The 53,014-nt window shown below is 43.4% G+C and overlaps 7 protein-coding genes across 9 annotated transcripts; 2 read left to right on the top strand and 5 right to left on the bottom strand.

The window, feature by feature from the left end:
• Window positions 1-342: 342 nt before the first annotated feature.
• LOC146755916 (kinesin-like protein KIF20B) lies at window positions 343-5,704 on the bottom strand. 2 transcript variants are annotated; one of them, XM_085525023.1, is made up of 3 exons: window positions 5,597-5,704; window positions 4,182-4,377; window positions 343-1,744 (listed from the first exon to the last, which is right to left on the bottom strand). In XM_085525023.1, exons 1-3 carry the CDS (start codon window positions 5,678-5,680, stop codon window positions 990-992), a joined length of 1,035 nt encoding a protein of 344 aa, XP_085381149.1. In that variant the 5' UTR covers window positions 5,681-5,704; the 3' UTR covers window positions 343-989. The 2 variants fall into 2 exon arrangements, with proteins under 2 accessions (XP_085381149.1, XP_085381150.1); XM_085525024.1 differs by having other exon boundaries at window positions 343-1,741.
• A 30-nt stretch (window positions 5,705-5,734) lies between these two features.
• LOC146755915 (uncharacterized) lies at window positions 5,735-9,626 on the bottom strand. Its single transcript, XM_085525101.1, has 5 exons — window positions 9,383-9,626; window positions 8,487-8,753; window positions 6,470-6,737; window positions 5,913-5,974; window positions 5,735-5,767 (listed from the first exon to the last, which is right to left on the bottom strand). Exons 2-5 carry the CDS (start codon window positions 8,517-8,519, stop codon window positions 5,735-5,737), a joined length of 396 nt encoding a protein of 131 aa, XP_085381227.1. The 5' UTR covers window positions 8,520-8,753; window positions 9,383-9,626.
• Window positions 9,627-10,202: 576 nt separating this feature from the next.
• LOC146755914 (obscurin-like) lies at window positions 10,203-19,735 on the bottom strand. 2 transcript variants are annotated; one of them, XM_085525122.1, is made up of 7 exons: window positions 19,460-19,735; window positions 18,090-18,180; window positions 13,911-14,180; window positions 12,927-13,193; window positions 12,450-12,716; window positions 11,197-11,463; window positions 10,203-10,552 (listed from the first exon to the last, which is right to left on the bottom strand). In XM_085525122.1, exons 3-7 carry the CDS (start codon window positions 14,026-14,028, stop codon window positions 10,290-10,292), a joined length of 1,182 nt encoding a protein of 393 aa, XP_085381248.1. In that variant the 5' UTR covers window positions 14,029-14,180; window positions 18,090-18,180; window positions 19,460-19,735; the 3' UTR covers window positions 10,203-10,289. The 2 variants fall into 2 exon arrangements, with proteins under 2 accessions (XP_085381248.1, XP_085381247.1); XM_085525121.1 differs by lacking the exons at window positions 18,090-18,180; window positions 19,460-19,735 and adding an exon at window positions 15,078-15,405.
• A 10,003-nt stretch (window positions 19,736-29,738) lies between these two features.
• LOC146755913 (uncharacterized) lies at window positions 29,739-32,060 on the bottom strand. Its single transcript, XM_085525100.1, has 3 exons — window positions 31,902-32,060; window positions 30,583-31,212; window positions 29,739-30,164 (listed from the first exon to the last, which is right to left on the bottom strand). The coding sequence occupies exons 1-3, from the start codon at window positions 32,058-32,060 to the stop codon at window positions 29,739-29,741; spliced, it is 1,215 nt and encodes a 404-aa protein (XP_085381226.1).
• On the top strand, window positions 31,452-34,555 carry LOC146755912 (uncharacterized). The gene has a single exon (XM_085525041.1). It carries the CDS (start codon window positions 32,220-32,222, stop codon window positions 33,705-33,707), a length of 1,488 nt encoding a protein of 495 aa, XP_085381167.1. The 5' UTR covers window positions 31,452-32,219; the 3' UTR covers window positions 33,708-34,555.
• An 85-nt stretch (window positions 34,556-34,640) lies between these two features.
• Window positions 34,641-37,803, top strand: LOC146755911 (uncharacterized). Its single transcript, XM_085525042.1, has 2 exons — window positions 34,641-35,763; window positions 37,123-37,803. The coding sequence occupies exons 1-2, from the start codon at window positions 34,921-34,923 to the stop codon at window positions 37,198-37,200; spliced, it is 921 nt and encodes a 306-aa protein (XP_085381168.1). The 5' UTR covers window positions 34,641-34,920; the 3' UTR covers window positions 37,201-37,803.
• A 1,195-nt stretch (window positions 37,804-38,998) lies between these two features.
• LOC146755910 (nuclear pore complex protein Nup153-like) lies at window positions 38,999-49,110 on the bottom strand. The gene is made up of 6 exons (XM_085525099.1): window positions 49,102-49,110; window positions 44,321-44,651; window positions 42,426-42,794; window positions 40,848-41,111; window positions 40,139-40,298; window positions 38,999-39,595 (listed from the first exon to the last, which is right to left on the bottom strand). Exons 1-6 carry the CDS (start codon window positions 49,108-49,110, stop codon window positions 39,511-39,513), a joined length of 1,218 nt encoding a protein of 405 aa, XP_085381225.1. The 3' UTR covers window positions 38,999-39,510.
• Window positions 49,111-53,014: the final 3,904 nt, after the last annotated feature.

The raw sequence follows: 53,014 nt of genomic DNA, 5'->3' as shown, positions 1-53,014 counted from the left end.
CCACTGTGTGATGGTGGTAGCTGAGCTGAGTCTTGGTGAAATGATTGCTGTGTCCAGGAGCAGTGCTGTACTGGGCTGGCATGGAGCCTGATGGAGCAGGGAAGCAGATCGGTGTCTTGCAAGGAGGTGTTGACTGCTGCCCTGTTTCTGGAGTGTTCATGCTGACAAGCTACTTTCTTTTTTGAGTTTCCACCTCACTGCTTGCTCTACATTTTCTCCCACTGGAACTTGGTCCCCAAATCTGTGCCAGCTTCCATATTGAGAATCAAATCCACAGCTTGCTGGTCACCTGCACTTGCCAGAAAGGAGAGTGATAAAGAAAAAGTAATACAGACATCTGGCTTTATGAGTGATGCATTTATTTATAAGTTTGTATAAATTCTGAATTTTGAGAAGACTGTAGTTGGATATGGAGGAGGAATCACAGAATGCAAGTATTACTTCTCTTGCTTAGTATTAGAAGTGATCCAAAACCCACTGATTTCTGCTGTTGGTGCAAACCAGGTTTGGGGTGGAATGTGCAGAAGTGGCGTGTAGGTGACTCACTTCAGCCTCTTTCTTCGTTCAATGATGCCCATTTTGTTGTGGGATTGTCTGCTGTGGCGTTTTCCCACGGTGCACCCATTTCTCAAAGGACACATTGGTTTGAATTTGCTCGGTTTCTTTGCACTTTTGCTTTTCCTTCAAACACTGCATGGGGGTGCTGATGTCAGTTGTGCCTGTCCTGGTCACTTGACCCCCTTTGACTTTCTAGACAGATGGTTGGCTCTACCTGTAGACACTCTGGGTCTGAACAAACAGCACCATGGAGCTGTGGGTTTGGGAATCCACACAACTGCTAAGCTGGGGCAAGGAGTGCTGTTCAGTTTCTAATGACTAACATTTTGCATGAGCTAGTGTGCTGTTTCTTTTGTGTATGAAGCTCGTAAACAGCTAACAGATTGGCTTTCCCTCTCTCTCTGTTTCTCTGTTTAGCAGGAAGGAGCGTCCTAACTCTCTGAATGACGATTATGATTTTCAGCATTATTCAGTCCCGCCTTTAGGTTTTCATTGTCTTGAAGCAGTGCTTTGATGTGCTGACTTTTTTGTGAGGAAACATCAACAATACTTCTGCATACCTCCCAAATCCTTTCAAGACTATAGTTAAAGGAGAGGTCCTGCACAAGATCTGAGATGGAAGAAGTCTGTGACTGAATGCATCCAGAACTAATTTGAGATGTCCCTGGCTCATCTTTTTCACAGTCTGAGGAATCCTTTACACTGACAAAGTCAGTACCGATGGCGTGAAACTCTAAGTGACATTTGTATAATTCATCTAATTTGGTCCGCATTTCTTTTACTTGTGACACTTTATCAATTATATATTCTTTGGCAACTTCTATGTTGTTAGTTAGTTGGGCATTTTTGTTTTCAAGTGTCATATTTATAGATTTCTGTTCATCCAGTTCAGAAGCAATTTCCCGATAGTCAGCTTGACCCTGCAGAATTTGTTCACGGAGGGCATCAGCTGTTTCTTCAGAAAAAGAAAGCTCAATACGCAGGCTTGTTACCTGCTTACTGAAATCTTCTTTTTTATTTTTTTCTCTTCTGCATTGTTCTTCAAGCACAGCTAACTGACGTTCCAAGATTTCAGTTCTTTCCCTCAGTGCTAGTACTTCCTTTCGGTACGTGGAGCACTTTTGCTTCATGTGTTCAATTTTCTTTTGCTCTACAGTGTTCTTTTTCTTTCTCTCATTTACAACTACTGTAAAACAAACAAACAAACAAACAAAAAAAAGGGAAAAGGAATGTAGCTCAGATTGATTAAAATCATTATTACATAGCAGTTCACAACACCAAGTAGCAACTTCTAAGTGAAAAACTGTCATAATATGCAAGCCATGCCCTCACATCACATAGTATTTGATACTAGTGAAGGAATTAAAGTTCTCTGAACACGTAATCAGGTGCCTCAGATTTCTATACAGAATTAACAGCAAAAGGTTTTCAGTCTGGAAGAACACTTTTACCATGGCACTACTCAAACCTTCCACTCCACACCAGTAGAAAATCTAATTAGATTTAAGAAACATGGGAACGAGATAGATAATTCACAGCTGTATTCTTTCTATCTTCCGTGCTTCAGCAATCCCTATAAGGCAGCCAGGAATCACTCCATCTACATCTAAATGGTAGATAAACAGTTCTCTAAGAAATTTCATTCCAACTCACAGTCCTCTTACTTTCAAAAGAAAGATAAAACCCTGGACAAGTTGATCACTTAAGTGTTGATATCTGTCTCTCTTATTCAGTTGATCTCTAAACAAAATATGAGGATTCCTACTTCTGTCCACACTTACTCTTTTGCATATAAAGTTCATTCATAAAGTTGTACAAATTTGCAGATTCAAGTTTCCATAAATATTCCATTAGCTTGGGGCTGTTTTTTTCTTTAACTGGTGAGCAATTAGCTAAAATCACATGCATTTTCTTTCTATCAAAAGTGACTTCTGCTGTATTTCATCATTGCTTTAGAATCCAGTTACGTCCATTCCATAATATGCATACTTTAAGTATTAAAATAAATATAAGTCAAGACTTACTAGGGATTGGGTCACCACAACAATATATTCAATGGTGATTCTTGTACAGTGCTTTTATTACTACAACTACAGAAATGCAGAATTTTATAGCGCCCACGTGCAGCCTGCATTACATACAGATTCACATGTACTGCATGGAAACAGCCTCTTAACTCATCTAAGGAGTTTTATATACAGCCCTCAACTGATTTAAAAGTCATACTGAAGAAACAGCAGTGGCGTATTCCACCCCAAACCAGGTTTTGGTTTTGACTGCTGCTCCCAGCAACACTAGTGAGGGGAAAATGATTTATAAGTAATCTAAACACTTTATGCTGAAAACAACAAGCAAGCACTAAAGCAAGATAAATAAGACTAGGGAGAAGATGTGTAATGTTCAGTCTAGAAGCTCCTTACACAGGAAGTAGGGAAAAAGCATTATTACAGAGCATAGGAAACAAGACATAAAAGCTCAGAGAATGGTGTAAATACCCTGAACTTTAAGCTGAGATAACCTAGCATCTCCTAAAACACTTTTGCTCGTGCTACTTATATAACTAATTCTACAAAAGAACCAGCACAACATACCTGTGCTCATTGTTCTACTGTGTATATTTAACATAGCTAAAGAATATATATTAAGCGGTTTTTGAAATTGGACGCTATTAATACTCACAAATAGAAGAAAATTTTAACATGATTGAATACTCAGTACATCTTAACAGAAAACTTCATGCTGACATTGTGACTATCAGCTACCCATTTTAATTCCTATGTGGAGCATTGCTGTCAATTTTTAAATGAGAGCTTTGGTCATATGATTAGAACAAACCCACTACTATTTGGAGTATGGAGGAGTCCACATCCCTCCCTCAGTCTCTGGTAAGATGCTTATATGTGATGCCATTCAGTGGTCACATTAGGATTCAATATTTATGCCAAATAAAGGCAGCAGGGACAAATCATCCAAGAACAGCATCTCATCCAAAGAAGGCCTTGACTTTCTCCCTTGCACATATTTTGCAAGAGGAATACAAGAAAGGAAGGGACTACAGCTAAGTTTTAGATTTTCCCTTCTACATTGTATATGCCTTCCGTAATTCTAGGAACACTGATGCTCAGCTGTGCCCAGAAGTGAAGTTAAATGCATCAGAGCTTATCCAAACCATTTTGCTCAAATATTGCCCATGAGCGAGCAATTAGCAGGTCGTCAACAATTTTGATAGTTGCTTCAGGAAAAACAAAACAAACAAACAAAAAAAAGCACTTGAGCAGCTGATGCTACTCAGAAGATCAGCAACAGCAGTTGAAACAATCCTAAAGAAACTGCTTTAAAACTATTACCAAATCTGCAAGTGCATCAACAGATGAGGAAAAAGCAGCAAAAAGGAAAAAAATAGTGCAAAAACTTTTATTCTTAAGCATTCAAAAATGAACAGCATAGGACCTTCTGAAAAAGGGATATTTACATAACAGTTACTTCTATTTACAGTTTAACACAGTGGCTTTTCTCCTTATACCATAAGGTAACGTGCTTCACAGCCTTTTGCTTCCTATCCGGAATAGGAAGCAATTTATTGTTTTGGAAGACACCCTGTTCAAGGATGGAAGAAACTGTACCTTTCTTTGGAGGTGGCTCTTCCACAGTAGGCTTATCTTCATCAGTACTGCGCTTTCTTCCCACTTCCAACTCAGTTTTATCTTGTTTCAGTGCTTTAACTGAAAGCACTGAAAATTGGCTGCTTTCAGTTCCTTTATTAGTGTTCTCTTCTGCCGGTTCTGCTTTAATGGTAGTTAAATGGTAGGTAGTCTTTTCCTGTATTGATATAAGATCAGTTACATTGAAGCTTAACAAAAGGAGCACTTAAGTCTCAGTAATCTTCTGTAGGCAAATATTTACACAAAACCATACAGCTAAAATATTTACCCGGTGACTCTATAGACATCAGTTACAAATCTCAATAGCAGACAGAACAAGTACACCTTCAGATAATGACAAGTGCAATACTCGGTAGAGTATACAAGGGAAAGCAAGAGCCTAGCAGGTTACAAAGTAAAAGACTTGCACACAATCAAGAGTTTACCAGTTTATCAAAGAATTTCCTGTTTCCAAGAAGTCAACAAAATTACAAACATGGTCAAAGAGCAAATGGTCAGCTCTCATACAAGTTCATCACATCACACTTCTGCTAAGCTGCTAAAATCACTTTCATCGTGACAGATATAATCCAACCTTAAAGCTTAGTCAGCTCTGTCACGCATATTTTAGATTGTGTCCTTGACCACAAGTGAAGCTTCCTTACTTACAAGATGACGATTGTTAAGCCATGCTGGCACTGCCAAGGACTGATTATTCATCTTTAGTAACTTATGAAAAGAAAAGCCTCAGAAGTGTTCAGGCCACACGATCTCACAGATAGAGTTGGAGCCTTGTTCTTGGAAGAAGTAATAGGTGAGGACATGACTACTCATCACAGTCAGCTTTAATACCATGGAAATACTAAGTTGCAGTGATGCAGACAGTCAAAGACTAAGAAGGGTCAAGTTGCTAAGCTTACAAGGTTAGAGATCTGAGTGACAGAATTAACTATAAATGTTTTCAGTGCTACTTCAGGCTACCAAACATCAAAAAATGAACAAAAACCACCAGAAGTGGTATGCACACATACTTAATCAAGCTAGTCTTCACATATTCAGTAGCTCGCAGTACATTAGTCAGGATAAAGTTTTATGGACTGCATAGAACGTGGAGATATCCTGACCATTCATACTTGTACTTCCAACTCTACTCAACATACTTTTACTGTTGCTCTTCCTCTGATGTAGGAGTGTGAGGCAGGAGTTAGTGGAACACGCTGATATTTTTGTTGTTTGTGTTAACAACAACTACCTTCAGATAAATTTGAATTGTTTACAATTTCAAGCGAGTACCAGCTACATACAGAAAATCAGTTTTCCAAAAATGTGTTGATTACAAGCATAGAATTAGTGTTTTTCTTTTTTTGTATAAGGATACGGAGATGTGTAAAACTCACATAATCTTTTACTTTTTCCTCTAAATGAGATTTTAAGTCTTGTAGCTCTGTAATAATGTCATCTTTCTGCACCACGATGTCCATTAGCTCTCGAACCCTTTCATTTTGTGCATTTATTTTCTTAGAAATAAAAAAAATTCAGTCATCAGATTCTAATGGAGTGTTAAGTAGCTGAATTACACAACGCATTAAAGGCAAATTCAGTTAAGCTAAGCTCGGTAAGAAATCTATTAATGGAGCCTACTGGAATAGCATTTTAAGCTACCACAAGTTGGTATTAAAACAATTTTACACAACATCTTCTTGATAAAGTTACCTCAGTTGCTTCTTTAAGTTGCTCAACAGACACATCCAATTTAATCATCTGCATTTCAAAGTCTGTAACACACAGAAAAGGTTGTATTACATAAGTAGCCAATAGATAGTTTATTAAGTAATCAATTTTTCCAGATATTCTAATGTTTAGGTAGCTTTTGAACAGATTAATTAATTTGCATGTGGTCTTCACTTATTGGGAGTGATTCAAAAGTTTTCTATATTTCTTGGAACGAAAACATTGCATCAACAAGACATAAAGAAGAGAAGAGATTACAATATAAAAGTAAAAATCAAGATATAGACATTTAACCCCATACTTACGAAAGCGTAAAGCTGCTAGTTGCAGTTTAAAGGAGAGGGAGGAAAAAAGAAAAGAAATAACCAAAAACCGTGGAATTGCTGAACCTGAATATACACAAGGAACAAACTATCACTTATCTACAGGCTATGGTTCCAAAGGTAGAACATCTCCTCTAATTCCTACTCAAACTGGTTATTTCTATTTTATATTAATGAACTATTTCTGTCTTCTACCTTTCACATCGCATAACTCACCTTTGTTCTTCTGCATCAGCTCTTCTTCAGTTTTAAGTAGTTTGGTGTTTTTCTCTGTTAGCTCTTCTTTGGTCTCCATCAGTTCAAAGTTAGTTTTCTCCAGCTGCTTTTCAAACCAGCCAGTATCTTCCTTCGGGTCCCCCAGGGATACAATGGAACTATGTGCTGCCTCAGCTTGCTCTTTAATATCCATGACATCATAATGCACAGAATCAAGAATGCCCTCAGGATCAACACAGGTGTCAGGCACTATGCTATGTTCTCCACCCTGAAACGTAATTTATAATCAGTTAAAACTGGTGAATAGCTGACTACATAATAGCTGTTATTTCTTCAGATAGTCTGGATAGCCACTATGAAGACAGCCATACAAGAAGTATTTAATTTCAGCTTCAAAACCCACCTCACAAATTCACATACAACATGACAGTGATTCGTATGGGGGGAAGATAAGTGGCATTCTAGTAACAGCTAATATATTTTATAGTATTTGATGACCACGCTCCCTTTTTTTTTTTTTTTTTTTTTTTTTTAAATATTACCCCAGATTGTTCTCCTTCAAATTTAACGTACAAGTTCGGACTCCCCTTTTCTTTGTATACAGCGTAAATTTTCATTTTGTGTTGCAGAAACAAGGAAAACGCCCAAATTCCCAAAGCTTTCTGAAACTGTTCTTAAGGCTCAGCAACTATTCCTGCTAGATGAAGAATAGATGTATCTTGCTCATCATACAGCAACACAGCATGCACTTCTTTGTAAACAGCCTTGTGTTTCTATAAGATGTGCCCATAACATTTAAATAGTAAAAAGGAAAATATTTAAAAAAAAAAAAAGAAAAATACCAGGGTGTCATGGTTTAATAATTTTGTAATTTTGCTATCAGTATTCCACATCATAACATCATATAAAGCATGAATAATTTTACTGCTCCCGAACACTTGCAGTATATTGATGATATTGTCGTGTGGGGCCATACAGCAGCAGAGATTTTCAAGAAAAGAAAACAGATAATCCTAATTCTTTTGCAAGCTGGTTTTGCCATTAAGCGCAGCAAGGTGAAGGGGTCTGCCCAGGAAATCCAGTTCTTAGGTGTAAAATGGCAAGATGGGCATCGACACATCCCAGCAGATGTGATTGACAAAATCACTGCTATGTCTCCGCCCACCAACAAGACAGAGACCCAATCTTTTCTGGGAGTAGTGGGCTTCTGGAGAATGCATGTCCCAAACTACAGCCACATAGTGAGCCCCCTCTATCAGGTAACACGGAAGAAGAATAATTTCTCATGGGGTCCTGAGCAGCAGCAGGCTTTTGAGCAAAGAAAACAAGAGATAGCCCGTGCCGTGGCCTTGGGGCCAGTACGGACGGGACAGGATGTAAAGAACATCCTCTACACTGCTGCTGGAGAGAAAGGTCCCACTTGGAGTTTGTGGCAAAGAGCTTTAGGAGAAACCCAAGGCCAACCCCTGGGACTTTGGAGTCGAGCATATAAAGGGTCTGAGGAGCGCTACACTCCAACTGAGAAGGTGATCTTAGCCATGTACGAGGGGGTTTGGGCTGCTTCTGAAGTAGTTGGGACAGAGGTTCAGCTCCTTCTAGCACCTCGCTTGCCTGTGGCCCCCCTGTCATGGACACAGGTAGATTTTTGTTTAAACCATGACAACTACCCAGAATGCAGCATAAGGGAATTTTTGCCTAGAACTCCGGAGGACTATTTGTAACTCAGAAAGGTCAGAGATAGAAAGAAGGTCAGAGATAGAAAGTTCACACTGATTTCTGGGTCACCAGCCTCACAGCATTTTTGGTTTTTAAATGATACATAAAGTTCTCAATAGCACTGCTCTAGTCGGTAGTTCTTTCCCTTTCCGTGCAGCTTGCTCTGTGCATGGCTTGTGAACCGCTATTCAGGTCAGACAGCTGCAGCCCCAAAGACCTGCCATAAATGTACAAATTCTACCAGGATAATGGCTTGGTAGTGGAGAAACAGGATGCGCAGTCATATGGCTCTCACACATACCTTGTACAACCAGCTTGGCTCTGGACTGGGCATCACCAATGTCACAGGTGTACACGTCACTGTCACTTTTCTCCAGATTTTTTATGCACAGCTGCAGGTTTCGTCCTTTCTGTGCCCTCTTGTATTTCCTGCCAGGCCTGAGCTCAGCAATGCCTTTCCTCCATATGACGAAGGATGCGGCTTTCTCGCTCTGACATGTAAAAAGTGCACTTCCACTTTCTTCAATTTTCACATCTGAAAGTTCCTTGATAAAGTAATTAGGTTTTTCTGGAAGGAAAAAAAAAAGGATGAGGGTGTAGGACAAAGGGATTTGTTACCACAACAAGTCCCAAGCATACAGAGGTGTCCTGAATCTCCTTTGCCCTCATTTCAGAATATCACATAGAGATGCAAAGAGTCTAAGAAGACCACAGAGTCCACCCATTTACATAGGTTTGATAATTCCAGTAGATATCTGGAAAGTTCAATACCATTATACATGCGCTGGTAGGATATCATCTGATAAACTGCATATAGTTTTGATTACACATATTCAATAGAGACTAATTCAGATTGCCATCTTTTCGTGGCTCACTAACACCCAAGATCATAGAATCATAGAATGATCACAGAATCATAGAGTGGCCTGAGTAGAAAAGGACCTCAAAGATCATCTAGTTTCAAACCCCCTGCCAAGGGGTCACCAACCACCAGACCAGGCTGCCCAGATCCACATCACACTGGAGAATCATTCAGTTTCCAGATTATTTTAAGGAAAAGATTTTAATCCATCATATTTTCTGAAAACTAAGAATTGATCCTGCTCAAGGAAACAGAAGAGAAAAACATCACCCACAGGCTGCAGATATTTACCTCGACTTCTCTACATGCCATCCCCAGTGTGCTTTTCAACTCACCTTGCACAGTGACCCTGGCTTTTGTTATGGAGTCCTCTGTCTCACAGGGGTACTCCCCACTGTCCTTGGCAGTAGAGTCATGGATGATCAGAATGGCCCCAGTTCCCTCCTGCTGCAAGTCGTACTTCTGGCTTTTTCTGATTGCTTTGCCATCCTTGTACCACCTGATGTTCACATCAGGCTTCGACAGCTCACAGCTCAGGCTGACGTCCTGCCCTGCTGCTGCTGTCTTATCCTCCAGCTGTTTTGAAACCTCAGTAGGTTTTCCTGGAAGAAAACATTGCTTTTTGAGTAACATACACTTAGGGTAGGATGCCTCTCTCAAAATACATGCATCTACATGCTGGAGATAAGTTAGAGAGGCACTTGCAACAGACGCCATCCTACAGCCAGCAGTAATCTGAAAAGTACAGACAATAGAATTCCAGGCAGCATTTATTCTCTCTTAAATCTACCCAATTGAGGATGATGAACCATGTCTGAAAACTGCCTCTTTCTTCTCTCCACTCATCACACTGGGAGCCTCGGATGATGCTCTCAGATGCACATGCTCTAGATAGGAATTTGTTGTACAGCTAGATGATGTGAAGGCCATCCCTTCAGCTTATACTTAGAGGATATTTGCTCCCACAGTTCCCTCAACAGAGCATTCCTGATTTACTGTTAATGGAACAAGCTGTAGTGAGATGCCCATTTCCAACACTACCCCAGTGCTTTGGGTAGTTCTCACATTTGTGTCAAATGGTTCCTCCTTTTACTTATTTTTAAGAGAAATTCTCAGTGCTTCAAGGTTCAAGTAGAAGGTTGCTATTCACTTTAACCATATTATGAGTTAGCTCTCACGACAATCTTATCAGAAGACAGTTGAAGGAATCAGACCCCAGAATCTCTCCCATCTCATTGCCTTTCACAGAGAGGCTTTGGAGGTTAGACCACGGGCAGTAAAAACGACTTCCCCAGCGTCAGTAGGAGTCACACTTTTGATAATGAGAGTATATTTCCGACTCACGTTAGAAGCTTTAAATCGCCCACCATTTTCCACTCTGCTTCCATTCAGTGTCCAGTTGAACTCATCAATGCTTTCATGGGACAGAATGCATTCAAAAGTACAATCTTCTCCCTCCTGGATTTCAGTGGTTTTCAGCCGTTTGGTAATGCCACTATTCAGCTCTGGAAGGTAAGAGATACGTTAGTATGAGGTTTATATGTAGAAAAGGCATTTGTGACTGACATGAGTAGCAGCACTGGTGTTTTAACTCAGGATTTGCAGAACATGGCTGTGTTCCTTACTGATGTATTCTCTAAGACATTCTCCACTCAGAATTACCAGAAAGCTATTAAAAAAAAGAGACGTGAATCTCTTGTCTTTGCTCTGGAAGAACTACAATTAGAGCAGCTCAGTCCATGGAGCAGAATGAAGATTCAATGAGCCACAGAGGGAACAACCTAACAGAGAGGACAACTCTAGGATGCTGCGTGAGAAAAAGGGTTTTGCCTATGACAAGAAATTAAATGTTTCTATTAGCTAATTTGTTACCATCCTACCCCTACTGGTGTTCAAACCATTTCTCCATTTTAGGGATGTTTAGAAAGGAAACATTTCCAGGACATTCTTGACGTGTTTGGTGATTTTCATGGCAAAATGAGATACATTTACATCAAAAGCAATGGGAATTTTCCAGACATCACTGTGCTAAATTGCAGTAATACACTTCTATTGTAGAAACTAGTAAGGCTCGTGGGGGAATAGGTGTAAGACATAGTGACCACACTGAATGTGCTTTCAGCACTCCTTTACTTTCCACAGTACTTACCCTGAATGCCGACCTTTGACTTGGCATCATCAGTGCCAATATCACAGGTATAGAAACCTGCATCTGACTTCTCGAGGTCATGGATAAGGGGACATAGGGTCTTCCCAGACTGTACCAGCTCATACTTGTTGCCAGAAGCGAGCACAACACCGTCCTTCTTCCACACTGGTTTGACCTTCTCTTTAGAGACTTCGCATTCCAATTTAATCACACCCCGCTCCTCATCAAAAACATCATCCAAGGACTTCATGAAGACAGCAGGCTTCTCTGCAATTAAACAGGCAAAACAGAACAACGTGATAGAGAAGTTGAGACATTTCCAGTTGCTTTCAGATTTTTAAATAGGGATCAATAAATCTTTACCAGTACTGACGACACCAAGATAGAACCTAAAGCGATTTCATGTCCGTTGACTGAATGCGCTTTATGGTATTCTGAACTAATCAGGAGGAGAATACAGGGAACAGGAGGGACAGCCTGCATTGCCGGTGGGTGGGACTGATATCATATGAAGTAATTGGGATGCAGCTCTTCTAAAGCTGGAGAGCCGGCATTGCCCTCACGTACAGCAGAGCTCATACAGCAGGCCTCAGGATTAAGAGGATAAGCTGCTGAACAATTTTGATTTTCCTGTTTTATTGACTCCTTTTATCTATCTTCTATTTCACACATCAGATGTTTATAATGGGGAAAAAACACCCACCAAATGCAAAAGAAAGGAGAAAAATGAAATCCTTCAAACTCTGGAGTGCATAGAGTAAAAGAGCTTAATTGCTGGGGAGATCAGATTAGAATCATAGTATCCTTAGAATTGGAAGAGACCCTTAAAGGCCATCTAGCCCAGCTCCCCTGCAATAAACAGGGACATTCACAGCTAGATCAGGTTACTCACAGCCTGGTCATTAGTCATCCCAGAGGCAAAACACACACTGAATGAGCTCTCCCTGCAGTCATAAATACTTGGAGACAACAGCATTGACACTGCATGGCACTGAAGCAGTAAAAGAAATTGCTCTTGTAACTCTTCTTGTGTTAAGGAAAATGATGATAAAAAGCAATGGAATGCTATGGCAGGACACCAAAACCATCCTCCTTCGTTGATATCTGCTGCAATGGAACCTTCCACTGGAAGAAAGCCCCTGATGTCTTGTCACCCCAGAGAGGTGAGCTTTAGAAGCAGGACTGCTGCACAATAGAATGAACTGGGGCTCCTTAGCATCTCTTATATCCAGGAGGGGTGTGATCAGACCCACCTATCACCTTCAGGCACGTGCTTTCTGACACCTTGTCTGACTTCACTGTCACTGTGCCAGCATCCTCAGGCTTAACCTGCTTCATTGTCAGTTTGCAGCAATTGCCAACGTTCTTGATGTCCTTGTAATTGTTGGTGTAAATGAGGTTGCCATTCAGGAACCATTCCATGTCCTCGTCATCATGGGACAGCTCGCAGGAGAAGACAGCAGAGCTCTCTTCTTCAATTTCTACATCCTGCAAGTGCTTCGTTACTTCTACATTGCGGGCTGTGGGGAAACAAGGTGAACTGTTACCACTGTTACTATAAATCATACTGGGATGTGGTAGAATGGTTGGACTAGACGATCTTTGTGTAGTATTCTCAGTGAAGATTATACATTTATAAAGTTAGCAGGAGAGAACGGCAGAAATCAACCTCAAGAAAAGAAATCTGAGGTGAAATAGGACATGTAAGAGACCACCCCCCCTGCTCTTACCTTCAGCTGTCAGCGTGGTTTCAGTCTCTGCAATTCCTGCCTTGCACTTGTACACACCAGCATCATCGGGCTTCAGCTTCAGAATCTTGAGCTCTGCTGAATGCTTATCCCTCTTGATCTTGTACTTCTCAGAGGGCACGATGGGTGTGTGGCCCTTGAACCATTTCACAACCTTTGGAGAAGGCCTGAAGTCACAGGACAGGATGACAGAATGACGTTCCAAAGCTGTCTTGTCCTCCAGCTTCCTGGTGATTTGTATATGGTAATCTGCAAAGCAGGGATGGAAGAGAAGAAAGGATGAGGACAATTGGAAGAAGAGGAAAGTCTCTTGCGTCTGCTCCATTTCAATTAATCTCATGTTCACAATGGTTTTTTGAACTATTATTGAATATAGAACTATTTGAACTAAAGATAAAAAAAACGATTGTCTATAGGGAATGCCATTGACTACATTTCTATAAAGTAATACTGTATATTATCTACCAAATGCAAGGTCCAGCTCTTGTTCTGTGCTTATTAAATTGCTCCAAATTGTTGAGGCTTTTATTCAAATAAGAGAGAGTTAAAAATATAACAAGTACTTTAGGATGTGAATGGATAATCTTACGCTGGGGACAACAGCGGACAAAAAGCCTGGAAGCTTCTTTCAGATGAAATCAATGAGAAATGGCATCAAACTTATGTCCTACCAAACTTCAACTTGTCTAGTTCTGAAATACAATTAATTTCACCTGATTTGACCTCTTTGGTATAGCCAAGGACAAAACCTCAGCTCTGTAGATCTGAATAGTAAGCACATCACAGCTATTCAAACAGATCTTTTACTGAGATGCAGCTGTCTCATTTAGTGTCCAACGACTTTGAACTGGAAATGGAGCAGACCCACCAGACACACACACAATATTTCAAAGACCCCAGTGAAGGAAGGCTGTACGTTAATTAATTCTTCATCTTCATGATGTAAACCAAGCCAGGATATGTTACCTCTGACGAGCAGAGTTGCTGTGGATTTTGATTTGCCAATTGAGAACTGAATGGTGCCTGTCATATCAGTGGTGGTTTTCAGTATGGTCAGCTGGAGGATGGTGCCTTCTTGCTGCATAATCAAGTTTCTGCCAGCCTGTAAGACTTCCCCACGTAGATACCACTTGGGAGGTTTCACAGAAGGAATGGATATCTCGCATTCAAATTTGGCTTCTTCAGGCTCAGTCACATCCTCATCACACAGCTCCTTTACTAGATTAATGGATTGCTCTTTAAGAAGGATGGAACAAGAGAAAGCAGAGATTTAGAAGGAATGTAAAATACCCTTACATTATCACCCTACTTACTCACGTCAGCATTACTGCAAAAGAACACTACACCTATCAGCACAAAATGCCTTAAAACGTCATTAAAAAAAATAGAAAGAAAGGAATGTTGTTAAGAAGTCAGACAATAAGACTGACAACCTGAAGAGAGCCCAGATCTTCTGATTCCCAGTCCAACATCCAAATCAAACCATGACCTTCCCATACCGCTATCAAAATCCTCGCATTACGAAATGGAATACAGGTTCAATGAAACACGGACGTTGATAATTATTTTGGATAAATACAGCAACTTAGCTCTGAACAACAAGTTTTCTCCTAGTAAAGGTCTCTGTAGGTCCAATGTAATAACTCTACTTAGGAGAAATTCATTTTCCAGGATTTTCTTGCCCTTATAATTGTAACAGTGGCAAAGGTGGGGACTGAACTCTTGAGTAGTGTGCTAACTCAAATGTCTCCCTTTTCTTTATCACACTTAACATCATATATATACCTAGCATTGTATATATTAAAAAAAAAACAAACCCTGTGCTCTTTTCAAACATACAGAGAAAATGAAGAAAAAGTCAAGCTATGTTTTTATCCCTCAACGTTCAAACACAAATCTGAAGTCTAGAGGTAGAAAATCCACCACCTAAGAAAATAATCTGTTTTACTTAGCAAAAGTAAATTCCAAAAGAGAAGCTGCATATTTTGTGGGCAGAAAGGTAGGTAGGTAGGAGTTTTAATTTCTGTGAAAGGTTCTGGTGGTGTTTAACCTCCTTGACATTAAAGCAAAAGTTGTTGGCTGGTTTATAACATAAGATAATTTAAGCAAAATCGTCATCAGAAGCATAAGTACCTTTCACTGTAAGATGGGCACTTTTTCTGCTACAGATTTCATTTCTGCTGCATCCTTGACTTGGACACGTGTATAAGTCAGCGAGTAGCTCTTTCCTGAAGCAGAGAACCACAGAGTCACTAAGGCTGGAAAAGACCACTAAGGTCATCTAGTCCAACCTCCAACTCATCCCTACCAAACTGTGCTCTTGAGAGCAAACCCACAACTACACTTGGCTTCCTTGAGCAAAGAGCTCTGAGGCACATGGCCAGGCTGAGCATCATCCATCTGGTTTCACAGCATCACTGCCTGTTCTCTCATGTCAATGAAACCACCCATTCCCCCATGTCCACATCCCCACCAAAGCGTAATCTAAACATGGCTTCTACAAGGACTGACCGAATGCGGCCACCGTCACCATTAAAGTACCTGAGACAGAAGGATCACACTCACTGTCAGACAAAACCTCTTTGGAGAGGTGAACTGACTGCCCTGGTCACCCCCACTTTGGAAAGAACTGCACTCATTTCCTACCTGCTCCTGGCAGTGTGGGATGGTGGGATAGCATCACACTTCCCACACTAAGCTTCCCACCTGTCACTTGTTCCACCCTAACCTCAGTCCCAAAACAAAAGGGGAACTCCCTTCTGAACAATCTTCACTTCATTTCAGATGTCTTATATGCTTGATCTCCAACCCACCCCCCACTCAGGAGAAAGATCCCCCTCTTACACCCTACCATCTTGCCGCATTCTGATGTTGTCATCAGCCTTCAGCTTGTCCTCTTTGTACCACTGGCTCTGAACCTCATCGAGTGAAATCTCACAGACAAAAGATGCACTCCCATATTCATTCACTTCCACATCTTCCAGTGCTTTAACAATCTTGATATCTCCAGCTGTGAAGCACTAGAGATATATTTGTCAGGGTATTTCCAGAACTGAGTGCAGCATCTTTTCCTTACACATATTTGCATAGAAAATAAGTAGGATTTTGTTTTATTCTAAACCATCATCCATTCCTGAGTCTTTTCTGTCTTCAACACAGTCAATGCATTATTGCCCTTGAACTTAAAGACAGACTTACTAGCTACAACGGAGCTCCCTGCAAACAGTCTTCATGGAAACCAGAATCTAATTTATTCTAAAACCTTCCAAGCAAAATTAAGAGTAGAAAAACAATAGAACTGACTGAATCTTTAAGGTCATTTAGTTCCAGTCCCCCTGCTATAGGCAGGGACACCTCCCTCCAGACCAACTCTTCTCCTCAGGGTCAAGGCTTCTCTCAAATCATTCTCCTCTAAGCCTGTGCCTGTGCTTGGGATTGCCCTGACCCAGGTGCAGGGCCTTGTACTTGGCCACACTCAAGTTCATGAGGCTGCCAAGGGCCCACCTCTCCAGCCTGTCCAGGTCCCTCTGGGTAGCATCCCTTCCCTCTAGCACATCAACAGCACCGCTCAGCTTGGTGTCATCTGCAAACTTGCTGAGGCTGCATTTGATTCCACTGGCCATGTTGCCTACAAAAATGTTAAAGAACACTGGTCCCAACACCACCCTCCACCTGGACACTGAGCTACTCACTGCTGCTCTCTGAGTGTGACCATCCAGACAGTTCCCTATCCTGCAACTGGTCCATCCATCAAAACCATTTTTCTCCACTTTGGTGACCAGGATGTCATGCAGGACGGGATCAAATGCTCTGCACAAGTCCAAGTAGATGATGTCAGTTGCTCTCCCATTATCCACTGATGCTGTTACTCCATCATGAAAGGCCACCAAGTTTGTCAGGCATGGCTTGAATTTGAGGAAGCCATATTGGTTACCACCAATCACCTCATCTTTATTTTCCAAACTATGCCAAGGAGAACTAGACAGAACTCTACAATGTCGTGTCACTACAAACCTGTCTGAACCATTGGCTTCTCTGCATGCTCATCACTAGTCTCTCCTTAGCTTGTGTGCCCACAATGTATGGGGAATGTCAGCCACAAATCTTACCTAGGGGACATCTTTGCTTCAAAATCCCTTGAACATCACACAATCCCTTTTAACTCTCCAGGTCTGCACTTATTTATGTCAGAATCAGAACTTATTTCTGTTCTACTATTTCCCTTTCCTTCTGAAGGGCCTGGATACAACTTGGATTAACCTCAGGAGCAGAGTTCCTGCATAAAACAGCCAGGACTGAAACAGCAAACCAACCTGGTTGCAGACTGAGAGAGAAAATGAGAGTTCACCACTTGTGAATAATGAGACTTCTCTTATTTCCCTGGGAAGTAATGCTCACTTTTTTACTTTGACGGAGCTCCTTCCCATCCTAGAAGGGAAAATATCAAAGTCAGATCTCCATTAGTCCTTCCATCTCTGCACTGAGCAAATGCAGCCTTCAGATCAATGCTTAATTCACCCACTCCCCTAGAATTAATGGAACTGTGCTTACTGGAACATATGCTGAAGCTTAAGCACAGTGCAGTGTTTTCAACATGTAGGAATGGCTATAGAACATGCAGAAATTCTGGCTGACCTATGACAGCTTAAAGCACTGCGGAGGACTGTTAACAAGCCCGTTTGGACATCACCTTGAATAAATGACGTTATCCTCAAGTAAGGGAAGGAACAGCTGAGCACCGGGGAGGTGCACAAAGTGCCAGAGCAAATTCTCACACTGTCAGGTGCAAAGAAAACTGAGATTTCACCCAAAAACCCAGTTCACAACAAGGCTACAAAATCCTGGCTGAGAATTTCTGTGTTAGAGTTGAAGCTCAAGACTGTGCTCCAACCAACAATATTTTGTGCAGCAAGACCTCAGGAGTTCACAAGAAACCCAAAACAAACTTCCATTTCAACTTGATAAATGAACTCAGGACATAATAACAAAGAGTGCTGATCTGGGCAAGTAAAAGAGCATAAAGAGAAGAGGGCAGTGCAAAAGCTATCAAGCAAAAGCTCAGACTCGCATCCCTTGGAAGTGAAATTAAAGCCTCTCATTCATTTCCAGAGAAGTCAGAAAGGAAAATACCATTACATGCCATACCTTGAACCACTTGACGTCCACGTTGAGCCTGGACAGCTGACACTCACCTCTTTCAGCACCTGCTACTGGTTTATAAACACAGGTTTTGGCTCTGAGGGAAAAAAAGAAAAAGTATTGACTGAGGGACTGAAATGAGACCATCTTGCAGCTTTGTATGCACAGGTTGGAACAGGTTTAGGTTACCACTTGTGCCCAAACTAATAGCCTTCACTAGAGAATATCAGCTATTCTGTTGAAACAAAGTGTCAAATCTAGGCAAGAAAGAACCTAGGAACTGAAGGAACCAAGAGGGTCCTTGAACACCAGTCCCATGGTTGCAAGTCACTATGCAAACATATTGAACCCAAAAGAACATCTGACCTGCAGGCAACCAAAACCTGAGTTCCTTTTACTTAAGACCCACTGTGAAACATCAAAACACATAAACATGTGATAGTTACCCCTGGGCAGCCTGTGCCAGTTAATTCTGGGGGCAGACCTGCCATTATGAAATATTATGCTAACATGACAAAGAGAGAGAAGAAAAGCAAAATTAAGACTAGCTGACAAGCCTTGGCAGGAAGTTCTTTTCTCCATAAATTTAGTCCCATTATTCAATTCTGTTTGGAGCTGTCTCCATGCCTCTCTGGAGTTTGGTCTTTGAGAAGAAGCAATTAAGTAAGCTCTCCAGTGTCAAAGTGCATACACTACTCTAGGGATTTGTTTTTTCTCCATGGATCAACAAGTGTGACAAGCAAGGAGAATATGATGAAGAGCCTCATGCATACTCAGTGTAAAAAAGAAAAAGGCAATTGTTGCTGGGAAGAAGGTTCATTTGCATTTGTGTCATCTGCAGAGGGTACTGCAGAAATGGAAAGTCTTCCACTGGAGCAAACAAACGGCTCTCATTTATTGCAATCAAGGCCAAGCGTGTGGATCTCAGAGATCAGACCTACACCCTGAAGCAAAACAGACTTTCCCTGCGTGGGAAAGTTCAGTTTCTCTCTACATCTGTGTAAGAAAAAGCCCACCATGGAATGACAGCTAAGTAAACATCCCTGTGACTCTTCACAGGTCTCTTCTACACTTGGGATCACTGCTACAAAAAGAGCTGTTGACATCATCTCTCATGGCCACCCTGACAGAAGAGCAGGAAGGCTGGGATGTTCTTTTTCCTATCTTTCCCTTGACTTCCTCTATATCTTAGGGACGAATCACAGGACAGAACACAGAAATCAAATGGCTCTTCAAAGCAGATTGGCCAGTTCAAGTCAAAACAGCCACTGAAAACACCCCAGATGCTGTCTGACAACAGCTGGACTGTCGGGGAGTCAGGTGAATGCAGTCTGCTGGCCCTGGGCAGGAAGAGGACAGCCCAGACTGTCACATACCTTTCACTGAAAGCTGATAGAGCATTTTATCCCCCTCACAGATGCACTGATAACTTGCAGCATCATCCATTGAGTCATTGTGAATTTTCAGGGTGTGTCTCTTCCCCACAATGTGCAGTTCATATTTTTCACTGGCCTTGAGCTCCTTCCCATCCTTCATCCACTCCACAGTAGCACCTGTGTCTGAAAGCTCAGCCTGCAGTTTGGCTTCCTCACGCAGCTGAGCGGAGATCTTTTCTACATCTTTGCCCTTATTGGTAAATCTCACTGCAGCACCTGTCAGGAGCAAAGGCCTCGTTATTTCAATTGATATCAGGCTAACGTGGTCAATGTTTGCTGCAACATTTCTGAAAAAGTATCACCTTTTGTTCCTGCACTCATCATTGTGTCAGTGCTGAGCAATTCAAGATATTTCATTTGGTCTTCTTGCAGGATTTAGTAAGTAAAAATCAACCAAACATCTCCTTCTACTGATTAAGAATGCTCTAAACATGCTTCTGCAGAGGTTTCCACCCAATGACAAACAGCTCCTCCCATCATGAATGTTTATTTGTTCTATTTGGTCACGCAAATCTGATTGAAAGAGTTATTATTGGAATGATTGCTCCCCTACTTCTAAACTATTCCAGTGCAATCAGAAAGGCTGTCTGAACCTGGAGCTGAAAGTACTGCTCCATGGTGATGCAGTGGTAAACCTGCTGACTGAATGCACTGGCCAAGAGCTGTGAACTGCAGACATTCATCAGCTGGCATGAAGCAATCTGGTTCAGATACCAAGCAGCTGGGTAGACTGGCTTACCCTACACTCAGTGCTATCATGTTTAGGTCATTACCAGGACTCACGTCAGTCCATGGGATGCAATTTCAGGTATTTGGTACAGTCAGTGAATGCCTGCAGCCCCAGTTCTAATCATCAGATCACAGCAACTATGCATTGACTGTAAGAGGAAAGGAGAAGGATCAAAGCAAATACCTCTCACTCTCATCTTGGTGCTGACATCAACATTTTTGGCAACAAATTTCACTTCTGCTCCATCATCGTTCTTGGTGACGTTCTTTATGATTAGGCTGTGAGTAGTTTGGGTTCTCTTGATGATGCAGGTCTCACTTTCCTGTAAGACTTTACCATTGAGGTACCAAGTGCCGCAACACGTTGTTGTAAGGTCAATAGTAAACATGGCATCCCCTCCAGGTACAGCTTCACCAGTTGTTAGGGGGGATTTCACAGCCAGGACTGGGTCTGAGGAAGAACAACATGTTTGTCTTAATGCTCTTTAGATGCAAGTCTGGTATCTCATTTAGAGATGGAAGATTAAATCATAGGTACATTTCTACTTCTCCCTTTGCATGAGTGCTGGAAGAAGCACTTCTGTGCTTAAGGTCTGTTACAGAAAGTTCTGCCTCTTGCACATGTGAGATATCAAAAGATAAGGATATTCAACTCTCTGTCACAGAAACATAACTTGTATCACTTTAGTGGTAGCTGGAGGTTGATATGAGATAGGAGAACTAGGAATAAAGGAAAGCCTTTGGTGTGTTAATGCACTACTATCCTTAAAGTCAAAGGAAACATCTTTAGGGAGCCAACACAGCTGCTCAGCACACGCTGACCCATTTCCATTGGGGTTTTTGTGCTTACCAAGGTGCACGCTCCCTGGGAATTCCAGAGACGGGCTCTGTCCATGCGCATTGACTGCAGACACTCGGAACTGATCATCAGCCTCTTCAGACAGATTGCTCACCGTGAACTCTGGGACGGGGACATGAGACTCGTGGCACCTCACCCACGTGAAGCCAGTTAGTTTATTGGGTTCCACATGTAGCCATGGATTGGAATGGGGAGGTGCATCTTCGGAGGGGACCATGCCAGCGTCACTGACGTTTCTGTTTTATTTTTCACCACGGGGTCAACTGGGGGCTGGGTGGGAGGTTTTCTGGGAGCTGAGCAGAAATAAATACAGAAATATTAGCATAAGGTCATTTAGGCTGGAAAAGACCTTCAAGATCAGCAGACTCAACTTTCAGCATGACCTACTGAGTCCCACCATTAACTACTGTGCTTCCTGAGGACATACATGACAAGCTTATCCCTGTAGGTATTTGCATAGTGAATATATTCACCCTCTGGTTGCTTTGGAACATTTTACAGGTTAAAATCCCATCAGACTTTTTCACTGTGTGCAGCCACTGATACAGGCAGGAGGCTGGGAATTACCTGATGGGCTCTAGTTACAGACTACTGACACAGTAAAGGATTGATTTCATTTCATTTTGGCCATCAGAAAGTTTGGTGTCTGGTTTCAGTCACCCATCTAGACTCCAATTATAATCATATGGAGAACAGCACATTTAGGAGAACTCATCTCATCTTAATAAACCTGAATGAAATCACAGAATCATAGGATCATGGGAGGGCTTGGGTTGGAAGAAACCTTCAAGATCATTAAGTGCTAGATGCCAAAGGTCCCACTAACATAGCATGAAGCCGAAAGCTAGACGCTAGAATCAGATCTCCTGACCTTACCATCAGAAACTGAGATGTCATATTTTGCTCAGAGGTGCCTGCTTGTAGGAGGGACAGCTTCCGAGCTTTTTCTGCTCCAGGAACCAGCTCGAGCTTCAGAATTTAAACAGCAGTCAGAAATTAAACTGAGCTTTGTCACCTCCATCAAATAGATGTGGTTGGGTGGTACAGCTTTCCAAATAACTTAGAAACTGTCACAACAATCAGATGCCTACCTTTAATTTTTAACTTGTTAATACATAGAGCTTAATAGTATCAGAATGCCCCAAGCACTTCAGATAACAGGACAGCTGTAAACCCTTCTTTAAGGATTCCTTTGTTTAACCACTGAGTAACTGTAATTCAGTGGTGCTGGTGGGAGAAGGGAAGTCCTAATCTTCCCAGATGGTGAATAGAGTTGATGTTCACATGCAGACTGGTGCTGAAGCAGAGCCAGAAACCACTCATTTGGGAAACACAGCACCAAGAAAATAATGTGAATAGCTTCATAAAATCAGGCAGCTTCACCCAAATTTCATGGCAGGTCCATTATTCTTCCTATTTTCAGGAAGAAATGTTTTCCCTTATTCTTGTAGTTTTATTTTCTTTTCCTTTCCAGCAAGCAGCTTTGTAGCTTACAAATTGTTTTCTAATCACCTCCTGGTGTGGACAAATCACACAGGTTTGACTCCATGTTTTACATAGTTAGCATTTTATATTTGTTCCAGTATGGAACTGTACAGTCATAGAATGGCCTGGGTTGAAAAGGATCTCAAAGATCATCCAGAATCACACAGAATCACAGAATCCTTCTGCAAAAGAAAACACAAAAGCTACAGGGACTTGGAACTTCTTTGTATATCGAGATCAGAAAGAACTGAGAAGTTTTCAAGTACAAAGAACTTACTTTTCCAGATTGCCTTTTCCAGACTGCTGTTCCAGCAGTGACAACAAGCGCAGGCAGCCCGGAGGACATCGCAGACATTGATGATCGGCTGGCATGGATCAGCGAGGATGAGTTTGGGCACAGCACAGCTGGCAAGGGATGCTGGGGTGGCTGCAGCAAGACAAGAGCTCCTCCAGCCTGAAGATATCCATCACCAGAAGAAAAAGGACAGGATGAAAGTAAGGAAGACGCGCAGACGAGAAGAGCAGAAAGGGAGATGAGGAAGGAACTTGGTGCGGTGGCAATTCTGGGGGAGAAATTGTACTCTGATAATGTTACACTCTGAAATTCAGTGTTGCAATTTGGAGGAAGGAATTATTGGGGTGGGAATCTGGGGGGCCATTGTAATACCAGAAGAATTTTACAGAGCAGCAGCCATGCATCAAGAGAAGGGCTTCACAGAGCAGCAGCTGTGGAGGGAGAAACAGCATGAGAACCAAGGACACCTCTAGGAAAAGAATGAGTAGCTTGTGGCTTTCAAGGGGGATCTTTGACCAAGGGTTGTTATTGCGGTAGCTTTCCTCCAATTGGTGTCTGTGGTTTTTAAACACCCTCGTCTGTCTGCTATAAAAGCATGGCTTTTCGGGCAGTCGATGGACGCAGCCATATTTAACCATACTGCTGTCTGGCTGTTTGTCCTAGCACGCTGACCTTTTGCCTTCAGGTTTGCCAACTACTGTCTCAGGAACCAGAGTTATTAGGCATTATCCAGGTTATCTTGTGCTTCTACTATGTTAATAGATTGGATGTGAATCCAATGGGGTCTGATGTTACCAATGGTGCTGGAATCTGCGGGATAATCATTGAATGTATTAGCAATGCTCGGTTATGATGCTATTACCTCTCTTATATCCAACTAATTTGGATTTTTCAAATATGACCACGCATCACTTGAGAGGAAGGCGCACGCTCATAGAACTGAATGGGAGAGTTGATTTCATTTTCCAAGCAGGTGTTCCACTTGGGCTCTGTATCACGCACTGGCCATGCGGATATGGAGTAAAACTGGAAGAAATCCCTCAGACCCTGAATGCAGGAGAGAATGTGTGGTGGGTGAAAGAGGAAAGGTGCACTTTGAAGCAGGGGACGCCCTGCTGGCACTGCCTGTCGCATCCACCACCAACACGGTTTGCTCTTTATCCTGCTCCACAGCTGCTGCTCTGTCAAGTCCTTCTCTTGATCCATGGCTGCTGCCATTCTTCTTGGATTACAACAGGGGGCTGGGAGGTTTTTGGCAGAGGGAGGGAAGTTGATTGGGGGTGGGAGTTTTAGAGGGTGGGATCAGAAAGGATTGTTAGGGTGGGAAATGGTTGGGAATACTGTCATTTCTTGACTGTTTGCTATGTTCAATTATTAAATGTCTTCTATATTTCTGCCTGCCTGCAGCCGCTCCTTCAGTTACAAAGCCCACCTCCCCAGGCCCCCGGGCCCACCTTCAGGGCAATGTGAAAGGGCAGCAGAAAGGGCAGTGTCCCAGATCTGCCACCACCATTGGACCCATCCCTCCCCTCCTCAGTCAGTTCTGCGTGGGAATGGAGGGATGAGAAAGGGGGATGGACGGGAATTCTGGGAGAGCTGAGTGGCTCAGCCTGGAGTGGAGGAGGCTCACTGCCATCCCAGACACAGCCATCAGTCCCCAGGTGCAGAGAGGACTGAGCCAGGCTGCACCCTGCAGCACCCAGCAGCAGGATCCCAGTCTGAGGCCTGCCTAGGTCGTGTGGCTGCGCTGCAGGCTGAGCTATGGAGAAAGCCCCACTTGGAGATTTCTTCGCTCCCTGAATGTTCCCCCCTTTCTCCATCTTGCTCTGCTCCATCCCCAGCCGCAGCCCGGCGTCCCCGACATGTTGCTGTGCTTGCAGAGCTGGACTTGGCCCTTGACCTGTACAGGCCCCTGTCCCCACCTGTCGGATATCCACCTTGCCTTCTCACCCCTCTCTCTAGATCCAGTTCATGCCCCATCTATCTCACCTCCATGTCCCACCTACGTCCTCTCTACGTCTTTTGGTCTCCCCCAAACCACCCTCACGGTGCCTTACCTCCTGGCAGGCTCAGGGAAGGAGCACCCGGTGCCCTGAGCCCACAGGCCCAGCCCTGCACAGCACTGCACACAGCACTGTCATGGCGGCGCCCGGTGCTGCCGCACAGCATCCTGGGAGTGGTAGTTCCTGCGGGGCCTGCAGCTCCCAGCAGGCCCTGCAGCTCCCAGCAGGCCCGGGCGAGGGCAGAGGGGAGCAGTGCTGTCAGCCGGGAGCTCGCCCAGAGAGCCCGATGTTCGGAGCACTTCACACCAGGAACTTTGGACTCGGCTGCTTCTGTCCACAACGTCCCTGAGCTGCTCAGGAAGCACAACTGTCTCACCCTCTGAGAGCTGGGCTGTGCAAAGGAGGCTGCAGTTGCAGGCTCAGCTCTGCCCTGTTCCAGCAATGCACTTCCTTACAACTGGAGCACTGTCACGCTTGCTTCTTGCTTCAACGGAGCAATCGCCCACCGCTTTGCACACCTCTGTGCTCGTGCAAATGGCCACCACCCCATCCCTGCACACACACACACACACACACACACACACACGTACCACCCCATCCCTGCACACACACACACACACACACACGTACCACCCCATCCCTGCACACACACACACACACACACACACACACACACACGTTCCACCCCATCCCTGCACACACACACACACACACACACACACACACACACGTTCCACCCCATCCCTGCACACACACACACACACGTACCACCCCATCCCTGCACACACACACACACACACACACACACGTACCACCCCATCCCTGCACTCACACACACACACACACACGTTCCACCCCATCCCTGCACACACACACACACACACACACGTACCACCCCATCCTTGCACACACACACACACACACACACACGGACCACCACATCCCTGCACACACACACACACACACACATACCACCCCATCCTTGCACACACACACACACACACACGTACCACCCCATCCCTGCACACACACACACACACACACACGTACCACCCCATCCCTGCACACACACACACACACATACCACCCCATCCCTGCACTCACACACACACACACACACACACATGTACCACCCCATCCCTGCACACACACACACACACACACACGTACCACCCCATCCCTGCACACATACACACACACACACACACATACCACCGCATCCTTGCACACACACACACACATACCACCCCATCCTTGCACACACACACACACACACACACATACACACGTACCACCCCATCCCTGCACTCACACACACACACGTACCACCCCATCCTTGCACACACACACACACACATTCCACCCCATCCCTGCACACACACACACACACATGTATCACCCCATCCCTGCACACACACACACACACACACGTATCACCCCATCCCTGCGCGCACACACACACACACACACACACACATACCACCCTCTCCCTGCACTCACACACACACACACACACACACACACATACCACTCTCTCCCTGCACTCACACACACACACACACACACACGTACCAACCCATCCCTGCACACACACACACACACATGTACCACCCCTTCCTTGCACACACACACACACACACACACACGTACCACCCCAACCCTGCACACACACACACATACACACACACGTACCACCCCATCCCTGCACACACACACACACACACACACACACACGTACCACCCCATCCCTGCACACACACACACACACACACACACACACGTACCACCCCATCCCTGCACACACACACACACACACACATACCACCCCATCCCTGCACTCACACACACACACACACACATGTACCACCCCATCCCTGCACACACACACACACACACACACGTACCACCCCATCCCTGCACACATACACACACACACACACACACGTACCACCCCATCCTTGCACACACACACACACACGTACCACCTCATCCTTGCACACCCTCCCACATGCGTGCACTAATGGACTCACCCATGCACACTCACATGTGTGCAACCCCAGCACTGTCCACGGCTCCGTGCACGCTCATTTGTGCATGAAGATGTGCACAGCCTTGCTCACAGCCATGTGCATACACACAAGTGGGCAAGAACAAACAGTCCACTGGCGTCCCTCTGTCTGTGTCTCACCGGCTGTGTCACCAGAAGAGAATTCAACTCTCAAGAATGAAGAACTCACATCTGGCTCCAAGGAATGTAACTGTCCTATCTCCCAGCGATCTCCACTGTCTCACCTGGTTGTGAGCGTCCCTCACAGCCAGCCAGAAAAGCAAGCAGAGGCTGAGACCAAGGAACCCCTCCCTGATGTGCAGCTCTCTGACAGTTTCTCTTTACACAGAGTGCTGGCGGCAGCCGCGTGCATTATCACACGCACTTGTATGGGCAGTTGGTGTCTAGACGTGAAGGAGACTTGCTAATTGCCCTGCTGACATATAGGGACAGACAGAAAATTTCAAGTAGGAGCTAGAGCATGTATATAAAGGATGTACGGACCTACAGTTAAGGATGTGGATTTGCATCTGAGTCTGTGCCTGCAGACGATGCAAGCACTATGCATTGTCACCCAATGGAAATGATCAAACAGCTGCTTTGGGACAGACTGTCTGTAGGGCTCAGGAAGTGTGGCCTTCCAAGGTACTTCAGGTGTCCCAAAGAACAGAGGCAAGCAGTGATGATTCCTTTCTCTCTTGATTCTAATACTTGTAGGTAGAGCGCTTGAGAAAGACTTTGGAGGCTTTCCTCAGCCTCTACCTTTCCTTGTACGTTTACAAAAGCAGACTGTCTAAAAACAAGAAGACTGGACACACTTTTTGGGTTTGGTTATTTTTATTAGAATTTTTTTAATATTATAATATATATAATATATATTATATAATTTATTATTGTGTTTATTATATTATATATATTATGTATATAATGTATATTATGTATATTATAATATATATATTATATAATCATATATTATAATATATAATATATATAAATAATATACAATATACAAATTTTTTAAAGTTGTTTTGGCGTTTTTGTTGTTTTTTGTTGTTTTATTCCAGTCCAGTGTAATAAATTCTCAGTCTTACAAGGGATGAATTTTTAAGGCCTTCCTGCTGATGGACCACACTCCACTTGAACGTCAAGTGGAGCATGAGGTAGCCTTCATCCAGAAAGGTGGAATCTTGATGGGATGTTGCTGTCTTATGGAGAGGAATCTCGGCGTCCCCCAGGCTGAGCCAACACACGGACACAGATTTCTGGATGGTGACCATCGCTTTCTGCCCCTGCTCCTGCTGCCTGGTCTCTCTTCGTCATTGGTATCCAGCAGGAGATCACGAAGCCCTGGAGGCACGGTGATATCCAGGTCATCGTCTGAAACTTCTTCCACCAGATTGGAAGGGACCAGTCCTCTTGTGCCATCCGTCAGCTCTCCCAGAAACCAGCCATCCTCATCCATGTCTCCACAGATGTAAACGTATTGTCCAGGTGTCAGTGGAAGCTCGTTTTCTGGGTCCTCATTAGGGCCCTCATAAGGATTTTGTAGCTGTGACGAGCTAAGAATCTTCGTTTTGGTGGTGATGGTCTGCGAAAATGTAGGTGCAGACTGCCACTGGCCACTCTTTTGACTCCCCCGGCTTTTCCTGGGGATTGGGGCATTCCTGTTTGGGATTTCTGTGTGGCCTCAGCTTTTTCCCCATCTCCTGGAGCTGTGTGCATTTTTCCTCCAGACTCTTGCTGAGCACTCCAAGCTTGATGTCAGCCTGCTGGAGGTCTCTCAGCAGGTGGTTCTGGGCCTTCAGGGCCTGGCAGTGACTCTCCAGGTGGCTCAGGGCTTGTTGGAGGTAGCTGCACTGCTCCAGCAGCTTGCTGCTTGTGCTGCCTGGGAACCCCGGGTCTTCCTTGGCCGTCTCATTCTCCTTTTCCAGATGCTGTCCCTGCAGCTGGTTGATGTCCTCTGCCTTCTCTGTGGCCTCTTTGGATGTGGAAGAGGCCTCCTTGAGGTGCTGGACTATTTCCAGCAGCTGCTGGGTACGGAGGCAGAGCGTACGCATCTTGTCCTTGAGCCGCTCGACCTCCTCCCACATCTGCTGAGAGCTTCTGCTCCTCAGCAGGCAGCACTTCTCTCCAAGGAGGCTGCACTGTCTATGCAGCTCCTTTAGCTTCCTCAGCAGGTGGGTGTTCTGCTCCTGCTGCTCTCTGTGCTCAGGTGGGCAGGCCTCTTGTTGCTCTGCAGCCTCCTTTTCCAAATGCTGTCCCTGCAGCTGGTTGACCTCCTCTGCCTTCTCTGTGGGGTCTTTGGATGCGGAAGAGGCCTCCTTGAGCTGCCAGACTATTTCCAGCAGCTGCTGGGTACGGAGGCAGAGTGTACGCATCTTGTCCTTGAGCCACTCCACCTCCTCCCATATCTGCTGAGAGCTTCTGCTCTTCTCTTCAAGGAGGCTGCACCGTCTCTGCAGCTCCTTCAGCTTACTCAGCAGATGGGTGTTCTGCTCCTGCTGCTCCCTGTGCTCAGGTGGGCAGGCCTCTTGTTGTTCTGTAGCCTGAACACCCACCTCTGCTACAGCCCGATGGCAGGCCCTGGCCCTGTTGAAGAAGACGCGTGGCTGCCCCTCCACGTGCTCCAGGATGTACTGCAGGAAGCGTCTTCTCTGCTCCTGCAGCTCACACTGGAGGCGCTTGCTCTCCACGGCCTGCTTTGCACGGGACTTCCAGCAGAGCTGCCGCTGGACTTCCTGCTGCATTCTGTGGTCTGCTCTGCTGCTGTCGCTCCTCAGCAGCGCCTCCGCCAGCTGCCGCTACAGTTGCCATGCCTGGCGGATGGTGTCGTTGCGCCGCTTCTGCAGCAGCTCCTGCATCTGGTGCAGCTGGGCCTCCTTCTCCTGCAGCAGTTGGCAGATCTCTGCTTGCCACTGCCTCAGGTTCTGCTCCCGCAGGCGCTGCAGCTTTGACACCCGCACCCGCTCCCACTTGGAGCGCAGTTTGTCGGCCAGCAGCTGCCGCTCCCGCTCTGCCGCCTCCTGCCGCTCACGTCTCTCAGCAGCGCAGCGGCGCTGCAGCTCCTGGGAGCGGAGCCGCTCGCCCTCCAGCTGGGCCTGCAGTGCCTTCAGCTCCTGCCTCTTTTCCTCCCGCTGCGCAGGGCAGGCGGGGGGCTGTGCCGGGCCCCGGCGGGGAGAGGGCCGGCTGCCCGGGATCCCCAGGTCTTCCTTGGCTGTCTCTGGCACCTAGAACCAGAAAATCATAGAATAACAGAATGGTTTGTGTAGGAAGGGGCCTTCAAGACTCTCCCGTTCCAAGCCCATGCCAAGGGCAGGGACAACTTCCACTAGGTCAGGTTGCCCAAAGGTGCGTCCAGCCTGGCCTGGGGCATTGCCAGGCGTGTGGCAACCACAGCCTCTCTGGGCAGCCTGTGCCAGCGCCTCTGCCCCCTCATGGTGTCCTGTCTTCTTATATCTCATCCAGATCTCCCCTCTTCTACTTTCAGGGCACTGTCCTTTGTTGTATCACTACCCTCCCTTACAACCAGTACATCTCCAGCTTTCCCCAGTTCTCCTTCAGGCACTGGAGGGCCGCTCTGTGGTTTCTCCAGAGCCTCCCCTCCCCAGGCTGAACAATCCCCACTCTCTCAGTGTGTCATCTTACCTGGACGTGAGCGTCCTTCACGGCAAGTCGACTGGAGCCCTGCTCTGCACGGTGGCAGTGCAGAGCTCCCTCCTTTTCTTGGGAGCAGGACATTGCGTTACGGAGCACATCTGCCCAGCTCCCCACGATGTAATAGGTGAAGAGCCTCCTCTCCAGCTCCAGCTGATGCTGGAGGTGGCGGATGCAGGCGGGCTGCTCACCATTCGTCTCCCAGCGCAGCTTGCTGAGGACGTCCTGCAGCTGGGCATGGGCCGCCTCGCTGCTGGGGGGGTTCCTCAGCACCTTGGCCAGCTGCTGCTGCAGCTCCCGAGCCTGGCGCAGGGCTGCATCGCAATCACGCTGCAGCAGCTCCTTTGTCGCGCGCAGCTCGGCCTCCTTCCAGAGCAGCAGCTGCCGGGTCCCCGTCACCCGCTGCCGCTGCTCCCACTCCTTCAGCTGCTGCTCTTCCTGGGCCTGCTGCTTCTCCCAGGCACAGCGCAGTTGGTCGGTCAGCAGCTGCCGCTCACGCTCTGCTGCCTTCTGCAGTTCACATCTCTCGGCAGCCCAGCGGCGCTGCAGCTCCTGGCAGTGGAGCCGCTCGCCCTCCAGCTGGGCCTGCAGCACCTCCAGCTCCCAGCTGTTCTTCTCCTGCTGCACAGGATGAGCTCACATAGTGGTGCAGATGAAGAGGTATTGTACAAGCCATTCACTGTGCGGGCTATATTCATCTCTATAGCCGAACCATGCCAAGTCAGTGAAAGAAGTAACTTGCTGGATTCTAAAATAGTTTTGCTTGAGAACGGCGCTGTTGCCAACTCTACTTGTTACAAAATGAACTACACCAGAGAGAGAAGGAAAGGGCAGCAAAGTTTTATATTTCTTTATGTTAGGAAAAATGGTAAATTTCTCAACCAATATGCTACTCAAGTATCCCCTGTATAGCCCTGAACCATGACCCATGTAGGGGTGTTAGAGTATTGTGAAGTTATGAAACAGCAGAGGTAGACAATAATAGTGCTGACATTGCTATTTAGTAGTTAATCAGTTAAAATGTATAGTTTAACCATAAGACAGATGGAATGGACTGGTCTAGCCCGGATGGCTCGGATGAAAGAAGATAATGAATTTCTGGACAAGTTCAAAAGAAGAGTAACACGTGAAGCATGAAGCCTGGGCCTAGGATGAAACACGAGAAAGAAGGACTGAAGATGTATTGATTAATCACGAGAAATGAATAACATAAATGATGTAATGTTTACCTAATCATATAAATATAGGACGTTTGTAAAGCTTAAGAGTCATTCACTAGGAGTGACCCAAGCTCTGTATGCATGTTTCACCTGAGCACTGAGCTTGTTAATAAAATCAACCCTGGAGTACCCACGAGTTCGAGTCTCGACCTGGTTCCTTTCTGCAACAGTTTGGCACCCCAGATGGGACTCTAGGCGTTGATTGGGGTAAGTGCCTAAATTTTTTATTATATCCAGGGGGAAGTGCATCCACTCTTTTAAGGGTTCGAGTCCTATTTTTGGGGTTCGAGTCCCCGAGGCTTCTTATTTTTGGGGGGTTTGGGGTTCTATTTTTCTGAGGTTTATTTTCCTCATTACAGAGTGGCTGCAATTCTCACTGGACCTTGGATTTCTATTTGGAGAATAGTTATGGGGGGATCGCCGTCTATAATTAAGGGTTCACCCTTAGAGGAAATTTTGTGTAACTGGAGTAAGATTGAAGGTGTTGTGGGGTTAAAAAAGAAGCGAGTGATCACTCTGTGTCAGGATGACTGGCCATTCTTAACCCGGGTTCGTGGGGCTGGTCCCGACGAAGTATGGCCACCTGAGGGGACGTTTGATGATAAACGTCTTGCTACCATGCGGCGAATACTCCAAGATAGAAATCCTTATCAAATGGATTATTTATATGTGTGGATAAATTGGGCTGATAAAAGAAATCAAATTAAGTTGGGGAAGGCTACTAGCAAAACTGAATTATTAGCATATTTTGATGAATTACATCAGGGTGGGTATAATTCTGATCGGGAAAAAGATGGAAATAATAAAGAAGTGGGGCAGTATCCGATGACTATTGAATTTCATTCTAATCCGAGGGTTGGTCCTGATACTGGCCCTGATGTACCACCTCTATTAGCAGCAGCAGTACATCAGCCTTGGAAACCGGGAGATTTGATGCTATGGCAAGAGAAAATGCCGCGTTTATGGGAGGATGCGGAAAAATGTGCTAAGATGTTGTCTAGTATTTTCAGAGATTATAAACCTAATTGGGAGGACATACAGACTCTGTTACAGGAATTATTTACTGTAGAAGAGAGAGAGAAGATCATGGCTAAGGATAGAGAGTTATCAAATACTAATCCAGGAAGACCTGTATGGCCCATAGCTGATCCGAAATGGAATATTGTTAGACAGGATGAGCTTCAGGCTTGGAGAACGGCTACACAGGGTTTGCTAGAGGCTGTACGCCAGTGTGTCGAGCGGGTTACTAATTGGTCCAAAGTACAGGAATGTCAGCAACGGTTGGATGAACATCCCAGTGATTATTGGCATAGACTTCGTTCTGTTTTACTTAAGTATGGGGGTATGACAGAGCAGACTTTTCAAGAGCCGCTTGCAATTAGTGTGTTTGTAAATCAGGCTGCACCCGATATTAATAAGTATTTTAAGAAACATATGCCGGGATGGCAGGCAGAGGGGTTGCAAAAAATATTATCTGTTGCTACGTTTGTATACAATGGGCGAGATCAGGAGAGACAGGAGAAAATGCAAAAAGAGAAGGATGAGGAGCGAAAGCGACAGGAACGAGAGAGAGAGACCGAGAGGAAACGTGAGAGGCAGGAAAAACGAGAAGATATGGCTTTTTTGGCAGCTGCGATTACTCAGTCAGCTCAACAGAATAGGTGGCAAAATGCTAGAGGCAGAGGTAGAGGAAATCGGGGAAGGAGACGAGGATTTCCACCCCAGATTGGTGGAGAAATTGTATGTTATTGGTGTGGAGATTTTGGACATATGCAGCGAGAATGCCCCCTCAGACCTCGACCTTTTCTAACCCCCCAGGGTTATCCGGTGACAGACGCATCTGGGCCTCATATAGATTCAGGAGTGGGAGGCTTGCGACGAACTCACTCGCAATAACAGGAGGATGGCTGTTACTCTGAGTCCAGAAGGTCATGTAATCGCAGAAGTAGATGGGCTAGCAGTTACATTCTTAGTAGATACAGGAGCAACTTTAAGTTTGTTAAATTTTGATTTGCCTGAAAAATCACTAGAAACTGTTACTATCAAGGGAGTTTTAGGGGTAGAAGAGAAATACTTGAGTAAACCACTGCCTGTAACCTTGTCAGGACGGATGACATGGGCACAGTTTGTTATTTCACCCACTTCTCCAATATCCCTATTAGGAAGAGATGTCCTCCGAGAACTAGGCACTAAATTAGATTTGAATTCAAAAGGGATGAAACTTTACTTTTTGGGGAATGTACTAGCTGTAGAAAGAGAACAGAAACAGAAAATTGAAATTCCAGATGACTTAAAAGACATACCCTCCGGTTTGTGGAGTCATAGTAGTAAGGATATAGGTTTTTTGAAATCTGCAAAACCAGTGGTAATCAAGACAAAAGCTGGACCACCGCCCTCAATTAAACAGTACCCGATTGCGACAGAAGCATTACCTAGTTTAAAGAAACAAATTCAGTATTTTATTGATGAAGGGATATTGAGACCCATTATTAGTCCATATAATACTCCTATTCTGCCTGTTTCTAAAAATAGAAAGGATGAGGACGGGAACCCTGAATATCGTTTTGTACAAGATTTAAGAGCAATTAATGAACATGTTGAAGCCCTGCACCCTGTAGTTCCTGACCCTTCACTAATATTAACTGAAATACCAGAATGGTCCAGGTGGTATACTGTAATGGATCTGACGGGAGCTTTCTTTAGTATACCTATTGCTGAGGAAAGCCAAGAGATCTTTGCTTTCACATGGGAAGGGAAACAGTTAACGTGGACTCGGTTACCTCAGGGGTTTACGAGTTCACCAACTTTGTTCTCACAGATTTTGAAAAATGATTTAAAGGATGTTATTTTACCTCAAAAATCGGTGTTGGTTCAATATGTTGATGATTTACTTATTGCTAGTGCAACAAAAGAAGCTTGCATAGAAGACACAAAGTATTTATGTAATAAATTGTATGAAAAAGGACATAAAGTCTCCCTTTCCAAATTGCAGTTTTGTAAGCCTGAGGTAAAGTATTTAGGGTATGTATTAGCTTCAGGGGTAAGGAAAATTGATCCAGAACGAATTAATGCTGTACAAGCAGTACCTAGGCCAATCACAAAGAAACAGATGAGGGCATTTTTAGGACAGGCTGGATTTTGCCGACCATGGATTATAGGGTATAGTGAAATTGTTAAACCTTTACAAGAAGCTACTAAGGACCAGGCCATCGAACCGATACCATGGACTGATGAAATGCAGCAAGCTTTCCAGGCTATTAAACAGGCGCTGGTATCCGCACCGGCTTTGGGACTGCCCGACTATGGTAAGCCGTTTACCTTATATGTTACCGAATCAAGAGGAATTGCAAAAGGAGTTTTAGTTCAAAAATTTGGACCTTACGAGCGGCCTGTCGCCTATTACTCACAGTCATTAGATCCTGTTGTGAGGGGAACTCCCTATTGCATTCGAGCTGTGGCTGCAGCGGCAGAACTCACCGAGAAAGTCCGGACCATTGTCTTGGGACATCCCCTGGTTGTAAAGGTTCCGCATGAAGTAGAAATCTTGCTTAAAAGGTATGCAGAAAAATCCCTTTCTCCACAGCGCGCTCACCGCTACGAAGTCATTTTGCTCCTAGCTGATAATATCACCTTAGAGCGATCAAAACCTTTGAATCCAGCCACCTTACTCCCTGATTCAACTGGAGAACAAAATAAACACGATTGTGTGCAGGTGATTCACTCAGTCTCACGACCGAGGGAAGACTTAAAGGATGAGCCATTAACAGAGCCTGAGTTAAACTTGTTTACTGACGGTTCTAGTTATTACATTGCAGGAAAGCGATACACCGGATTTGCTGTGACAACTGAGACAACTGTTCTACTAGCAGAATCTCTCCCAAGCGGGTTGGGAGCACAAGGAGCAGAACTTATTGCGCTCTGTAGAGCGGCACGATTAGCACGCGGCAAGAAGGTAAATATATACACGGACTCAAAGTATGCTTTTGGAATTTGCCATGCTATCGGCATGCTCTGGAGAGAGCGAGGCTTTCTGACCTCTGCAGGGAGAACAATAGCTCACGGTGAGCTAATAAATGACCTATTACTGGCTATACAAGAACCACGAGAGATTGCTGTAGTTTACATACCTGCACACAGCTCTAAAAAACATGCGTTAGCAAAAGGAAACCAACTTGCAGATGCGGCAGCTAGAGCAGCTGCTGTGCACCCTAATTATAGTGTTCCTATTATGACTGTACAAACTATACCACTGCTATCGGACCCTAAGACACTTTATACAGAAATGAATAAAGAGGAACTGGAGGTGTGGATGCGTATGGGAGCTGTTCAAAAGGATGGGATTTGGATGATTGGTGATAAACCTATGTTACCACATAAATATTTGCTAACTTTAGTAAGGTGGTATCATGATAGAAGCCATGGCGGTCCAGGAAATATTGCAAATCAGATTGATCGTTTGTGGATAGCACCGGGAGTATATGCAGCAGCTAGACGAATTGCTGCAGGATGTGAAATATGTCAAAAGTACGGGATAACCAGACCCAGGATGGAAGAAGGGAAGAGACCTCCAGCTGAATATCCTTTTCAGAAACTTCAAATTGACTTTGCTGAAATGCCACCAGTATTGGGATTTAAATATATGTTAGTTATTGTGGATCATTTGTCTGGCTGGGTGGAAGCATTTCCTACACAAAAGAATGATACAAAAACTGTGATTAAAATTCTGTTACGAGACTTAATTCCAAGGTACGGTGTCCCAGAAGAAATAGACTCAGACAGGGGAACACATTTTGTTTCCTCAATGATGGCCGAATTGTCAAAGACACTGGGAATTACTATGGCGGCACATACACCGTATCATCCACAGTCATCCGGAAAGGTAGAGAGAATGAATAGGACTATTAAAGATAGATTAGGCAAAGTAATGTCACAAACAGGACTCAAATGGCCAGATGCATTACCTTTAGTCTTATGGGATTTGAGAACATCCCCTAGGGAGCCTTTAAAAATTAGTCCAGCTGAGGTTTTATTTGGGAGAGTAGTGGCAGTACCAGGAACATATGTCTCAGCAAAAACTGCACTTTTGGAAGGGGAAGAGAATATTACTCAATATTTGTTGTATTTACAAGATTCTTTTAAGAGAATTCAGCAATATGCTTATTGTTATCAAGGATTACCAAGAGATGTTAAAGTACATGATATTATTCCAGGAGATATGGTAATGGTGAAAGTGTTTAAACGGAAACATAAAATGGAGCCCAAATGGGAAGGGCCCTATTGTGTGTTGTTAACTTCTCTTTATGCTATCAAGGTCAAGGGTAAAGAGGCATGGATCCATCATACTCATGTGAAAAAGGTCTCTGCATCCTTTTCTTCCTCGTCTGCATAGCTTCAGGACATCGGTACCAGTATGAATTCTCCTATCGGGACATTTTGACTGGACATCAGGTAACTTTGAAAACGAAAGAGGTTTCTACGACTCAGCGTGAATTCATCATAGAAGGAGAAAGAAATACTGACTTATTACAACTCAACAATGTCCGAACCCCTTTTGGCACATTTCGATGGTATATCCCCGGTAGTACTCGAGCTAATTTTAGTTTTTGCATTAGAGCACGATTTTCTTATCCTTCATACCCCAGAGTACCTCCTCCTCGGCTCCGAGCGGTATGGGTTAACCATAATATTAATTTTAGAGAACCAAGCAGTGGTACTGGAATCTGGTGTGTGGGTATGCTCCCCGGCTTCAACAATTCGTGCTGTCATAAATTCTCCATTGCGTACCCTCGGGACGGGTTTAAATTAGTTCATACACATTGGCAAGAGGTAAAATGGGGACCTATGTCCTGGCATGACACAAGTAGCCATACTCAGCAGATGAGACACCGAAGGTCTTTACAGCCACATGTCTCTTATGAATTAGGCCACTATCGTTATTGGACAGATAATTCTCATGTATCAATAATGCAATCGTTTGCCCAGAATCTAAATGTCAGTGATTGTTGGATTTGTTCAGCCTTACCTAGATCAGTAGCACATGGAGAAAATTTGATTGGTATCCCTATTCATGTTAATACTACTATTGGTCATATTTGGAATACAACAATATTAAGAAGTAATTTTACCACTCATGCTTTATCATTGGCTCATACACGATTGGAGAACAATACTTATATTCATTGTGTTGAAAATCGTGATTCTACTGGAACCTATTTGGGAAATTGGACTTTACGATGTGATAATCTCACTGCTATTAAAAACAGAAATCAATTGATTTTGAGTCTCCCAGGAGCCTATTGGCTGTGTGGAGAACATGCGTACAAAATTTTACCCAAAAAGTGGCGAGGAAGATGCACTTTAGGCCTAGTTGTACCCGATATGGAGATCATTCCCAGAGAAATAAATGGAACGTTATGGCATAGGTCTTTCTATGGACGTACTAAAAGAACTATTTTAAATCCTTTAATTGAACGACCAACAGGATTCCATGCATTTGTGCGTTGGTTTATACCTGGTTTAGGTGTTAGTGAATTGGAAAAAGCAATACTGAATGTGTCAGGGGAGGTGGAGAAGTTAGCTAATGCAACGGCTTATGGCTTATTAACTATACAAGGCGAGCTTACAAACTTATCTAAAGTAGTTTTGCAAAATAGAATGGCACTGGATATGCTTTTAGCTTCGCAAGGGGGAGTGTGTACTGTATTGAATGCTAGTTGCTGTATGTATGTTGATCAAACTGGAGAATTATTAACTGATGTTGGGAAAATATGGGAAGTAAGTAAGACAATGCAAGAAATACAGAAGGATGATACTCGATGGGGTTTTTCTGAAACATGGCATTGGCTGACATCCTGGTTGCCAAATCTTTCTGCTATTGCTAAGAAAATTATCTTGATTATAATTGTTGTGATTGTTCTGATTGTTATTGTTTATGTACTAATACAATGCTGTATGCGAATGGGGTCTGCTTTAACTGTAAAGGCACCACCGCCACCTAAGATAGTTTTTGGTGGATATCAGTAGAATACTTGGGAAAGTAGCTATTAGAAAAGGGGGGACTGTTAGGAAAAATGGTAAATTTCTCAACCAATATGCTACTCAAGTATCCCCTGTATAGCCCTGAACCATGACCCATGTAGGGGTGTTAGAGTATTGTGAAGTTATGAAACAGCAGAGGTAGACAATAATAGTGCTGACATTGCTATTTAGTAGTTAATCAGTTAAAATGTATAGTTTAACCATAAGACAGATGGAATGGACTGGTCTAGCCCGGATGGCTCGGATGAAAGAAGATAATGAATTTCTGGACAAGTTCAAAAGAAGAGTAACACGTGAAGCATGAAGCCTGGGCCTAGGATGAAACACGAGAAAGAAGGACTGAAGATGTATTGATTAATCACGAGAAATGAATAACATAAATGATGTAATGTTTACCTAATCATATAAATATAGGACGTTTGTAAAGCTTAAGGGTCATTCACTAGGAGTGACCCAAGCTCTGTATGCATGTTTCACCTGAGCACTGAGCTTGTTAATAAAATCAACCCTGGAGTACCCACGAGTTCGAGTCTCGACCTGGTTCCTTTCTGCAACACTTTAGGCAGATCTGACTTCAGCTAACCCAGCACGAGGTACGATCCCAACAACTGAACAATGCAGGGCAGCAGCTGCTTTGAAAGTTGCTTTACCAATCTGCCGATTACTTTTTACGTCTAATTGCAGTCTTTATCTTCTGACCGGGAACTGAAGATCCGGAGGCAGAGAAAATATTTTTTCCATTAGTCCTATGAATAGAAACCGGTAGCACAGAGTTAGGACAACGCAGAGTTAGCGCAACGACACATCATCAGTAGGGTAAAACTAACCTGTCTCACGACGGTCTAAACCCAGCTGACGTTCCCTACTGTTAGCTGACAGTTCAGTAGCAGCACTGAGCAGATATTCCAGAACAACTGTTTTATCATCTGGCTGCTCACTACTCAGCAGCTGGCAACAGACAACGTATGATGAATGGGAAGAGAGTTCCAGAAACCAAAAGCAATGAAATCTCTCTCATTCAGCAGGTAAGCAGCAGCGTAACAGCTCAATTCAGATCTTATTTTTCAAGAACACTTCTCATGGCTGCATGATATTTCTGAGAGCTGTGCTGCTATAAAGCCATCGTTGCCTACTTAGCCAGTCACACTAACAGAGCGAGGAGAGATGCTGTCCTTAGACATAAATTCCGAAGTACATCTGAGCACCTCGCAATTTAACATCAGTAGAGGCTGCCTGCGCTCCACAGATAGTACCAAAAGCTCAAGTGAAAATCTGATTTGGTCTCTTACCCCACTGTAAACGTTGCAGGTTGGCTGAATGAAAATCCTGAAGAGCCGGAAGGTTGTACTGATGCTGCCGGTGCAGGAGGATTTGCACCAAAAGTAAATACTTCTGGGTTACTCGTGAAGTTGAAATTAGAAGTACTACTCCCAAACTGGAATACGGGACCTGAGAAAGACGGGGTAGAAGGAGAAGGGAATAAGAAAGTTGAAATTTGAGTTTGTTCTTTCCAGGAAAGTCCTCCCCTCCTTCCTCCCACCACCTCTAACATACATTGCTTAGACCTTGCTCAAGGCGGCACAGCTTGGGGTGGGAGGGAGGTTTACCAGAAATGCTAAGTTACAACAGGAACAACACCTAGACAACGTCATTTGTTTCAGTAGAGCATCTAGAGATTTTTAGACTGCTGGCAAATTGCTAAGGAACTGTCTGCTGCTACCTGTACTGCCATTAGTCTATGGCTGCATGCACCACAATATACAACAATGTACAACCTATTGGTGAAGGTAGTGTACCTCTCCGGCAGTAAGGAATCAGATGCAAAATACTTAACCCTGTGTCTACTCCCTCTATGGAGGGCAATTCTTACAGTAGAGTATGTACAAAAGGCAGAAGTAATTTCATTCACTAAACTTCAGCTGCACTTCATGGAAACCAACTCACTGACTAACCAAGCTCTCTTTGAGACCTGAAACGAAAAGGATGGTCAACACTCACCAGCATTGGAGGCGCCAGAGCCAAAACCTGGCTGTTGGCTCAATTGCTGTCCAAACACAGTACTGCTTGTCACAGAGCCGAAGGCAGGAGGCGCAGGCTGAGAGCCAGATGAAAACAGTGATGTCGACAAAGATCCAAAGCTGGGAGCATTTGGCTGGCCAGGGCCCTGGCTCTGGCCAAATGCTGGTAGCTGACTGGCACCAAATGCTGGTCCAGCAGCAGGCGCTGAAGACCCAGACCCAAAGACAAATGTAGAGGATGACCCTAAAGGAAAAGAAGAGAAATTTCAGTATGTGCTGAGTTGTTTTGTTTGTTACAGAGCTTTATGTTTGAAGCCAAGTAGGTAAAACAACAAACAGCACCTCATTCATGATAGGAATCCTACCTTTTCTTGTAAGTTACATGAAAAACAGCATACTTAAAGGAGTCAGACAACGCACACCTCAAACACGGGTTGTCTAGACTCAAATTACTGTTAGCCATTCATGCTCTAGAAGCAGGCTCCCACAAAGAGCACAAGCTGATTTGTATTACTAAGACTTATTTATACCACGGGTAAAGAACACTCACTCACTTATTTGTATTATTTTAAGCGTTCAAAACACAGCTCCTGATCTATTAGAATGAGGAGAACGCCAATCTTTCCTCTCATAAGCAACTGCTCCCCTTCCTCATCCAAATGTTTACAATTATCAATTTCTGGAGACCACATCAGGCTTGCAGGGACCTAACTGAGCTACCAGAATAATTCTGTCTCTCCATATAATAGCAAACAAGCTCATTCAATTAGCTGCTTTGGTTCTGCATGGCCAGCAGAAATAATGAGAAAAAAATACAGGACTGAGCTGTGACTTCAAACATACACACTTCTGCTGAGCAAAAAGAGACCTTCTAAATAGCGCTATTAATCTAAATGCAATTTAAGCAGACGTCACGCAACATAAAAATACCAACTGCTGCAATGTAACTTGGAATGGCTGATTGTTTTTCCAGGAAGGAAAACAGAAGTTAAGACGGACTAAAAGGCATTCCAGTACTTTTATGAAGATTTGAAGATTATGAAGACCAAGAAAATGAAGGACTGGCTATCGTGCTCATTAGAAGTCACGCTTTACAAAGCAGCAGCTGCATATATCAATACTGTGTTTGTAATATACACTTGTGAAGGGTGGATAGTACAAATCTTGATGTTATTTACAACGCTCGAAGAGTTTTAGGTATGGGAGAGAAAAATTCAAGTTAAAACTAACTTTTAACCTTCAGCACTGGATTGATACTGAGAAGAGGGAAATTCATTCTCACAATGACAAGTTCCTATGCAAATGAAAGCCAGTAAAGGATTATCCAGTGCACAAAATATCACCACAGCCAGTTGATCCCTAAACTGTATTTCCCAGACTGCCTCAAAACTTGACCTGAGCCCCAAGCATTAGCACTGTTTATATATTGTTGGATGTAAATATTCACTACTTTTCTCAATTTCCATGCATTTTCCCTACCTGTTCTCCAGGAAACACTCTTTCCCTGCTCCACTTTTGTGATCTAAGAGCAAAAACAAAAGCACCTGCTTAAATGTACCTGTTGAACTCGATGTGGCCGTGGCTCCAAAGGTAAAGCCAGAACTTGCTGCATTGCTACTGTTGGCTCCTGAACCAAAGACAAATGGATTAACTGCTGCACCAGTGGTGGAAGATGTGGTGGTGGGTTTGTTTTCTTGAGAGAAGCCAAATGACTGAGATGCTGTAGATTCTGCAGAATTGCCAAAAGCGGTGCTGCTCACAGTGTTGCTGGCTTGCCCAAACACAAAGGGAGTGGGAACTGGTGCAGGGTTGGAGGAAGAAGTGACGCTGCCAAACAGGCTGCTGCTGTTGGCTGAAGTGGCAGGTACGGCTGCGCTGGAGGAACTAGAGCTCAAGAAGCTGAAGGATGGCTTTGCTGCTCCTTGATCTGAGAGGGAGAACAGAACATAAAACACTGCAAGACGGCAAACCAAGCGCAACAGAGAGACCCTGTTCCAGCCACTGTACAAGGAGAAATGCTGGACGATGTCTCAACTATTATCCAGCTACTGTGGATTACATAAAATCCAGGTTTAATACACTGAACGCTGCCATGTGCAATTAAAGGAATGGGAGAATTGTGAAGAATGATGACACCACCACAGTTCTAGGCTTTAGTAGTTACGGACACCAAGCACTGGCTATAACAACTGGAACCAGAATGAACCAGTACATCTCAGCTTTTCAAACAAAACTATTCTTCAGATGCTCTGAGAAGAACAACATGCATTACCTGCAACACTTCTGTAGTTTGCTAAATAACACAGCAAAAAAAAAACAACCCACAGTGGTACAGCTGCTTTTGTAGCCTCTCCTGAAATTACAGCCCTGTGCCTACAGCCCTAAAGCTGGCTAAGCCCATCATCCTGCAGCCTCACTCTTTTGGCTTAAGCTCACTGTAATTCAGTACTTTCAAGACCTGCTTTTGGGAGCCACGGAGAACAGCCCCCTGTTACAGAACTGTCACAAAGTACTGAGTGCAATTTTACATTTAAAGTTATCTTTTAAAGTATGCAGTTCTTCAGCTTTCCCTAAGCTTCTGCTCTCTCATTATTACACCTGACCCTGTTCTTGATTTCCCACTGCTGTTTTTCCAGAAGTTACGGACCCTTTTCATCTATGCCACTTTTAAGGGACTCTCTACTGTGCTGAAGAAGGCTTGTTAAAATCTCATTTTTACACAAGGTGTTTCATCAAATTTCCATGGTTAAATCAAACTCCAGAACTTCAACTCAATCATAAGAACCATAACCCCATGCGTTGCTTTTATTCTCTCTGTTCCTTCCCTTATAACTTCCAAAGTTAGTAGAAGTGAGTAATGAACGCTGTTCTGCAAACCATGGCTGATAAGTCATGAAATCAGAATCAGAATTCTTCCACATGGCAATTGTTACTAAAATCTTTCAGCCCGCTCTTTCAGAAGGTTAAAGATGCACAAAACTGTGTAGTACCTATTAAGCAATTTCCACACCTTCATGGCAGTAAATTGCAGCAGCACAGCTGCAAGAACACATGAATGAGACACCTCCTCACATCCCCTTTCACTATGAAAACCATCGCATGAGGCCTCTGTCACCACGCTAAAGACTGTACCACCAACTATGCTGCTAGCACAGAAACCATACAAACCATCCATGCTCATGTGGGATGCAATACAGGTTCTTTAATGTGTGACAATATGTATATATTTTTTGTCTAAACCTAGTCTTAAAACTCACTGAAATCAAAACAGGAATTCTACTAATTGTCTATACGTCAACAACTGGAACACAAATCACACTGCACAGAGTAATTAAGCTTTTTCTAAAGCTCCAGTACATGAACCCAGCAACTCCTACAGATTCTGTAACTTATGACTTCAGAGGTACCATCTGAGGGACTTAGACAACTGAAGACAAAAGATATTCTGCTTACCTGAAGTATTGGCTTGGGCCCCAAATGAAAAAGTTGGCTTTGCCTGCTCAGTTTCTTTCTCCGATGGTTTAACAAAGCTGAAGTTGAACATAGGTTTTGCTGTGCTTTCTTCTTTGGTACATTCAGGCTGCCCAACGGAAAAGACAGGTTGTGCCTTTGACTCTTCATTCTCAACTTTCTTCCCAAACAGTAACGGAGGAGCAGAACTGACAGAATCCTGTTTCTCTTCTGTCCTTCCCAAAACAAACTGCGAGGCAGGAGCCGACTCCACGTTACCAAAAGAGAAGCCTCTCTTTGATGCAGGAGTTTCGTCCTTCTTCTCATCTGATTTCTTAAATGCAAAAGAAGCTGATGCAACTTCATTTTCTGCCACAGTTCCAAAACCAAACCAGACATTTGCAAGTCTAAGACTGACAATCAAAAAACTGCATTTTTCTCTCCAAACTGCAATACAGCTCTGACTTACTCAACTCAGTATGAACTAACACCAGTTAATTTCATGAGCACCACAGAAGTTAACTTGCAAAAGAGCAGATACAGACTCATACAGGAAAGCATTTATAGCATACAACATAGATTCACCTTGTTCATCACTGATGTTGAAACAGTGCTTGGTGACGATGACACAGTACTGCTAGTCAGAAAACTAAAGTTGAATGGAGCCAGAGATGCAGTACTGATGGGTAGGGATATTTTTGGGAGTACCGGTTCCTCCACTTCCTAGAGTTGTAAAGTAAAATTTTTCTCTTTTACAAAACATGCTACTTTCTCATCCTGCTCCGCTCTGATTCGCTACAACAGCGAATTTGGAACAAATATAACATTTAAAGTATTGTGTACTGAACCCACACAACAAAACACAAAATACCTACAAAGAAAACTACAGATGAAAGAACATTTACTCTGGTAAATCCAGCCTATACCACATGTAAGGATGCAAATCATATATCAGTACATCTTAAAAACAACAGCGTTTGTTCTTGCCTTTTAAGCTATTTGATAACCAAGACTGAATGAGTTAGGGTTTAAATGAGAACTGCCAATCTAATCACAGGCTGCACAGAAGCACCAAGATCTAAATAGAAATGAATGACTAAGCAGAGGGATAAATTGGTACTACAGACATTCAAGCGTATCCTACGACTTACAAGTGTTTCACTATTATGGTCTGAAAAGTTAATGGAACTTAGCTATTTTTATCTGCATCACTATTTTATTTGAATTACATAAACATACTCCATTGTTTATGATTTCTTTATATTGCATCAGCTAAAAGACCAACATAAAGACTGACACTAAAGATACAGTCATAGGCAGCTCAGATAACATCCAATCAGAAAAATAATCTTGAATATTTGTGGCTACAGTTTGATAAAATAGATCTTTTCCCCTTAAAACAGGAAAAAAAACCTTTCACTACAAGTTCAGTAAGTATCAGCAATCCTAAGTCATCATTAGCAGACATGCAGAACACCATTTTCTAATTCTCTTTTGGACTCCTGGCCCGTACAAGACTTAAACAGCAAAGAATAAATTCAATAAACTTTGTTTACATACTTGACACTTGTTTCAAGTATCGCTGCATTATAGAAACCATACAAACCTCCACCAAAACATTCCTACTCTTTGGATACCTTGAAAATTGTAATACCAGGCAGAGGAGAGACATGGTTAAGCAGATAAATCAGCATATTCTTTCATATAATTTAAACTATAGAAATGAAATTGCAGTGAAATTCATGGCTTCCATAGCAGTTGTTACAAGATTTCCTCTTCTTGTATGGTATTCATGGGAAAAAGAAAGAAAGAAAAAAAAATAAATAGTGTGTTATTAAAAGCAATGGGAGATTTAGTTGAGCAGTGAAAATATTTAGTTCAGCATCTTGTTATGCTACACACTATTTTTGAGTTCCCTCTAATCATTTCCTATGGTGGAACATGATGAAGAACTGGGCCCCCTACTTAACATATTTCCCATTGCTACCAAGGTAAAAGGTCACCAATACACAGGAATGTTCACCTAACAACATGAGTCATGCAAATATCATCCTTTACCTGAAGGCAAATTCCTGCCCCTTAATATTTAAATCCTATCTAGCTTTCACTGATTTCTAAACATCACATCCTTCAAATATTCAGAACACACTGAGGGACAAAAAGTCCCTCTCTTTTTTCCTTCCCCTGTCTAATAGGATTTTTCACTTATTTTACCAAAGCAAAATGTTGGCAGAGAAAAAAAAGTCAATTAAAACAAGTTCCCTCCTTTGGCAAAGATGTTCACACTAAAGACAGAGCTGAAGACAGCCACTACTATATCTGACTTTAGAGACCTCAACTCTACTGAGACATCTTGTCTAGTACATGGTGCATTTAATGCATAATAGCAGTATATAATGCCCTCAAGCTCACTAACCAAGGGACCATGTAAAATCCACTCTCCTCCACCCTTATCTAACAACTATTCAGTAAGGATAGAGTAATTCTTAAATCTGCATTCTCCTCCAACTTTGTCATGGCCGTAGTTGATGCCACTGTCTCCTTGGAATTCACAGCTCAAAAATTTCTCTTTAAGACTGGTGCCCTTTCTCTCTCTTCTGAAGAAATGAGACAAGTAGGTTTGATTATTTGTTTTTAAATCGCTGCCAAGTGGTACAACTTTTCAGATGACCTTCTTGGAACAGGACCAATATGGGAAGTTGGTTCAGAGCCTTGTCAGGGTAGTCTGCTCTTAGACAGGTGAGGGAGAGCAACGAATGAGTTGAATTCCAAAGAAATATTCCATTTACCTATATTTGTCCCCAGAAGCTCTGTTCTTGTTCTGACACTGTTAGAAACAAACAATAATACAGCCACAGAAGCCTGCTGGCATAAACACATCAGATGGAGAGCAGAATCAAGCCCACTGAATCTTTTATTGCAGTCACTGAGATGATACAGCTACATGGCAGTGCTATAGCTATCAGCTGCAACAAAGCTACCTGGAACACAGTCATTTTTCATAAAACATTCTCTATCCAAACAGTGGAAGAAAATAGGAACAAAGAACCATTTCTTCCAGATCAGCAGAACTTCGCTTCTACCAGGTCTGAACCACAGTGCAAGTCTGCTTTCACAGACACAAAGGTTAGTCCACAAAATACTAGTCCAGTTTCTAAGGCAGAGACAAAGCTTGCAGTGGTGATAGAGTGTTTAACTTGGGTTTCCAGTATGGTAGCACCACAAAGGTCCAAAGGCTTTTGGCCCTGAAGACCTTTTACTCCATTTTGAGTATAACATACAGAAATCCTTCCTTTAGACTTAACACCAAAACTTTGGAGAGCTCCAAATAGTTCGGGGAATAACAAAACCCAGCAAAGAAAAGTCAGGCCAATTACAAGCATGCCTTGCTCACTGTAGATTCAACCAAGTGCTTGGATCAGATCAAGAAAAAGCAGAACGATACACTTTTCCCCGATACTTCTGTCTGCTCATTCCCTCTCTGCCCTGGAGCAGTCAATTACGCATTAAGAGAGCACAGCAAAGACACCACTCTCAGCTGTAACTGCTTTTGCAAGGCCACATCTTCTGTCTCAGAAATCCCAGGCCACAGTCTGCTAATTGCTAACAGGCTGAAGAGAGCTTTGCAACCCCTTAATGATAATAACCCTGACAAGCCAAAGAACAAGGCCGACAGTGAAAGGAAAGAGACCTAAGTGTCACTCGTTTCCTTGCAGAGGCATTGCCAAGGAGAAAGTGTTTAAGAATTTGCAAATGCAACTGAGCAGGACAGCTTGCAGAGGTGTTGGAGAGTGTTCACAGTCAGCCTAAGGCATGGTGGCAGCACCCAGGCAGGCATGGAGGACATGGGGACAGCACCACTGTGCTACGTGGGGCTCTTACACCTCATCCTGAGATTGCTCTAAGGGTCAGCACCACTCATTCCTGCCTTATCCCTGTTTCTGACCACATTTTGCTTTGGTTGTGATGGCTTTGGGATCCTTTGACTGACTTCCAATTGTTTTTCGGCCACTCCATATCTGACTTTTTGACTCCTCAGATGTTTGATTTTGGCTTGTATGTTCTGCAATGCCCTATTCCTACATCCACCCTCACTGTGCTTTCCTGTGTTTCTTTGAGTCCTAATCAGGAGGCTGTCTGAACTGATAAATGCCCCCCAAGGCATGGTCCCAGCTGCAGGAATACAGTTCTGCAACCTTTTACTTTTATGTTTCAGCTGCATCCTATTCTGTCTCAACTCAATTTATAAGCCAGTGTTCATGGAACACCGGTGGAATTTCTGAAGTGCATTTACATGTGATTGTTGGCTTGTACTTCAGGCAACAGAAGCAAATAAAAACTGAAATTCATTGCAATGACCTAGAGGTACAGGAAAGCAGACCTTGAGTCTTAATCACTTGAACACGCCATGAATGACTTAACAAATTAATATTAAAAACTGTAGGAAATACAAATCCTTCTCAAAATAATGTTCTAAACAGCAGAGAGTGGTAAAGAAGAGTATTTATGCTTCTGTTCTACACAATTAATATTATTTACTACTTCAAAAGAAAATCACTGACAAAGCTGGCTACAACATAAACATAATCTAAATTTGTTGTCAGCTAATAGAGGCCATGTGCGCCATCACCTGGATGTGAGAAAATGATCAATTTTCCTGTTACTTCTGACTACAATGTCTCAGCAAGATACAGAAAATAAGAAGTTTTCCTGCCTTGTCCTTCTCCTTCAGAGCATTTTCATTTAGTTCATATTCACATTGTTTAAAAACAGAGCAAACTCACGCTGGTCATGCTGGAACCACTTAACCACTCTAGTGTTTTACTGGAGCCTATTCTCCCTCTGCATTGGAGACTTCTGAGCTATAGGGAAGCTGGAAGAAGATTCAAAACACTGAACAAAAACAGATGGTTGAGAATGGTGTGCTAGAATAACTCCCAAACACAAACACATAGGAGAAAAGTCATGTTAGGTTTAAAAAGAGAGAATACTAACCAGGTCCCAGAAAAGTCTGAAAAGCTGTATTATGTTTTTAAGTATAAGAAACAATAATTCACCAAACTTTCCAGACATAATTTGATGATGCTTCTGTCTCAGGTGCAGAGAGAAGAAGAATTTGTTTAAAGTGTGCCAAATAATTCACCATGATATTAAGTTATGCCATCTGGAAAAGGGATATAGAACTCAGATTTCTCTCAAGATCAGATTTAGAGAAAGCATCTCATACTTTGATAGGCCATTTAAAAGCAAACATCTTACAGCCGACCCCAGATGCTTTCTCTATTTGTATCAAGTGCTTATTAAAGCTCCTCATCATAAGTAGGTTTTTGTTTTCCAGTCTTTTTATTTCCAAGGGCAAACACAGATGGTGCACAGCAGCATAATGCAGGAAGGACTCAGGCTGAGAATGAGCAGCAGTGTGGCAGAGGGCTGTCCCACGTGGGGTGAAGCTCAGGCCTTGCAAGCAGGAAGATTTCTGGTCATGCAGCATTTGCTAATAAGCAAATGTCCTGTAAGCACAGTCTCGTGGCTTCAAGGTACTGCAGTTTTTCCTCAGAGTCCAATAAAGACCCATCAGGGATAAGCAGCATCAAAGAAAATTCTAGTTAAATAATAGTGAAAAATGTGGATCAGAACTGAAACTGGGGCCCATAAAGGGTATGGAATACTCATCCTTGGAGATTTTTAAAACTTGATTAGACAAGAATTCCAGTAACCTGGTTTAGCTTTGAAGCGTACCCTCCTCTGAGCAAGGCATTGGACCAGAGGACCCAAAGGTCCCTTCCAACCTGAATTATTCAATACAGCTAAACGGCACTAGCTGTACTGATGCAGAGCATTGGGAAAAGACAGGCAGGTAAGATTTGCAAAATCTGTCAGCCTCAAGATATCAAACTTACACTTGCAGGGCAAAGCAACAATGGAAGTAAGTTTCATCATCCTTCCCCACCAACAGCAGTATCACAGGTATCCCACTGATCCTTCTCCCCAGCCTCTGACTCATCCATAGCATGCTCTTTATGGCAGGGCTGAAGTAAGAAAATCCATTTCCCTATACCCTTTCTCTGCTCTTTCCTCCAGTACCTCCCCAGCAAAATTTTCACATTCCCACTGCGTTCACCTGAGCTCTGAATGCCTAACAAGAAATGCAAAAGCATCTAGCAATCATAATAGGTGTTAAAATCCTGCACGTTGTTTTTACCTGGTGTAACAAGCAACCATGAGGCATTATGCAACTGACCCAATTTGAGGCATTTAACATACCAAGGCTTAGCAAAGAGTGCCTGCTACAATCTACAGATTCTGTTCCCAATGAAAATCAGTAACCCTGTTACTGGAGGCAGAGCCAGACCCGACACGTCAGTGCCGCCTATCCATATTTCTAAATAAGTTGTGCAGGAAACATATTAGTTTCTAATCTTGCTGCTTCAGTGCCTAAATGAGCCTCATCACCATAGCAACAGATGGCTTCACAATCTTTAATGCCTTTATTTTCACAAGTCCTCTGAGAAATAGAGGAGGACAGCTGTCCCCATTTCACAACTGTGTAACTGCCAGGCAAAGAGGCAAAGTAATTTGCCCCAAATCCTGCAGGAAATGTATGGAGAGCAGGATGTCAGGGCATCAGGTTTCCCAGCCTTCCTACACATGCTCCAACCTACCCCATCCTTACTGCTAAAAGTATTTCCTACATCTATGGATACAGGAGCATGGCCTTTAAAAAAATGGCTTTTCTATTTGAAAGCTTGGGTCTCCTAAAAGGCTGGCCTGTCTCTGCAGGGAGATGACCTACAGAGGAGGTCCAAAGGGCAGTGGAAAATGGACTTGGCCAATTCATTAAGCCGGAAAGCAGTGATGCCATGTGTAAATCTCACAAGTTTCATAGCGTTTTAAGAGGCTGCTAAGGGTTCTAATTCTGTAATTCCTTTCTGTTGTATTTGGCAAGCATCTGGCTTTTACTCTGTCCACAGTGTGCACTCCAGGGAACAAAACATTAAGGAAGCCAGCAAACCAATACTTGTCCAGTTGTTCTGGATGTGTCAGATCACAGCAGATTTTCCCAGGCAGGCGCAAACTCTGCAGAAAGCCATATCTCCCCTTCCAATGTCATCTGAACTTGTATTTTGTTTTAATTCAGTCTATTCTCCTTCCCAGGCATAAAACTTAAATTTCCAAATTTGGGATATTCTGATCATGTCCTTCTATGTTGAGCTGTTTCAGCACAATTCATTGCCCAATCAAGATAGGTTTCTAAACCCATTTTATGTTGTTCTGTTTCCTCTCAAAGTTCAGACATTCTCTTGATTCTCTTATTTATAATGGCTTATAGGTAAAACAAATTTAACTCATGCAATTTGTACCTCTATTTTATGAGGGGAAAAAAAAAAAAAAGAAGAAGAAGAAGAAGAAGAAGAAGAAAAGAAGTAAGACAAGGTTCATTTATCAATATAATCTTTTTCGTTTACAATTAGCATCGGAGTTGTATACAAAACATCTCAGCCCTAAAATGCCTCTACTTATCACAGCAGTCTACACTGTTTATATTTATGAGGCAATTTGCATAAATGCCTTCAGATTGATGCGGCATTTATATTTATTTCATTTTTCTATTTCTGGTATTTTGTGTTCCTCTTCCCTTTATATTGCCTTTTTGAGAAACCTGCTTCATTCATCTCTCAGGAAGAACTGCTTTAAGAGAGGCAGATGGGAGCACCTATAAAGTGAAATATCGAAACTGTCTCTACATGACATAAGCGTCCTCCTGGTACTGCTGAATATTACAGCTTTTAAAAGTCATGTTTTACTTTGGAAATAGAAGCAATTACTTTTAATTGTAGTTCTCAGCATGAAAAACTTGGAAAAGGGATGTTTTTCTCCTCTTCAAGTCAGATCCTTATATTAAAAACAGAAACACTTCAGCACACACTGAGAAACAGGCCATAGTTACCCTAGGAATATACAGCAGCAGCACCGTTAAGCATGACTGCATTAAAAAGATATGTTAAGTGTGAAGTTGCCTTAGGTTTATCTTGGCTGTCTTAACTCTGATGAGATTAGAGTTGCAGAAGCAAATGCAAACTGCCTGTCCCTGTTTTACTACAATAAACTTGGAGCTTCTTTAAACTACCAAAACATGTCAGTGCTTCACTGTATTGCCCTGTTCTGAATGTTATAACTTGGTTCTTCAGTTATGGAGAAGGAGTTGAAAACCACGACAGATGCTTTAAACTAAAGACGGATTGCAGAGCTACACCACTCAAGACAACTGATGCTAGGAACAGAGTTCAGCTCAGGCTACGCAATTGACCTCTTCAGTTCAAATATGCTGTGATGAAGTCTATCAAGCAGTCTGCTACCAAAGAAAAAAAGTCAAGGCAGCACAGAGGACAACACGAGGATGCTGTGGCAAAAATAGACATAGAAACCAAAGGATTCATGTCTATGGTGTGGAACAGTTAAACAAATGGACTTCTTGATGGATGTCCCAGCAATGGGGATTAGTGTTGCTTTTGTAACACTAAACTGAAGGTTTAGTTCAAAGGTTGAACGTCCACATGCTCATATACAGAAAGTGTAAAAATGACCTGTCTCCCTTCATAGGGGTGGAAATTAAACAGCATTAACTAGTAACTACTTACTGTGGCATCACACACCATCGAAGAGAGAAAATAGAAGTACTTTAAAACATATGAGGCG

Source organism: Coturnix japonica, chromosome 29 (assembly GCF_054131305.1).
Source record: "Coturnix japonica strain WE chromosome 29, WE-NBRP24, whole genome shotgun sequence".
Taxonomy (NCBI): Eukaryota; Metazoa; Chordata; class Aves; order Galliformes; family Phasianidae; genus Coturnix; species Coturnix japonica.
The sequence above is the reverse complement of the archived record's forward strand: the minus strand, read 5'-3'. Positions and strand labels throughout refer to the sequence as shown.

Coding starts and splice junctions, on each gene's coding strand:
- LOC146755916 (XM_085525023.1), bottom strand. CDS start 5,680: ATGGACATCGTGGTGCAGAAAGATGACATTATTACAGAGCTACAAGAC. Junction 4,378..5,596: donor AGGAAAAAGTAAAAGATTAT/GTGAGTTTTACA, acceptor ATATCAATACAG/GAAAAGACTACCTACCATTT. Junction 1,745..4,181: donor AGAGCCACCTCCAAAGAAAG/GTACAGTTTCTT, acceptor TTTGTTTTACAG/TAGTTGTAAATGAGAGAAAG.
- LOC146755915 (XM_085525101.1), bottom strand. CDS start 8,519: ATGCCCAGTCCAGAGCCAAGCTGGTTGTACAAG. Junction 6,738..8,486: donor AGCCAAGCTGGTTGTACAAG/GTATGTGTGAGA, acceptor ATTACGTTTCAG/GGTGGAGAACATAGCATAGT. Junction 5,768..5,912: donor AACTTAAAGAAGCAACTGAG/GTAACTTTATCA, acceptor TGTGTAATTCAG/CTACTTAACACTCCATTAGA.
- LOC146755913 (XM_085525100.1), bottom strand. CDS start 32,060: ATGCACTTCCCCCTGGATATAATAAAAAATTTAGGCACTTACCCCAAT. Junction 31,213..31,901: donor TTAACAAGCTCAGTGCTCAG/GTGAAACATGCA, acceptor CATCCTGTGCAG/CAGGAGAAGAACAGCTGGGA. Junction 30,165..30,582: donor TGAAGGACGCTCACGTCCAG/GTAAGATGACAC, acceptor TTCTGGTTCTAG/GTGCCAGAGACAGCCAAGGA.
- LOC146755914 (XM_085525121.1), bottom strand. CDS start 15,225: ATGACCTTAGTGGTCTTTTCCAGCCTTAGTGACTCTGTGGTTCTCTGC. Junction 14,181..15,077: donor TGCCCATCTTACAGTGAAAG/GTACTTATGCTT, acceptor TCCTTCTTAAAG/AGCAATCCATTAATCTAGTA. Junction 11,464..12,449: donor CACGTGCCTGAAGGTGATAG/GTGGGTCTGATC, acceptor GTTTAATTGCAG/AGAAGCCTGCTGTCTTCATG.
- LOC146755910 (XM_085525099.1), bottom strand. Junction 41,112..42,425: donor GGCCACATCGAGTTCAACAG/GTACATTTAAGC, acceptor CTTTTCCTTTAG/GGTCATCCTCTACATTTGTC. Junction 40,299..40,847: donor CTCTGGCGCCTCCAATGCTG/GTGAGTGTTGAC, acceptor CGTCTTTCTCAG/GTCCCGTATTCCAGTTTGGG.
- LOC146755912 (XM_085525041.1), top strand. CDS start 32,220: ATGGGGGGATCGCCGTCTATAATTAAGGGTTCACCCTTAGAGGAAATT.
- LOC146755911 (XM_085525042.1), top strand. CDS start 34,921: ATGAGGGCATTTTTAGGACAGGCTGGATTTTGCCGACCATGGATTATA. Junction 35,764..37,122: donor GATTAGCACGCGGCAAGAAG/GTAAATATATAC, acceptor TATGCTATCAAG/GTCAAGGGTAAAGAGGCATG.